The sequence below is a fragment of the Bubalus kerabau genome, chromosome 19, assembly GCF_029407905.1.
Source record: "Bubalus kerabau isolate K-KA32 ecotype Philippines breed swamp buffalo chromosome 19, PCC_UOA_SB_1v2, whole genome shotgun sequence".
Taxonomy (NCBI): domain Eukaryota; kingdom Metazoa; phylum Chordata; class Mammalia; order Artiodactyla; family Bovidae; genus Bubalus; species Bubalus kerabau.
This window is the reverse complement of record NC_073642.1, coordinates 20,728,315-20,800,403: the sequence shown is the minus strand read 5'-3', so window position 1 is coordinate 20,800,403 and position 72,089 is coordinate 20,728,315. Positions and strand designations below refer to the sequence as shown.

The 72,089-nt window shown below is 45.6% G+C and overlaps 1 protein-coding gene and 2 pseudogenes across 1 annotated transcript in view; 1 reads left to right on the top strand and 2 right to left on the bottom strand.

Moving 5' to 3' along the window:
* Positions 1–15,837, top strand: part of LOC129634501 (myeloid-associated differentiation marker-like) — an 18,494-nt gene extending 2,657 nt beyond the window's left edge. Inside the window, exon 2 of the mRNA XM_055556746.1 lies at positions 14,851–15,837. Within this exon, the coding sequence (XP_055412721.1) occupies positions 14,851–15,837 (987 nt within the window). The remainder of the gene's footprint in view (positions 1–14,850) is intronic.
* Positions 15,838–21,445: 5,608 nt separating this feature from the next.
* On the bottom strand, positions 21,446–22,390 carry LOC129634499 (myeloid-associated differentiation marker-like; annotated as a pseudogene).
* Positions 22,391–24,447: 2,057 nt separating this feature from the next.
* Positions 24,448–40,793, bottom strand: LOC129634498 (myeloid-associated differentiation marker-like; annotated as a pseudogene).
* Between the last annotated feature and the right edge of the window lie 31,296 nt (positions 40,794–72,089).

Sequence of the window (72,089 nt, the reverse complement as noted above, 5' to 3'; positions counted from 1 at the left end):
AGCCTTGACTGGATGAACCTTTGTCGGCAAAGTAATGTCTCTGCTTTTGAACATGCTATCTAGGTTGGTCATAACTTTCCTTCCAAGGAGTAAGCGTCTTTTAATTTCATGTCTGCAGTCACCATCTGTAGTGATTTTAGAGCCCAGAAAAATAAAGTCTGACACTGTTTCCACCGTTTCCCCATCTATTTCCCATGAAGTGATGGGGCCGGATGCCATGATCTTTGTTTTCTGAATGTTGAGCTTTAAGCCAACTTTTTCACTCTCCACTTTCACTTTCATCAAGAGGCTTTTTAGTTCCTCTTCACTTTCTGCTATAAGGGTGGTGTCATCTGCATCCCCCCAGTGGTGCTCATCTCCTAGGCCAGTTGTTTATCCATGATGACACAGCATCTAACCCTAACCTGATGCTCTGGTAGTGCTTCTCAAACATGGTTCCCGGGCCAGCAACAGAATATCAACATGGGGTAGAGGGTGTCGAATTAAAAAACAAAGGACATGAGAGTTGTGCGTTAAGTTTTATTTGGGGCAAAATGAAGACTGTAGCCTGGGAGATAGCATCTCAGGTAGCTCTTAGAGACCTCTCCAAAGAGGCAATTTATATATGATTTTCATGAAGGGGGAATATGTGCAGTCAAGCACATATTTTTCCAGAAGGTTCCAACTAGTCTCATGAAGCTTTTGCTAGTCATGAGGAACAGTGGTCACCATGAAGGATTTAGTGCTTTTGTAGATATGAGGAGGTACAAGAATTGGGCTCATAAAATCGGCTCCTGAAAATATCTGTCTGAAGACCTGTCCTGCCAGGACCCCAAGCACAGAGTGCCTCATTTCTGCTCTCCACCCTGAACTCCTTTTAGGGGGTGTTGAAGGTCAGCAGCTACAGTGGCACATGATTTAATCCTTGTAGAGGTAGATGGCAAGCGCCAATTTGTAGCTGATAGGGGGAACTTGTTGGGAATGCAGATTCCTGGGTTCTACCTGAGACCTGCTGAATCAGAAATTCTGGGATGGGGCCCAAGAACCCCCAGGTGATGCTGCTCTTGGTCCACTGTGAGAACACGGTGCTCAGGTCCTGGGGTGCTGAAAAACTCCTCAGGTGACTCCAATATCTTGACATTCAGAATCACCTCTAGAACGGAACTTCCATGGTGGTAGTGGTTAAGAATCTGCCTTGCAGTGCAGGGGACATGGGTTCAATCCCTGGTCAGGGAACTAAGATATCACATGCCATGGAGCAACTGCGTCCACTGCAACGAGAGAGTCTATGTACTGCAATGAAAGATTCCACAAGATAAAAAAAAAAAAAAAAATCCAATGCAGCCAAATAAATAAAAGAAAAGAATAATTCTGGAAGTCAAAATACTAATAGGTTTCTGCCCTAACCCCATTGCCCAACCCCAGCGATTCTGGTTCAGTGAACCTGAAACAGGACCCAGGCAGGGATTAAAAAACAACTAAGAAACTGATTCCAATTCAGTCACTGCTCTAGTTTGGACCCTTCTCCCCACACACTACGCACAACCTTTCTTCACAGGCTGGGCCCTGCAGCAGAGGATGACTGCTCTCCTAGGTGGGCCTCTGGTGCAGAGAATAATCACAGTTACAGACATTTGGTGGCTGCTTGATCTATGACAGGCCTGGTGCTTGGGCTTTGTATCAACATCTCATGAGAACCCTATGAATGGCTACATTCCCCTACTTTACAGAGGGTGAAACTGAGGCACAGAGAGGTTGAGTCACTCACCCTAGGTCACACAGCTAGCAGAACCAGGATTCCATCCTAGTTCCTCCAGACTCCAGAGTCCACTATCTTTGCTCCCTCTTTTTATAAATGAGAGGAGGTGTAACTGAGCAGGAACCCATGAGATCTTCCCAGGACAGGCCCCTCCCCGATATCCTCTGCTTTAGCTCTTCTCTGGCGTTTCTAGTTCCAGAAAAACATCTATTTCTGCTTTATTGACTATGCCAAAGCCTTTGACTGTGTGGATCACAATACACTGTGGAAAATTCTGAAAGAGATGGGAATACCAGACCACCTGACCTGCCTCTTGAGAAACCTATATGCAGGTCAGGAAGCAACAGTTAGAACTGGACATGGAACAACAGACTGGTTCCAAATAGGAAAAGGAGTACGTCAAGGCTGTATATTGTCACCCTGCTTATTTAACTTCTATACAGAGTACATCATGAGAAACGCTGGGCTGGAAGAAGCACAGGCTGGAATCAAGATTGCCAGGAGAAATATCAATAACCTCAGATATGCAGATGACACCTCCCTTATGGCAGAAAGTGAAGAGGAACTCAAAAGCCTCTTGATGAAAGTGAAAGAGGAGAGTGAAAAAGTTGGCTTAAAGCTCAACATTCAGAAAACGAAGATCATGGCATCTGGTCCCATCACTTCATGGGAAATAGATGGGGAAACAGTGGAAACACTGTCAGACTTTATTTTTTGGGACTCCAAAATCACTGCAGATGGTGATTGCAGCCATGAAATTAAAAGACGCTTACTCCTTGGAAGGAAAGTTATGACCAACCTAGGTAGCATATTCAAGAGCAGAGACATTAATTTGCCAACAAATGTCCTTCTAGTCAAGGCTATGGTTTTTCCAGTAGTCATGTTGGATGTGAGAGTTGGACTGTGAAGAAAGCTGAGTGCCGAAGAATTGATGCTTTTGAACTGGGGTGTTGGAGAAGACTCTTGAGAGTCCCTTGGACTGCAAGGAGATCCAACCAGTCCATTCTAAAGGAGATCAGTCCTGGGTGTTCTTTGGAAGGAATGATGCTAAAGCGGAAACTCCAGTCCTTTGGCCACCTCATGCGAAGAGTTGATTCATTGGAGAAGACTCTGATGCTGGGAGGGATTGGGGGCAGGAGGAGAAGGAAACGACAGAGGATGAGATGGCTGGATGGCATCACCCACTTGATGGACGTGAGTTTGAGTGAACGGACACGACTGAGCGACTGAACTGAACTGAACTGAACTGAAGTTTCCAAATAATAAATAGTAGGTGATGCACATTTCCTGAGATGGTCTGCAGATGTGAAAACCAACTCCCTCTCCAACAAATGGAAGAGGTTAACTGCCTGATGACCAGAAGCACATAGCCCCAGGCCTCCTGGAGCCTAAGGACTGATAGAGTTCAGCCCTGTGACACCACCTTGCAATTACGCCATCAGCCAATCAGAGAAATGTGCAGGAGCTAATCACAGACCCTAGGACACTCCCTGCCCCCAACATGGCTTTTAAAACAGCTTTGCTGAAACCCTTTAGGGAGTTTTTGAGGGCACAAGCCACCTGTCTCCTTGCATGGCTCTACAATAAACCTTTTTCTGGTCCAAACCTCAACATTTCAGTTTGTTTGGCCTCACTGTTCATGGGGCCCAAGAACTTGTAGGAACAGAGGGATGAGGTGCTGAAGGTCAGAAGGGGGGCACCCATCACTTCTCTTGTACCTTTGCTTGGAAGCTCCCCAGTGCTGGGGCACCAGTTTCAAAATGGGATGAATGGACCTCTGAGCCAGGTGCCACCCCCAGGAAATAATGCCCCCCTCCCATGAGCAAACGGAACTGGAACAGGGAGGCAAAGGGAGGGGTATTGATTAGTCACGTGGTCTGCTCCCTGGGCCCACAGGATTCACGGTGTTCCTGTCCCGGCTCAAGTGTTCATCGCCCTCTCAGTGCTGGGTGGTGTCCACCGAAACTTGACTCAGAGAGAATAAAGAAAAAGAGGAGGATCTGAGGGAGTAGAGAGAATATGGAACCATTTTACTACTAAAAAAGCATTTTCCAAGAGCAAGGGAATATTTGCTCTGGAAAGATGAGGATCTAGTCCTCGGGTAGGGCCGGGATGAACTCCACCAGGCAGGCAGCCCTACTGCTCTCGAATTCTCCTGGAGCTGAGGTATGCCCATGGCTCCATGGCTGCCCTGGTATCTTCCACCAAGTTGTATCCCAGAACACCGTCCTGCAGACTCAGGACTGAGAGGGGCCTGGGGGCTGAATCCAGGTGCCATGTGACCCGGGACTTCCCTGCTCACACCCTGACTTCAGGGCTGAAGTAGATCAGGGTGAGTCTCTGAGGGCTCTGATACAATAGTCTCAGCAGGTGCTGAAGCAGGCCTGGCTTCAAGCAGTTCTCACAGGGAGGCCAGGGCCTGGAGAACATGGACACAGAGGTTTCTAGAGTGCTCCTTGCTCAGCATGTTGAGAACAGGGATCTTCAGTGAGTCCAGGAGCTGATACTCTGTCCTCGGTCCCTGGTGCCACAAGCCCAGCAGAGGGGCCCAAGCTCAGGTCTGTTTCCCGCCTCCTGCACATTCCTGCTCCCCAGACAAGCTGCCCCTACTCCTCAGACTGGAGCTCAGGTTTTTCCCTCCCCAGTCTCCGCTTCCTGCCTCTTCCACTAATACACACCCTTCACCCTCCACTCGGACTTAGTGTCCTGCCTGCCCTTGTCCTCCGTCCCTGCTCAGGATACCTGCCCTCCCCTCTGTGGACATACCCCCAGATGTGCTGATGGTCAGGTCATGGGTCACCCTCCCTTCAACCAAGAGTTTCTCAAGGATTGGCTGGGCCTTGCTCACCCAGGTCCTCAGCCTCTGGTCCAGAGCAGGTGCTGAGTTAGAAGGGCCCCTCTGTGGCCGCAGCTCCTAGTGTCCAGCCCGCTTCCCTGGGCCCTTCTACCCCAGTGAGCTCCCAGTTCTCAGCACACACCTGCCCCTGCCTGGGACCTCAGGGGGACCATCTTTGCCTGTGAGTTTGAGCTCAGGGTCCGTCTCTCATTTTTTGATCCCCCTCCCCCTGCTCATTGCATATGTGCCACTCTCCTATCTGAGGGGAAGTCCCAGAGGCTTTTCTGAAACTGAAAGTTAGTCCCCAGGTTACAGCTCAACACTGGCTTCCCACTGAGTCCTAAGTGCTTAATGTGATGCCCAAGACTGTGACTGTCTGTCCCTGCCAGACTCTACTTGCTCTCTCTCCCATAAACATTGCTCTGTACCCCCTGCCCCTGGCTTGTTCTGTGAGAAGTACCCTTCCCCTATCATTTCCTATAGATGCAAACTCCAGACTGCAATCACTCTCTTAAAATGGTTTAATCCAAATAGTGAAAAATATAGCAACCCACCTTCCCCAAAGGTTTCAATAGTCACCTTCTGAGGGTCCTGTGATGGGGGTCCCAGAACTCCTGAGTCATAGAAGCAAAAGGGGACCATGAAGATGAGCACAGGCATCATTGTCAGGACTCAGACTCTTTGGTCTGCCTCCAGAGGACTCTCTTGTCTATCTCGGGACCTCAGGCATTTGAGGGGCACCACAAGGGGGACACCTGAGTATAAGCTCAGGACTCTGCTCACCCACACCTGAGGGGAAGATAGTACAGGAATCACCTGACTTACCTCTAAGGTCAGCTTTCTACCCTGAGTCCCATGGGTCCATTAATGTCCTGGGAGATAGGTTTTAGGTGGTCTGTAACAGCCTTATAACAGAATGCAATGTTTCCAGGGTATGTACATGCATATTTCTGGGATCATCATATTCTCAATGGGAATTGTGTACTGGAAAAGCTGAAATGTTTCCAAGGGGCTTTCTGTATCTCCAAAAGAAGTAGATATTGTGTACTAATATTGTGTACCAACAGAATAAGTGAGGAAACAAAGATTTAGGATTCTCTCTGTGTTGTCCATCTGGAGCAGTGACCTCCCTTGGCATCAAGAGATCAGATCAGATCAGATCAGTCGCTCAGTCGTGTCCAACTCTTTGCGACCCCATGAATCGCAGCACACGCCAGGCCTCCCTGTCCATCACCAACTCCTGGAGTTCACTCAGACTCATGTCCATCGAGTCAGTGATGCCATCCAGCTATCTCATCCTCTGTCGTCCCCTTCTCCTCTTGCCCCCAATCCCTCCCAGCATCAGAGTCTTTTCCAATGAGTCAACTCTTCGCATGAGGTGGCCAAAGTACTGGAGTTTCAGCTTTAGCATCATTCCTTCCAAAGAAATCCCAGGGCTGATCTCCTTTAGAATGGACTGGTTGGATCTCCTTGTAGTCCAAGGGACTCTCAAGAGTCTTCTCTAACACCACAGCATCAAGAGAAGTAGGTTCAAAAAGATCTGGTAGCCTCTTTAGGCATTAAATTTCCCCAGCTTGTCTCTTTCCCAAAGTACAGCATCGGAGCATCCCTGGATTGAACTACAACTTTGTATCTTTTAACAAGGCCTCCTCCCACCTCCCTGCCCCACCACTGTTCTACTTTCTGCCTCTGTGAATGTTTGTTTGTTTTTTTTTTAGATTCCACACATAAGTGCAATTGTGCTAGTTTTTCTGTATCTCCCTTTCAACTCAGTGTAACGTCCTCCAGGTTTATCTAAGTTGTTGCTAATGTCAGAATTTCTTTCTTTTTAAGGGCTGAATAATATTCTGTGTGTGTGTGTGTGTGTGTGTGTGTGTGTGTTTCTTATTCTGTTCACCCACCGATGGACACTCAGGTTATTTTCATATTGCCATGCTCCTTAGTATCAGATAAGATGAAAGGGCAAAAACTAAAATTGCAGATTTGGAAAAATAGAATTTCTACAGATTGTTATTAAGTGTTCCATTATTTAAAACATAATCCAAAAGTGGCATATACATATCTTGATACTGCTTGTTGTAAAATGTTATCAAACACTTTATAGAATGAGAGGACGTCTTGAATTTCATTTTCCATCAAAAGATAATCCGTGCACCAATGTGTTGTAAACTACTGTTAAAATATAGAGCAATATAAACACCCCAGAAAGTTTCCGCATGCCCTTTTGAGTAAATCCACCTCCCCAACCCAAGAAGGGACCACTTTCGATTTGCATAGTAGATTAGTTTAACCTATTTCAGAATCATACTGTGTATATTCTTTTGTTTCTAGAATCTTTCAATTATCAAAAGTTTTTGAGATGCATCCATGTTTTGTGTAGCTTATAGTTCATCCTTTGTATTGTAATACTCTAGGTTTGACTATATTACTGTGTTTATTCCCCTGTTGATTGATATATTGCCTGTTTCTAATTTGGGATTATTATGAGAAAGCTGCTACAAATGAACATTCTCATACAAGACTTGTAAAGGAAGATTTCATTTCTGTTGAGAAAATACTTATGGTTGAAATTGCTGGGTCATGGGGTAATTTATGTTTAATTGTATAAGAAACTGTCAGACCCTTGAGTAGCTTTTACACGCCCACAGTGATGTACGCATGTTCCAGTTGCTCCACGTGACCACTGCATTCTGCATTGCTTCTTCACTGACCTCCAGTTCATTTTCTTCCTAACAACCGGAGGGACAGTTCCAATGTGGGCATCTGATCGAGTGGCCCAACCGTAGAAAATGTCAGTGAGGCATCAGCACTCACGGCTAAAATCCAACTTATTTCTCTGGTGTTCAGGCCCATCCAACACCTCTGTTACTCCGCACCTCATTTGTGATGCTCAGATAAGATGCAGAACTCTGTAGTGACCTGTCCACAATCACTGCTTACCACAGGGTAAAGGCTGAGAAGTATCAATCTGGGAGCAACGAGAGGCGGAGCTTGTGGGATCCAGGAAGACTTCTTGGAGGAGGTGATGTGGAGGTCAAGGACAAGTTAGAATTAACAAAGCAAAAAGACAGGAAACAGTTGCAGGATTAAATGCTTTGCTCAAGGATCTCATGAGTCTTCAGTGGCAGAGCTGATGTGACTGCTGCTTGTGTGTAGGAAGGAGGAGGGAGAAGGAAGAATTGAGCCTGGCTAACTGGAGACTGATTCATATCCCCACTTGAGTCAGGAACGAGGCTTTGGGGTGGCACAATATAAGGATTTGGAGCTGAGAGACTTCCCTAAAGCCGAGACCACATGGCCTACAGCCTTGGAGCAAGGGTAGACAAGGAAAAACCATGCCCTTCAGCTAGAGGAAAGGTCAAGGCTGACATCTGCCCCACATGAGTTTTGCCTTTTTCTTTTTTTTTTTTTAAGTTTCCACAAGAGGAATAGAAATTTCAGGTCTTCTTTTCTTGTGAGTTTGGATCCCAATGTGCATGATCCCTGAGATCCCACAACTCCAACCTGGGAAATGAACACAGTCAGTGCCCAATAGGCGATTGATCTGGAGGGTCCTGAGCAGGAGCAGGTGCAGTTATTCTGGGTGAAGCTCCCAACCCAGTAGGACCCTTCCAGGAAAAGGAGTCCTGTAAAAGAGGGTCTCAGTTTAATAACAAAATACATGAGGAACAACCCACTGTGAATCCCAGGAACTCCAGTGAACACACATCAATCAGAAATACTCAGTAAACAAATTCACTTTATATGATAAAACACATTAGAAAAAGAATCATGAAGTAAGGACAGGAAGACATGAAAGAGGACCATAAAGGGCTGAAGAGTGTCTTCCAAAAATTCATGTCTACTCAAAACTTCAGAATGGGCCTTAATTAGAAGTAGGGTCTTTGCAGACATATTTAGTTAAGAATGGAGGGTGGGCCTGAAATCTCATGACTGGTATCTTTATAAGAGAAATGAGAGAGAGATTTGCACACACATAGTTGAGAGAAGATGAGTACATGAAGGTGGAGGCCGAGACATAGATAAATGGCCGCAAGCTAAGGGGACTCCAGAAACTGAAAGAGGAAAGGAAGGGCCCTCTTTCTGAAGAATCTGAAGCAGCACAGTTCTGCTGACACCTTGATTTCAGACTTCAGGCCTCCAGGACAGTGAGAGAATAAATCTCTGTTGTTTTAAGCCAGCAAAATTGTACCAACTTGTTGCAATAGTCCTAGGAAACCAAGCTAAGTTTCCAGAAAGGAAAAAAGAGTTTTAGTCATATTTTTAAAAAGTTTACAGAGAGAATGCCTGATCTCCTGCCCTAGAGCATGGTGGTCACATGGATCCCAGCACCCCTTGTCATATCCTGTGTCCCCCAGTGTCTGAGACTCACAGGGGAGGATCCACTGATCTAGAGAAGGCTCCTTCCCTCCCACAGGAGCCAGGAGGGAAGGAAATAAGAAAAAGGAATGGAGAAGACTAGGGCCCCTGGAGAGTTTAGCTGCACTTGTTGGGGGTGGTTAAAAAGTAAGAGGCCATGTGCATGACATGGTCTTATGTTTATAAACCTGGAAAAAAACTACAGATATGTATCACAAACATGTGGGCATGTATGCATGTGTGTGCATGCTCAGTCCCTCTGTCGTGTCAGACCGCATGGACTATAGCCCACTAGGCTCATCTGTCAATGGCATTTTCCCAGACAAGATTACTGGAGTGGGTTGCCATTTCCATCTTCAGGGGAGCTTCCTGACCCAGGGATCAAACCTATGTCTCCTGAGTCACCTGCATAGACAGGCAGATTCTTTACCAGTGAGCCACGTGGGAAGCTGCATATGTACACACATGTCTACGTATGATTTCAGAGCATGTGAAAGGTGTTGAAGGCTGTACATGAGATTGAGGATACGGATGATCCCTGAATGGAGAGGTGAACACTCCGTGAGCAGGCAGGAAGCTTGGCCATGCCCAAGAGGGTAAACGGAGCACATGTGAGATGCTCATAGTCCTGCTTCATGTCAATTATACATGAGAAGAAGGAAATATAGAAAATACTAAACAAAGGTGAGAATGAAAAGCAGTATAAAGTAAAGGACATGGCAGCTACTCAGCTCCACCCGTCCTTCCAGAGGCAACATGGCCCAGTGACACCAGATCTCCTGAAGCTTCAAGAGGAGCTGGAAATCCAGATTTCCATGTGAAATTAAAATACTGCAGCTACCAACACTTCAAGAAGAAATAATACTGATTCTACACAATCTCTTCCTAAAAACTCTGTGAAGAGAAACCAAACACATCCCTGGGCCACCTTCAGGACACACAGGTTTGCAACACCTGACCTGGAAGAATGAAGCTTGCATGCACTTATGTCCAAAGTGGGGCTAGGGCCTTCTGTGTCCTCTGTGAGAGGAAGGGGAACAGGTAGCCGGCATGGATTGAGTGTGTTTTGTGCCAGGCCCTTTCATGAGCCCTTCACATGCTATTATTTATTTAATTGACATAAATCAGATATTAAGTTTCCTCATCCTACACAGATGAGGAAACAGGCTTTGATGACTAATTTGCTCAGGATCATTCAGTTATGAAGTGTCTCCTCCAGGCCCCACAGCCTTCTTGTCACTCTGAGTGTCCATCTCCCCTCCTCCTTCTCTGCCCTTCTGACACCTCCTCCTCCTTCCTCTGTCCTGACCTTGACTTTCCTGGCTCACTGTCTTCCAGTCCACATGCCTGGCTGCTGGGGTAGGCAGGGTTCAGCCACATCCAGGCTGTGTTCTGATGGGGGCACCATGTCCAGGCTCACAGACTAGAGTGGAGGAGGGGCTGTTGGGAGACTTAGACAAACTTCCACTTTCTGCTTTCCAGGTGGGGGAACTGAGGCCCAGAGAGGGCACAGGCTTGACCCAGGGTCACACAGCTGGAACTCCTATGCCTCTTCCACTCCAAATCCTCCCTCTGTGCCATTAAAAGGCTCCAAAATTGTCTTTTACCCTTAAGTGGAAATCCCAGTGGCAGTTCAGGGAGTTAAGTTGGTAACAAACTGGGGTACAGAGCATTAACATCCCAGAATAACTTATATCTGGTGCCCTTCCCCACCCCTGGCAGTGCCCACTGGGAAGCCAGAAGGCTCCAGGGCTCCACTGCCAGTTGGGACTCAAGGAGCTTTGTGAGTCCAGGGAAGTTCTCAGGTTTGCTTTGTGTTTCTCTTTCCAGCCTCAACTTGTCCCAGGGTTTATTATCAGCAAAGGTGACAAGGCCCCTGATGGCAGGAAGCTGGCTGGGGCTCAGGGTGCTGGCCCTTCCGCCCTGGGGGCCTCTCAGCAAATAGTCCCTTGGAAACAGGGCAGGTGTCCCTGAGGAGGGGGCGTGCTGGGAGGGTCCTCACTCCCCCCACACTGGACCCTGGAGGAGCCCCTGTGTGAGCAGGACTGCAGCCCTGGCTGGAGGGACTGTCTTGGGCAGGTGACCTGGGCAATTCCATGGTCTCCAGGGTCCCTGCCACTCTGGCCATGTGTCCCTGTCACAGCCCTGGAACCCCTTCAGGCCCCTGTTCTCCTGTCTCAGTTCCAGTCCAGGCCCCTCCTCCATGGGAAGGTTGGCTGCATGCCTGCATCCCTTCTGGGTCAGAAGACCCCTACTGGGCTGCCTCAGGGCCAGTGGGACCCTAGGATCCCCCCAGTCATCTCCACTCTGCCCCTTGCCCCCACCCCAGTCCCGGGTGCATTCTCAGGGCTGTCTCCTCCCAGAGGTCAAGGAGGTGCCTCCTCTTTCAGCTCCTGCCCTTAAAATGGTCCAACCATCTGTCCATCCTCATCCCCTCTCTGGGAGGCCCTCAAAAGCTCCACATCAGCAGCAGACACAGCATACTTGTTCACTTCCTATCCCTTGGTTCCCACCTTGGAACCTGCTAACCAGTCTCCCAGGTCAGAAAAATCCCGCTCGTGTAGGACTACTCCTAGATCTTTCCAGACTCACATCTGGATGGCTCCTTTGAAGCTGAAAAGCCAAACATTATGTTTATTTATTTTGTGGTTCCTCCATGACTCTCCTCCTCGGAGTCATGCTGGGTTGAGGTCTCCCTTCCCAAATGAGGAAGAATCAAACATTAAGGCAAAATTGAGGGAAGGGGATTCAGAATAGCGGCTACTATTACCAAAAGGTGTGGGGTCTGGTTGTTCACTCCCCAAAAGTCAATAAACAGGCCAGGTTGGTGAGAAGGAAAGTTTACTTCATTTCAGATAGTGGCAATTTGGCGGGAGGGTGGATGTCTATCCCAAGGCTGACTCCCCACCCCACCCTATCCACCGTACATCCCTGCCAAGCAGGAGGTGAGAGCCTTTATAGGCTGAGGGAGGGGGCTACATGCAGAAATAGCATACTCAGCTCTGACAGTCATCTTCATATCGGTCCTCCGTGGTCTGACTTGCATCATCTTGATTGTTTTCAGTCAGATCAGATCAGATCAGTCGCTCAGTCGTGTCCGACTCTTTGCGACCCCATGACTCGCAGCACGCCAGGCCTCCCTGTCCATCACCAACTCCCGGAGTTCACTCAGACTCACGTCCATCGAGTCAGTGATGCCATCCAGCCATCTCATCCTCTGTCATCTCCTTCTCCTCCTGCCCCCAATCCCTCCCAGCATCAGAGTCTTTTCCAATGAGTCAACTCTTCGCATGAGGTGGCCAAAGGACTGGAGTTTCAGCCTCAGCATCAGTCCTTCCAAAGAAATCCCAGGGCTGATCTCCTTTAGAATGGACTGGTTGGATCTCCTTGTAGTCCAAGGGACTCTCAAGAGTCTTCTCCAACACCACAGTTCAAAACCATCAATTCTTCGGTGCTCATCTTTCTTCACAGTCCAACTCTCACATCCAACATGACTACTGGAAAAACCATAGCCTTGACTAGATGGACCTTTGTTGGCAAAGTAGTGTCTCTGCTTTTGAATATGCTATCTAGGTTGGTCATAACTTTCCTTCCAAGGAGTATGCGTCTTTTAATTTCATGGCTGCAGTCACCATCTGCAGTGATTTTGGAGCCCAGAAAAATAAAGTCTGACACTGTTTCCACATCTATTTGCCATGAAGTGATGGGATCAGATGCCATGATCTTCATTTTCTGAATGTTGAGCTTTAAGCCAACTTTTTCACTTTCCACTTTCACTTTCGTCAAGAGGCTTTTTAGTTCCTCTTCACTTTCTGCCCTAAGGGTGGTGTCATCTGCATATCTGAGGTTATTGATATTTCTCCTGGCAATCTTGATTCCAGCTTGTGTTTCTTCCAGTCCAGCGTTTCTCATGATGTACTCTGCATATAATTTAAATAAGCAGGGTGACAGTATACAGCCTTGATGTACTCCTTTTCCTATTTGGAACCAGTCTGTTGTTCCATGTCCAGTTCTAACTGTTGCTTCCTGACCTGCATACAGATTTCTCAAGAGGCAGGTCAGGTGGTCTGATATTCCCATCTCTTTCAGAATTTTCCACAGTTTATTGTGATCCACACAGTCAAAGGCTTTGGCATAGTCAATAAAGCAAAAATAGATGTTTTTCTGGAACTCTCTTGCTTTTTCTGTGATCCAACAGATGTTGGCAATTTGATCTCTGGTTCCTCTGCCTTTTCTAAAACCTGCTTGAACATCAGGAAGTTCACGGTTCACGTATTGCTGAAGCCTGGCTTGGAGAATTTTGAGCATTACCTTACTAGCATGTGAGATGAGTGCAATTGTGCAGTAGTTTGAGCATTCTTTGGCATTGCCTTTCTTTGGGATTGGAATGAAAACTGACCTTTTCCAGTCCTATGGCCACTGCTGAGTTTTCCAAATTTGCTGGCATCTTGAGTGCAGCACTTTAACAGCATCATCTTTCAGGATTTGAAATAGCTCAACTGGAATTCCATCACCTCCACTAGCTTTGTTCGTAGTGATGCTTTAGTTCTACATCACTACGAACTGGTTTGTTTCCATTTGTTTGAGGCCAGTTCTCAGAACTGGCAGCTATGTCATGGCTACAGTCTGATCATCATGTAGTTGACTTCTTCCACCTGGTGTGGGTTCCAGTACCTATAAGACAGCTCACAGGATATGGATCAGAATATTATCTATAGCCCTCAAGGAGGAACTAAGGATCCTTTACTACACTTAATGAGTTCATTATTATTATTATTTGGTCTCCTTTGTCCATTTTCCTTTGTTTCTGCATGTTCTCATTTCTCTGATTAAACTCATTCTTTAACTAAAGTTTTCCATAGATAAAAGGCAGGCAGGGGTCATGGAGGAAAGGACCATAGAGTCCTGCTCTGTTTCACTACTTCCCACATTATCTTGTTCCCACGCCTTGCTCTCATCCCATGGCTCCTCCCTGTTCGCCCCTGAAGCTGCCCTCCTCTGGGTGGGGCTGTGTCACCTCAGATGACAGCTTCTTATAGTGATGCTGCAGGGAGGACAGGTTGGCACACGTGTGTCTTCAGGTTGCTGTGGAAGGAGGCTGTGGCCCTACAGCTGTGTCGTGGGTCCCAGAGCCCCGAGCTTTGGTCCTGGGGTCCCAGCCATGGGCTCTGTTGATATATGGGCTATATAGCAAAGCATTCAAATCCACACATTTGGCATTTTTATCTGGGGTTCCCACATCCTGTTCATGCCACCTTAAGGAAAGCAGTTAATTCTCTGAGCATTAAGTTTTGTCATGTGTAAAATGGGGTTAGCAATATAATCCTCAATCCCATTTCTGAAACTCTTGGGGTCAGATATAATTCAAAATTCAGTTTTTTCAGCTTCAGGTATGTGACGTGGTACATCTCTATACGACACGTCACGCCAGTGGGGTCTGAAAAGACCTTGTAATCAAAAACATCAGTGTTTCTGCAACTGAACTTTTCAACATTCACATTAAGTGAAACAAATAGAGATCACAAATTTTGTCATGTCTGTTTAGGTTAAATTTTGTTACCAAAAAATTTTTTTTTAATTTGTTTTCAATTTTGAGAGATCTGAAGTGTTGGGGTTAGAGATAAGGGCCATCCTATCCTGTGTCTCAGATAATGGCCCACAGCTCAGAGAGATCCAGGATGTTCATGGTTTGAGGCCAGACCCAACCCAGCTGTGAGGTTTGGGATAAGACAAATCTCCTGACAAGGCCAAGGGTGATGGGTGGGGACAACCATTCTGGAGCGGCTGTGCTGTTACCCGAGTGTCTGGGCCACTGGTTCTAACTCCATGGATCCTGGGCCTCAGCTGTCACAGGGCCCTGAGCCTTTTCCAGGTGTCTGGCTTAATCCACCTCCAGAACTGGACCTTTCTCTGGCAGGTCCTCAGTGAAGACCACGGCCATACTGGTGGCCGTGACTTGCCTGACCATCACAGCACCATGTCCACTGGGGTCACACATCCAAACCTGGATGACTGGAACACAGTGTGCTGCTTCTTCCGCCTGCCACAGCTCTTCTCCACCTGTGTGGCCTTCTCCCTGGTGGCCGACATGGGCATTTGGAGAGGGAACATAGGCAACTGGTCCATGTCCATCTGGTGCTTCTGTTTTGCTGTCACACTCATAATAGTCACAGTCAAGTTTTTTGATTTCGAATCACACTTTCCTCTCTTCTGGTACAACTTCTCCATCACCTACGCCTGCTATTCCGCCATCCTCTGCGTCTTGGCCTCCGTCATCTACTGCGTCACCCACGTCCAGTTCCTGCCTGATGGACCTCTCCGGGACCGGGCCACCGCAGCCACTATATTATCCTGTATCGCTTCTGCATTTTATGCCATAGATGCCTTTGTGTGGAACTACTATTGGCCGGAAGCTATCCCCTGCTATGTGTACACATTACCCGCCCTGCTGAAGGTGCTGGAGACCTTCGTGGCTGGTGTCATCTTTGTCTTCCTCAGCAACACCTCCCTGTACCTGCACCAGCCGGCCTTGGAGTGGTGCGTGGCCGCGTACTCCATCTGCTTCATCCCAACAGCACTAGCTATGCTGCTAAAACTGGGTGACTGGGAGAACATACTGCCTGTCCCCTTCCCCATTTTCCAGTTGGGGCTAACCTTGCTGTCCGTCCTCCTCTACATCAGCGCTCTGGTCCTCTGGTTGCTCTACCAATTCTATGAGGAATTCGGCGGGCAGCCCCAGTGGTCCAGTGATATCAGCTGTATCGATGACCTCATATGCACCTGGATCCAGCGACTGGCTGTGGCCGTCCTGACAGCCATTAACCTATTGATTTATGTGGCTGACTTGGTGTACTGGGCCCGCCAGGTTTCTATAGGGACTGAGGACCAGCCCAGGGACTTCTGATCCCTCTGGTCACAGGTCTCCTCACTGAGCTCTGTTATCTTCCGATGTCCTCAATGGGTGTGAACTTGGGCAAACTCTAGGAGATGGTGAGGGACAGGGAAGCCTGGCTTGCTGCGGTCCACGGGGTCGCAGAGAGTCAGACACGACTCAGAAAGTGAACAACAGTGATGTCCTCTGATGTCCTCTTCCTGGCTCCCTCTCTCCCTCTTCACATCTTTACCCACTCATCTCTCTCTTTTCTGTTTCCTTCCCTCCTTCTGTTTTCTCTTCTTCCTATTTTGTTGGGTTGCCCGCATTCTGTTTTGCCTCCTTTTTGCTCTCATCTTTTCTACATTTTCTGGGGTTTTTTTGCCCCTTTTGTGGTCGTCCTTGGTTTTCTTGTCTCCTGTGTCCTGACTCCCTCTCCCCATTCTCCTTTTGATCCATCAGGATCTAAGACTTCTTTCTTCTCTGCCCACCGCCCCTTTCCACCTCCTAAGGTGCTGACTCCATAGCACACAGCCCTCTGTACAGCTGTTCACACCCTGAGCCTCCGGAGGGGCCTCATTGCCAAAGCAAGTCTGTCCACCTGGGGGTGGTGCCTTAGTTGATGTGTATGTGGGGAGAGTTAGGGGGTGGGTTGGAAGGGGTTGGTGGCTGGAGGTACATAGCTAGAATTTGGCCTCCTTTCTCCCAGTGAAGAGGGATGTACAGTGTACCTCCCCTTTAAGTCACACAAAAATCTCTGGAGGTCAGTAATTCCCAGTGAGCAGGACCCTGGATCCCTGGGTCCCATCTTGTATTCAGCCCCACCTGAAGTTGGCTCCGGAATTTTTCCAGGCTTACTAAATATCCGCTGTGTAGAGGTCATCTTAACAGAAGTTGGGATACATTTTATCCCAACTACTTTCTGGGAAAATAAAAAAGGAGCTGGTAAAAAATCACAAGGTCTTGAAGACATCTGTCTGCAGTATTTGTGGGGGGCTGCGATGTGGGCTCCTACCTCAGTGATCAAAGCAGCAGGTCCTGCCTCTGCAGGGAGCCATATCCTGGAGCTGACAGACTAGTAAGACACATGGCCCAGTGGACTCGGCTACTCTTACCAGAACTAGATGAGTAATAGCACTTGAGTGGTCTATCAGTGAAATCTTTACCTGGCCTGGGAATGAGCATTCTTATCAATTTGGGGCAAATTGGTTAAAGATGTATCTGAAAACTTGGTTGAAATTAAGGTGGAAATAGAGGGGCTGTGTAGTAAAGAATGCTGTCTACCATCCAGTTCTACAAGAATCTAGTCATCAGCTACTGCAGTCACTGATCTACAATCCACCTTGAAAGGAATTGAGGGCAAAGATCAGGGTAAGGCACTTTGTGCTCTGGGAAAACTGGAAGAACTGGCCCTCAAAGAGGTATTTTCAGGAGAAACTTTTATGGATCTAGTTTCTTGCATCCTCTCATGCTCTTGCAAAAAAGTGCTAAAACTGTTAAATAAGATGCCTGTACCTCAGGAAGACTGTTTATTATTCTGAGATTGGCTTGAATAAAATTTCCCATTTCTTTCTTAGACTGTTGATTAATTTTTAATTGACAAAATCAAGTATGCATTGATGCCTACAAGTCTGGGTAAAGAATTTCATATTCTTCTATTTTCCTAAGTCAAACTGAACACAACACTGGGAGCTCACTTCTAAGAGGATGGAGATGCCTCTCTGCTTTAGTAAAAGAATCGCCCAGGGTGGGCCCACCTGAGGGGCTCACTGTCCAAGCCTGTGGTTCATGAGGGTGGCTGCTCCATCCCCCCTGCTGGGGGGTTAAGGGTCATTTGTCACAATTCCAAGGCTGGTCCAGTCCCCTCACTGTGGAGCTCAAAAGAGAGTGTAAAGGTCCTCTGCTTAGTCCAATCCTCTCGTCATAGGGGAGGAGCAGCTGGACCCCAGGGAGGGGCAGGATGTGCCCAGAGTCACCCTGTGTGTGGCAGAGTCAGAGTCAGGACCAGGTGCCCTGTCCCCAGGCCGGCTGTCTGTCCATGGCTCCATGCTGCTTGTGACAAGCATAGCAGCAGCATCCTCCAGGCTGGGATTCTGCCCCATCCACCCTCATTCTGCACAAACCTGCCCCGTCCCCCCGAGGAGGGCACTCACTGCTGCTGAGTCAGTTTCCTCATCTGCTAGATGGGGGAGGGGTGCCAGAGACCCCTGGTCCCTCCCAGCCCCGCTCTTCCCGGGGCCCCTGGACTTGCCAGTCCTGGAGACTCAGACGTGGAAATGGAAGCCGGCTCCCTCCCCTCTGTCCACCCTCTCTGCTTGTTTCCTCTTGGCTGCTGGGTCCTGTTTATTGGTCACATCCTCCCTGATTATACAGACCCTCCTTCCCCACGACCTCTGCTTGGTGGGGAACACATTTCTCTTTCATAACATGAGTTTCCTCAATCACTTCCCAGTGTTCCAACTCTCCAGTGATTCTTGTCAAAACACAAACTGCTTCCAGGTGCCCCCACAGTCTGAGGTGTCCCAGACTTCCTTGTTCCTGCACACTCTTGTCCTCCCGCTTCTTCAGAGTCCAGCTCAGCAGTCTGAATGCTCTCACTCTGTTTGGGAAGCTCATGTTACCTTTAGGGAACACAAAGTTCATTCTGTTGAGAGTACAGAGAGACTGACCATAATAGGGGAAGTGGGAAACAGAAGCCCAGAATGAGAGAGAGGCAGACCTGGGGTCCATGGCTGGGTCCACAGTCACATGTGCTCCTGACTCCAGTCCAGTGGCCCCACAGCCCTGTTCTGGTCTCCCTGGGGATGAATGGTGATCATGTGGAGAGCAGAGCCCAAGAGATCAGTTTTCCAGTTCCCATTCTGCAGCTCATCTGCCATGAGCACAGATGAGTCTTGTCACTGATCTGAGCCTCAGTTTCCCATTTATAAAATAAGCAAATTATACTAAAGGGATTGTTATTAAGCTATTTTCCCTGAGGCTCTAAGTTTCTGGTGAGTTAATGGGGTTGTAAGTAGGTTGATGGCATCATCCACCACTTTTCTCTAACCAGAGCTGTATGAAATGAATTCTCTCACTCAAGATCTCATTTGGTAGTAAGGGTGGATAGGTTTAAAATAACCCAAGTGCTCATCTTTAGGACAAATATTAATAAACCATGGTGTAGCCACAAGATGGAATACTATACAGCTTGGAAAAATGAGGAGTCTCTCAAAATAATAAGAAGAAACTATCCCCAGGATTTATAAGGAAAAAACAGTAAGATACAGAATTATGAATAGTATTATACATTTTAAATAATCAAAGGAGAGAAAATAAAAATAAATACGTCTGTATTTGCTTGATTCACATCAAAAGGCACGTGAACAACTCCTAGGAGTCCAGTGGAGCAGTTACCTGGTCCTGGTGGGGGAGGGGAGCTGAGGGTTGAGTGAGGAGGGATTATATGGCTCAATATACGGCTTTTTAGAACAACTTGATTTTGAAACATGGAAGTAAATTAACTTTTTAAGAAAACAAAATTCAAGCCTGAAAAATATCCCAAGAGGAGAAGAAGGGTCAGGGGAGGGATGGTTGCCAGATGGTCTCCATGTTCCCTGCAGACTTGATGGACAGGCTGGGGGAGGAGCTGAGAGATGCCCACACAGGCTTGTCTCCAAAGGCAGAAGGAAGGGAGGTGCTTTGGGTTCAGGGGTCTGGGGAGGGGAAGCAGTGGCCTCCAAGCCCACCTGCTGGGTGACCATGACCTCCCCCAGCCCTTTAGCACACACAGTTGATGGAGAAGCCCCCTCGGTGCCCAAGTCTCAGGCCCTTCCCTTGCTCCCTGCCTGGCCTGGGCTCCCTGTCTCCTGGGGCAGTAGCCAGAGGCTCTCTTCTCAGCCAGCCAGAGGTGGCTGGCAGGCAGGGTGACTCCATCTGATGTCCCCCGGACTGTGGCCTGAGCTGCATCCAGAACAGAGCTGAGGGCACAGATGTTCCCATTCTCTGGCTTTTCTTGGAAAATCATGGAGATGACTTCCTCAATCCAGCTTTGAGTGGAGAGAGACCCTCTCTCCTGTGGCCTCAGGCACCTGGCTGTCCACCCTGGTTGGGGATGGCAGTGCTGGCTGCCAATCCACGTGGCCCTTGTCTGTGAGGCTGGCTGTGAATGTCCTTGTAGAGAGGCTGGTGGGTGGAAGGAGAGTGATGCTGTCCATCAGCCCCCACCTAAAGTCTCCACACTCTGTTTTTTCCTGGCTGGTTTTCCAACAGGGACTGACCTGACTGAAATAGGGGTGCTGTTGCAGGATCTCTGGGTGGGGCACTGCAGCCAGACCAGGACACAGTGTCCAGGACACGACTCCTGGACCCAAAGGAAGGATTCCAACCTCATTCCCACAGATGCACAATCTTGCAAGTCCACTACCCTTGCTTCCTAATTTTATAAACGAGAGGAGGGATGAGGTGCTGAAGGTCAGCAGGGGGCACCCATCCCTCTTCCTGCACCCTTGCCTGGAAGCTCCCCAATGCTGAGGCACCAATATCAAATTGAGATGAATGCACCTCTGAGGGGGGGTGTCACCCCCAAGAAATAATGTCACCCTCCAGGGAATAAATGCAACTGGAAAAGTGAGGTGGAGGCAGGGTATTAATTAAGTCCCAGGGACATCTTCTTGGACCCACAGGATTCAGGATGTTAAGGAAATTGACACTTGTCTCCATCCCAGCTCAAGCCTTTGTTGCCGTCTCAGTGCTGGGTGGTGTCCACTGACTCTCAGCTCAGAGAGAAAAAAGAAAGAGATAAGAGGAGGACCCGAGGGAGTAGAGAGGATATGGAGCCATGTTACTGCTAAAGATGCACGTTCCCAAAGCAAGAGAGTTTTTGTCCTGAAGAGATGAAGGCCTCTAGTCCTTGGGGAGGAGGCTGGACTCCACCAGGCATGTAGCCCTCACTGCTCTCAAATTCTCCTGGAGATGCGGTAGAGCTCCATGGCTGCCCTGGGGTCTTCCACTGAGTTATGTCACAGCACGCTGTCCTGCAGACACAGGACAGAGAGGGGACTGGGGGCTGAATCCAGGTGCCATAGGACCCAGGCCTTCCCTGCTAAAATCCTGATGTCCGGGGCAGAGGTGGGTCAGGGATGAGTCCCCAAGGCCTCTGACACCCTGGACTTGGCAGGTGTCTGGAGCAGCCCTGGCTTCATCCATGAGCCCAGGGCCCAGGCATAGCCAGGCACAGAATCCAGATCCTGAGGCCAGGTGTGCCATCCAGGGGCTTCCCACACTCTGGATGGGGGCAGGGCACTGTGAGAATACTGGAGTAGGTTGCCATGCCCTCCTGCAGGGGATCTTCCTGATACAGGGATCGAACCTGCGTCTCTTATACCTCCTGCATTGGCAGGCAGGTTCTTTACCACTAGCACCACCTGGAAAGCCCCCCTAGCTTATACTCTTCCTCTTTTCTTTATATAAACTATGAGGAAAATCTGGGGAGTTAGGAGTGGATTCTTTGGGACATGACTTCACATTCTCCCCAGGATTAGCAGCTTCCTCAATAAAGCTATTTTTCTTTTAACCAACACTTGTCCCTCACCATTGGACTTCTGAAAAGAGGCAGCCAAACCCGAGGGAGGTCCCTAAATAAGGATCCAGGAAGAGGACATCATGACTTGTAAAGAAGAGGGAACTGGGAGCCCCTGAGCTGATCCTCGGTCCTTGAAAAAACCATGTGGGCCAAGAACACCAAGTCGACCACATAAATCAGCAGGTTGATAGCTGTTAGGACGGCCACAGCTAGTTGTTGGTCCCAGGTACAAACAGAGTAGATGAGCCCATCATTGCAGCTCGACCGCTCGGGCTGGCCACCAAACTGCTCGTCAAACTGGTAGAGAGGCCAGAGGACCAGAGCACTGGTGTAGAGGAGGACAGAGAGCAGGGTCAGCCCCAAAAGACAAGTGGGAAAGGCAATGGGCAGCCTGTTGTCTCAGTCACACCAGTTCAGCAGAAGGGCCGCGGCTGCCAGGAGGAAGCAGATGAAGTACACGGCCACGCACCACACCAGGGCCGGCTGGTGCACGTACAGGTGGCTGTCAATGATAAAGGTGAAGATGATACAAGCCACAAAAGTCTCCAGCCCCTTGAGCAGTCCTGGCACAGTGACCATGTAGCCGGTGATCACACCAAGCCAGACCCAGGTACGAGCCCAGGCCACTTCGCTGGCATAAGCCACAGAAGCAATGCAGGAGAATGCAGTGGCGGCGATGGCATGATCCTTGGAGCGGCCATGGGGGAAGAACCAGATGTAAGTGATGGGGTAAACGATGGAGGCCGAGATGCAGAGGAGGGCAGCGTAACAGGCATAGGTGATGAGAAAGTTGTACCAGGAGAAGGGGAAGCGGGACTGGAGCCCACAGAACTCGATTATGAGGATGATGAGGGTCACGAGAAAGCAGAAGCACCAGATGAATACAGACCAGTTACTCACGGCCCCCATCCAAGTGCCCACGCTGGCCACAAGGGAGAAGGCCAGGCAGGTGGAGAGCAGCTGCAACAGGCGGAGGAAGTAGCCCAGGAGGATTGCAGAAAGCAGGCTTGAGGATGAGCACATGGTGATCACGAAGTCAGATCAGTCTCTGTCACCAATATGGCAGTGGTCTTCCCTGAGGACCCATCAGAGAAAGATCCAGCTCTGGAGGGGGATTAAGTCAGATGCCTGGAAAAGACTCAGAGTCCTGTGACCGCTGAAGCTCAGGATCTGTGGAGTTAGAACCAGTGGCTCAGACACCTGGGTAACAGCACAACCGCTTCAGAATGATTCTCCCCACCCATTACCCTTGGCCTTGTCAGGAGACTTATCTTATCCAAAACCTCACAGCTGGGTTAGGTCTGGTATTAAACCATGAATATATTTTTTTAAATTATTACTTTGTGGTACATGACGTTATCTGCAGAAACACAGGGTAGGATGGTCCTTATCTACGTTACTCAATTTTCATGTCTCTGAAAATTCAAAAAGAATTAAAAAAAAAAAATTCATTTGGCCTTTAATGTCATGGATTTTGCTCCAAATTGGAATCTTTAATAAATATAATATTAAATTAAAGTAATTCATTTGGAAATAAAATTTTACCTCAACAGACATGAGACAGTTTCTGATCTTTATTTCACTTAGTGTGAATGTTTAAACCTTTGGTTGAAGAAACACTACTGGGTTTGACTGTAAGGTGCTTTAAGACCCCAGGGGGTGTTACATCATACAGGGTAGATTCACCATGTTTCATGACTGAAGCTGAAAAATTCTGAATTCTGGAGGATATATGACCCCAAATGTTTCAGGAATGAGGTCCTGGATTGTACAGTTAACTCCATTTTGCAGAGGAGGAAACACAAAACATTCACAGACTTAAGTACCATCCCTAATTTCGTACCATGGCTGCTGCTGCTGCCAAGTTGCTTTAGTTATGTCTGACTCTGTGTGACCCCATAGACAAAAGCAGCCCACCAGGCTCCTCTGTCCCTGGGATTCTCCAGGCAAGAATACTGGAGTGGGTTGCCATTTCCCTCTCTCGTACCATGGCTAGGAAGTGGAAATTCAGATAAAAGTACCAAAGCTGTGGGTTTGAGCACTTTGTTCTGTACCGCACAAGTTGGTAGGGCCCATGGGTGGAAGCCCAGGACCAAACTCGAGCTCTGGGACCCAGGACACAGCTGCAGGTCTTCCTTCCACAGCAACCTGAAGACACGTGTGTCCCAGCCTGTCCTCCCTGCAGCATCACTAGCAGGAGCTGCCATCTGAGGGGACACAGCCCCACCCGGAGGAGTGGGATCAAAGATTAATAGGGAGGAACCATGGGATGAGAGCAAGGCCATGGGGACAAGATGACATGGGAAGTAGAAACTATTCTGAATCACCTCCCCTAATTTTGCCTTAACATGTGGTTCCTCTCCACTGGAACAGGGGACACCACCCAGCATGACTCCAAGGTGGAGCATCATGGGGAAACCACAGAATAAATTAACATAATGTTTGACACCTAAGCTCCAAAGATGCCATCCAAATGGGAGTCTGGCAGTAGTCCTACCTGTGAGGATTCTCCTGGCCTGGGAGACTGGTTAGCAGCTTCCAAGCTGGAAGAAGGGATTGGAAATGAACAGGGATGCTCTGTCTGATGCTGATGTGGAGGTTTTCAGGGCATCTCAGGGAGGGGGTGATGATGGATGGATGATCAGACCCCTTTTAAGGGCAGGAGCTGAAAGAGGAGACTCCTGCAGGACCCCTGGGAGGGGCCAGCCCTGAGGATGCTCCCGGGACTGGGGTTGGCGAGGAGCAGAGTGGAAATGACTGGGGGGACCCCAGGGTCCCAGTGGCCCTGGGGCAGCCCAGTGGGTATCTTCTGACCCAGAAGGGATGCAGGCATGAAGCCAATCTTCCCCATGGAGGAGGGGCCTGGACTGGAACTCAGACAGGAAAACAGGGGCCTGAAGGGGTTTCAGGGCTGTGACAGGGACACGTGGCCAGAGTGGCAGGGACCCTGGAGACCACAGAATTGCCCAGGTCACCTGCCCAAGGTAGTCCCGCCAACCAGGGCTGCAGTTCTGCTCACACAGGGGCTCCTCCAGGGTCCATTGTTGGGGGAGTGAGGCCCCTCGCAGCCTGCCCCCTCCTCAGAGACACCTGCCCTGTTTCCAAAGGACTATTTGCTGAGAGGTCCCCAGGGCTGAAGGGCCAGCACCCTGAGCCCCAGCCAGCTTCCTGACATCAGGGGCCTTATCATCTTTGCTGATAATAAACCCTGGGACAAGCTGAGGCTGGAAAGAGAAACACAGAGCAAACCCTGAGAACCTCCCTGGACTCACAAAGCTCCTTGAGCCCCAATTGCCAGTGGAGTCCTGGAGCCTGCTGGCCTCCCAGTGGGCACTGCCTGGGTGGCGAAGGGGCACTAGCATGAGGGAAGCTGGGGGTGTCATGCTGCCTGTTCCCCAGTTGCTCTCCCACCAACATCCTCAAAGTCACCCTTTATTCCACCTAAAGTTAAATGACAACTTTGGATCCATTTGATGGCACAAGGGAGGACTTGGGGAAGGAGAGGCATGGGGGTTTGTGCTGTGTGACCCTGGGTAAGGTATGTGCCCTCTCTGGGCCTCAGTTCCCCCACCTGGAAATCATCAGGTTTGCCTGAGTCTACCAGTAGCCCCTCCTCCACTCTAATCCATGAGCTTATTCATGGATTAGAGTCAGAGCATGTGGTACCCCCGTCAGAGCACAGCCTGGATGTGGCTGATTCCTGCCTGCCCAGCAGCCAGGCATGTGGACTGGAAGACAGTGATTTGTGAAGGTCATGGCCAGGACAAAAGAAGGAAGGAGGAGGTGCCAGAAGGGCAAAGAAGTGGAGGAGAAATGGACACTCATAGTTACAGAAGGCTCTGGACCTTTGGCAGACATTTCAGAGTTGGATGATCCTGGGCTAGTTACTCATCAGAGCCTCAGTTTCTCCATCTGTATAATGGGCTTAATCCCTACTTTGTATCAATTAAGTGAATAAAAGCCTGTGAAGGGCTTATCAGAAGGCCTGTCACATGACACCCTCAATCCATTCCAGTTACCTGGCCAGGCACCATGGTAACCATTTGCATGAGTTGTTTTATGACTGGAGGTCCTGGTAAGGAACACGAAACTAATACGCCACCACCAACCAGGAGAGTTTAGGAAAGGTTCAAAATTGACACCATGTGTCTAACCACCTCGTAGAATCCTTCTTGCTGGCATTCATCTTGGCTGAACAAGGCATGCACCACCAGGAAAGACTCTGAGTCAGAAGGATTGGCTAAAGACAATCCAGAAACTAATTCCATCACCATAAAACCCAAGACTGCAAGCCATGTGGCAAAGCAGTTCCCCTGGATTCTCTTACTCTTTACTGCTCTCCGCCTGGGCGCCCCTTCCCAGTAAAATCTCTTGCTTATGTGTCTCCTCAGATAATTCATTTCTGAGTGTTAGGCAAGAGCCCACTTTTGGGCCCTGGAAGGAGTCCTCCTTCCTGCAACATAAGAAGTCAAGAAAACATTATAAATGATCATATGATCATACGAATCAGGTCCAGCATCTTGGGCAAGCTATCAGTCTCTGATGTTGTCTTCTTCTTGTCCTGGTGTAATGTAGATTCCCCTCTGTTTGAGTGTCATTTTAAGGTGAGATCAAGTCAGCTGTCCTCTCTATAGACCAGTCCAGTGTAGGGGCCTTTGGAAATGGGAATTAATCCAAGAGTCAATTTCCCTTCAATTTCAGTATGCATGAGCTAGTTAAGAATACCTGATAAAAAGATTCTTTCATCCAAGGTGGAGACAGTCCCTTAAATTGTGTCTTTTGCCAGTCCTGGTTGCGGGTCATGAGGCATCTGATCTTCATCCAAAGGTAGACTACTGAGATAAGCTTCAGAAACAAACTTAGGGTGTTCTTTAAGAATTCAATGTTACATTAATATCCCACAACAGCAAAGAACTATCCAGAAAGTGAGTCTGACTAGATACAGACCTCCATTAACAGACTGGGATTTGATATTTATTGAAACATCTTTTTCTCCCTAAAATTACCCTCATTTTTATCAAATATAACCAAATTAAGGCTAATTTGTTTTCAAAACAGGTTTGCTGTCAATAAATTTGGCCTGATAATTTATATAACCATAATCGATCATAGACTTTTTGCTTTGCTGAAACTTTAATCTCAGACTGAACTTTTAAAATAAAACAGGGCTGGGAAAGTCACACCAAAGGCTTATCACAGATTTCGCCTAACAAATCTAAGTGAATTCTTCCCTTTTCAAGGTCTCAAAAATTCCTTGAGATTTCTGTACCTGTTAATGAGATAACCTTCCTAACTCATCTGATAAAGTAACTGGAAACCTAAGAGTTTTCAGTCTCTGGAGGAGTCAGAGAGAAAATATAATTGTTTTAATTTGTTTATAAATTATTAGTTCAGTTCAGTCCCTCATTCGTGTCAGACTCTTTCTGACCCCATAAACCACAGCACTCCAGGCCTCCCTGTCCATCACCAACTCCCCGAGCCCACCCAAACCCATGTCCATTGTGTCAGTGATGCCATCCAATCATATCATCCTCTGTTGTTCCCCTCTCCTCCGGCCCTTAATCTTTCCCAGCATCAGGGTCTTTTCAAATGAGCTCTCCGCATCAGGTGGCCAAAGTATTGGAGTTTCAGCTTCAACATCAGTCCCTCCAATGAACACCCAGGACTGATCTCCTTTAGGATGGACTGGCTGGATCTCCTTGCAGTCCAAGGGACTCTCAAGAGTCTTCTCCAACACCACAGTTCAAAAGCATCAATTCTTCGGCACTGAGCTTTCTTTATAATCCAACTCTCACATCCATACATGACCACTGGAAAAACCATAGCCTTGACTAGACGGACCTTTGTTGGCAAAGTAACGTCTCTACTTTTGAATATGCTGTCTAGGTTGGTCATAACTTTCCTTCCAAGGAGTAAGTGTCTTTTAATTTCATGGCTGCAATCATATCCACAGTGATTTTGGAGCCTAGAAAAATAAAGTCAGCCACTGTTTCCACTGTTTCCCCATCTATTTCCCATGAAGTGATGGGACCAGATGCCATGATCTTCGTTTTCTTAATGTTGAGCTTTAAGCCAACTTTTTCACTCTCCACTTTCACTTTCATCAAGAGGCTTTTTAGTTCCTCTTCACTTTCTGCCATAAGGGTGGTGTCCTCTGCATAGCTGAAGTTATTGATATTTCTCCCAGCAATCTTGATTCCAGCTTGTGCTTCCTCCAGTCCAACGTTTCTCATGATGTACTCTGCATATAAGTTAAATAAACAGGGTGACAATATACAACCTTGACAAACTCCTTTTCCTATTTGGAACCAGTCTGTTGTTCCATATCCAGTTCTAACTGTTGCTTCCTGACCTGTATATAGGTTTCTCAAGAGGTGGTCTGATATTTCCATCTCTTTTAGAATTTTCCACAGTTTGTTGTGATCCACACAGTCAAAGGCTTTGGCATAGTCAATAAAGCAGAAATAGATGTTTTTCTGGAACTCTCTTGCTTTTTCCATGATCCAGTGGATGTTGGCAATTTGATCTCTGGTTCCTCTGCCTTTTCTAAAACCAGCTTGAACATCTGGAAGTTCACAGTTCACATATTGCTGAAGCCTGGCTTGGACAATTTTGAGCATTACTTTACTAGCATGTGAGATGAGTGCAATTGTGCAGTAGTTTGAACATTCTTTGGCATTACCTTTCTTTGGGATTGGAATGAAAATTGGCCCTTTCCAGTCCTGTGGCTGAGTTTTCCAAATTTGCTGGCATCTTGAGTGCAGCACTTTCACAGCATCATCTTTTAGGATTTGAAATAGCTCAACTGGAATTCCATCACCTCCACTAGCTTTGTTCGTAGTGATGCTTCTTAAGGCCCATCTGACTTCACATTCCAGGATGTCCAGCTTTAGATGAGTGTGAGTGATCACACCTTTGTGATTATCTGGGTCGTGAAGATCTTTTTTGTACAGTTCTTCTGTGTATTCTTGCCACCTCTTCTTAATATCTTCTCCTTCTGTTAGGTCCATACCATTTCTGTTCTTTATCGAGCCCATCTTTGCATGAAATGTTCCCTTGGTATCTCTAATTTTCTAGAAGAGATCTCTAGTCATTCCCATTCTGTTGTTTTCCTCTATTTCTTTGCATTGATCACTGAGGAAGGCTTTCTTATCTCTCCTGCTATTCTTTGGAATTCTGCATTCAGATGAATATATCTTTTCTTTTCTCCTTTGCCTTTTGCTTCTCTTCTTTTCTCAGCTATTTGTAAAGCCTCCTCAACCATTTTGCCTTTTTCCATTTCTTTTTCTTGGGGATAATTTTGATCACAGCCTCCTGTACAATGTTACAAACCTCCGTCCATAGTTCTTCAGGCACTCTGTCTATCAGATCTAATCCCTTGAATCTATTTTTCACGTTCACTGTATAGTCATAAGAGAATTGATTTAAGTCATACCTGAATGATCTAATGGTTCTACCTACTTTCCTCAATTTAAGTCTGAATTTGGCAATAAGGAGTTCATTATCCGAGCCACAGTCCACTCCTGGTCTTGTTTTTGCTGACAGTATAGAGCTTCTCCAACTTTGACTGCAAAGAAAATAATCAACCTGATTTTGATATTGACCGTATGGTGATGTCCATGTGTAGAGTCTTCTCTTGTGTTGTTAGAAGAGAGTGTTTTTGTTGTGATCGGTGCATTCTCTTGGTAAAAGTCTGTTAACCTTTGCCCTGCTTCATTTTGTACTCCAAGGCCAAATTTGCCTGTTACTCCAGGTATCTTTTGACTTCCTTTTACATGCCAGTCCCCTGTGATTAAAAGGACATCTTTTTTGGGTATTAGTTCTAGAAGGTCTTGTAGGTTTTCATGGAACCCTTTAGCTTCTTTGGCATTAGTGGTTGGGGCATAGACTTGGATTACTGTGATATTTTATGGTTTGCCTTGGAAATGAACAGAGATCATTCTGTCATTTTTGAGATTGCATCCAAGTACTGCATTTTGGACTCTTTTGTTGACTATGAGGGCTACTCCATTTCTTCTAAGGGATTCTTTCCCACAGTAGTAGATGTAATGGTCATCTGAATTAAATTCGCCTGTTCCAGTCCAACAGACTGGTTCCAAATAGGAAAAGGAGTATGTCAAGGCTGTATATTGTCACCCTGCTTATTTAACTTATATGCAGAGTACATCATGAGAAACGCTCGGCTGGAAGAAGCACAAGCTGGAATCAAGATTGCCGGGAGAAATATCAATAACCCCAGATATGCAGATTACACCACCCTTATGGCAGAAAGTGAAGAGGAACTAAAAAGCCTCTTGATGAAAGTGAAAGTGGAGAGTGAAAAAGTTGGCTTAAAGCTCAACATTCAGAAAACGAAGATCATGGCATCCAGTCCCATCACTTCATGGGAAATAGATGGGGAAACAATGGAAACAGGGGCTGATTTTATTTTGGGGGGCTCCAAAATCACTATAGATCGTGACTGCAGCCATGAAATTAAAAGACACTTACTCCTTGGAAGGAAAGTTATGACTAACCTAGATAGCATATTCAAAAGCAGAGACATTACTTTGCCAACAAAGGTCCGTCTAGTCAAGGCTATGGTTTTTCCTGTGGTCATGTATGGATGTGAGAGTTAGACTGTGAAGAAAGCTGAGCACCGAAGAATTGATGCTTTTGAACTGCGGTGTTGGAGAAGACTCTTGAGAGTCCCTTGGACTGCAAGGAGATCCAACCAGTCCATTCTGAAGGAGATTGGCCCTGGGGTTTCTTTGGAACGAATGATGCTAAAGCTGAAACTCCAGTACTTTGGTCACCTCATGCAAAGAGTTGACTCATTGGAGAAGACTCTGATGCTGGGAGGGATTGGGGGCAGGAGAAGAAGGGGATGACAGAGGATGAGATGACTGGATGGCATCACTGACTCGATGGACGTGAGTCTGAGTGAACTCCGGGAGTTGGTGATGGACAGGGAGGCCTGGCATGCTGCAATTCATGGGGTCACAAAGAATCGGACATGACTGAGCGACTGAACTGAACTGAACTGAACTGATTCCAGTCCGTTGTAGTTCAATGTTTCCTAAAATGTTCCTGTTCATTCTTGCCATCTCCTCTTTGACCACTTCTAATTTACCTTGATTCATGGACCTAACATTCCAGGTTCCTATGCAATATTGTTCTTTACAGAATTGGACTTTACTTCCATCACCAGTCACATCTACAACTGGATGCTGCTTTAGCTTTGGCTCCATCTCTTCATTCTTTCTGGAGCTATTTCTCCACTCTTCTCCAGTAGCATATTGGGCACCTACCAAGCTGAGGAATTCATCTTTCAATGTCATATCTTTTTGCCTTTTCATACTGTTCATAGGGTTCTCAAGGCAAGAATACTGAAGTGGTTTGTCATTCCCTTCTCCAGTGAACCACTTTTGGTCAGAACTCTCCACCAGGACCTGTCCATCTTGGGTGGCCCTACAGGGCATGGCTCATAGTTTCGTTGAGTTAGACAAGGCTGTGATCTATGTGATTAGTTTGGTTAGTTTTCTGTGATTGTGGTTTTCATTCTGTCTGCCCTCTGATGGATAACAATAAGAGGATTGTGAAAGCTTCCTGATGGGAGGAACTGTCTGTTGGGGAATCTGGGTCTAGCTCTGTTGGTCAGGGCCCTGCTCAGTAAATCTTTAATCCAATTTTCTGCTGATGGGTGGGGCTGTGTGTTCCCTCCCTGTAGTTTGGCCTGAGGGCAAACTATGGTCAATCTAGAATCAAGATTGCTGGGAGAAATATCAATAATCTCAGATATGCAGATGATACCACGCTTATGCATGCAGAAAGTGAAGAACTAAAGAGCCTCTTGATGAAAGTGAAAGAGGAGAGTGAAAAAGTTGGCTTAAAGCTCAACATTCAGAAAACAAAGATCATAGCATCCAGTCCCATCGGTTCATGGCAAATAGATGGAGAAACAGTGGAAATAGTGGCAGACTTTATTTTTGGGGGCTCCAAAATCTCTGAAGATGGTGACTGCAGCCATGAAACAAAAAGACACTTACTCCTTGGAGGAAAAGTTATGACCAAACTAGACAGCATATTACAAAGAAGAGACATTACTTTGCCAACAAAAGTCCATCTAGTCAAGGCTATGGTTTTTCCAGTAGTCATGTATGGATATGAGAGTTGGACTATGAAGAAAGCTGAGCACTAAAGAATTAATGCTTTTGAACTGTGGTGTTGGAGAAGACTCTTGAGAGTCCATTGAACTGCAGGGAAATCCAACCAGTCCATCCTAAAGGAAATCAGTCCTGAATATTCATTGGAAGGACTGATCCTGGAAGCTGAAACTCCAATACTTTGGCCACCTGATGCGAAGAGCTGACTCATTTGAAAAGACCTTGATGCTGGGAAAGATTGAAGGCTGGAGGAGAAGGGGATGACAGAGGATGAGATGTTTGGATGTCATCACAAACTCAATGGACATGAGTTTGAGTAAACTCTGGCAGTTGGTGATGGACAGGGAGGCCTGGAGTGCTGCAGTCCATGGGGTCACAAAGAGTCGGACACAACTGAGAGACTAAAATGAACTGAATGGTGGTAATGGCGACCTCCTGCAAAAAGACTTATGCCAGCACACCCCACGGCTCCCAGGACTGGGGTATTCAGTGCTCCTGACCCCACAGCAAGCCATTGTCAACCCACGACTCCACAGGAGACTCCAGGACACTAATAGGCAAGTCTGGCTCAGTCTCTTGTGGGGTCAGTGCTTCTTCCTCCTGGGTCCTGGTGCATACAAGGTTTTGTTTGTGCCCTTCAAGAGTCTGTTTCCCTAGTCCTGTGGAAGTTCCGTAATCAAATCCCATTGGCCTCCAAAGTCAAGTTAGGTTGGGGAATCTGTTGTGAGCCCCAGAACTTTTGTGACAGTGCAAGAACTTCTTTGATATAATTGTTCTCCAGTTTTTGGGTCGTCTGCTCAGTGGCTCTATGGTGGAGCTAATTATGGCCTCCTCCAAGAGGATTTATGCCACACATAGTGCTTCCCAGGTCTGATGAAGGCAGAGCCCCTGTCCACATGTAGCCACTGCTGATCCATGCCTCCACAGGAGACATTCAAACACTCAAAGGCAGGCCTGGCTCAGACTCTTGTGGGGTCTCTGGGTCCTGGTGTACACAAGGTTTTGTTTGAGCCCTCCGAGTGTCTCTGGTGGGTATGGGGTTTGATTCTAAAGGCAATCTTGCCCCTCCTACCATCTTGTTCAGGCTTCTTCTTTGCCCTTGGATGTGGGGTATCTTTTTTTTGTGGGATCCAACATTCTCCTGTAGATGGTTGTTCAGCAGCAAGTTGCAATTTTGGAGTTCTTACAGGAGAAGTTGAGCATACATTCTTCTACTCTGCCATCCTACAATATAAAATTCATTAGCTTATAAATAAATGTTAGAACAAATAAAATTTTTGAAGACTTCTTCCCATTTTTCCTCAGTTTCAAGAGTTAAAGATGACCTAAATAAGTGTTTACTGAGGGCCCAGGTCTCAAGGCACAGGGAAAGAAAATCAAGTTCTAGCAAAATGGTGCCAGGTCTAAACCAAATGGTGGCGACACAAAGCAAAATGGCCATCACAAATCACAATACAGAACACAGAATATAAAACACACACATAGACCTGGCAGTCCTAATCAGATGCTCCCTTAAATACAAGATTTCAGTCTCTCAGGAAACCTCCTATAGAGACACAGAACTTCAGATCCAAGTACTAACAGAGTAAATGAAAATAAGCCAGGTTGAAAGAAGAGGGAAGAAGAGGTGGGAGAGGAGAGCAAAAAAGATGGTCTTACAAATTTCTCCTGCTACCTGCAGATACCCAGGTGTTATGGGACTTTACCTTGGGCCTCTAGGGAACTTGGCCCAACAAAAAATCAGACCAGAACAGAACAGAACCAGAATTCAGAACAGAAGCAGAATTCAAGTTCTATGCCAGGAGAAGGTGATTGGTCTCCAATTCTCAGCTCAGGCTCAGGCACTTTGACCAGATTCCTGCATCCAGGAAGGTGGGACTAGAAAAAAAAGGTAGAATAGGAAGGGTTAAGGAGAGGAAAGAGAGAAGGAAGGGGAGAGAGGTCCATAAAGTCTTTTGTTTCTTATCTGGTCGGGACACTTTGGCCATTTGTCCACATCAGGAGGAGACCAGGGACAAAAGGGTTTTAGTTGTGGCTGCTGAGTCTGGCCCATTGGTGGGCAAGCTGGTCCCTGAGTTCCCCAAGTGGTCAGGATGTTAGTCTCCATTTGCTCCAGGAAGGGGGACCCCTTCCAGGGCCCAAAATTGGGCTCTTGTCTAACCCTTGAAATTGAATTGTCCGAGGAGACACATGTGCTGACAAAGCAAGAAATTTTATTGGGAAGGTGTGCCCAAGCAGAGAGCAGTAGGGTAAGGGAACCCAGGAGAACTGCTCTGCCACATGGTTCATGGTCTCAGGTTTTATGGTAATGGGATTAGTTTCTGAGTTGTCTTTAGCCAATCATTCTGACTCAGGGTCCTTCCTAGTGGTTCCATCTTGTTCAGCCAAGATGGATGCCAGCGAGAAGGATTCTGGGAGGTGGTTGGTTTTGGACACGTGGTGTCACTTTTTGACCTTTCTTGAACTCTTCCAGTTGGTGATGGCTTATTAATTCCGTGTTCCTCATTAGGACCTCCTGTCGTAAAACAACTCATGCAAATGGTTACTCTGATGTCTGGCCAGGATGGGCGGTTTCAGTCAGTGTGCTTCCCCTAACACATCGCTGGGTTAGGAAGCTCCCCCGGAGGAGGAACTGGCAACCTACTCCAGTATTCTTGCAGAGATATTCCCATGGACAGAGAAGCCTGGTGAGCTATAGTCCATGGGGTTTCCATGGGACTAACACAACTGAGAGACTGAACATGCATGCATGAAAGCTATGGGTTAGCATAAATTTATGAAGAGGCTTGGGTTATATATGCATATTCATGAAGGGGCTTGAGCAGGAGAGAGTTCAGTATAGAATTGGAGCAGGGGTTGTCAGAGTCCAAGCTTTAGTTCATTGAAGTTAGGAGGGTCAGAGGGTTCTTGTGTCCTTTGGTTCAACCCCTCACTGGGGACTTCAAATGGGAAAAATGTCCAGGGATAAAAAGGGAAGCTTCTAGGACTTCTTTAAGACCAAGGCTTATTAATGGGCTCTTAAAGGAAACTAAAGTTAAAGGTATGAAAATCAACAACACTGAGATGAAAGTTTACATAAATTGGTATATTTAAATGGCCATTATATAAGATGGTTATATGTCCTTTGCCTAATTATATTGTGAGAATCTAATTATTCCCAAGATATAATTATGTCTCACTGGGCAATGCTTCCCCTGCCTGGTATAACAAGACAGAGTATATACATCTGTCCCTCAGACAGGTATTATGGCAAGTATGGCCACAATACTTGCCCTTGAAAAGGAATTAATTATCTTATAGGGACAAAAGAATGCAGGAACAAGCGACTCAAGACAAGTAACTCATGAAAAAGAAGTAACAATAGCAAAGAAAGAATTAGTTATAAAGACTTTTCTTTCGTTTCAATGGTAAATATTAGCCTGAAGAATTTTTGAGCTGTTTTGTAGAATTCAACCCTTTTCTCACCCCCAGTGCTCAAGCATTAAATCAACTGGTGATTTTTCAGTTGCTAAGTCATGTCTGACTCTTGGTGGCCCTAGGAACTGCAGTCAGGCCTCCCTGTCCTTCACTATCTCCTGGAGTTTGCTCAAAGTCATGTTCATTGAGGTGGTGATGCCATCCAACTATCTCATTCTCTGTCACCCCCATTCTCCTCCTGCCCTCGATCTTTCCCATCATCAGGGTCTTTTCCAATGAGTTGGCTCTTCACATCAGGTGGCCAAAGTATTGGAGTTTCAGCTTCAGTATCAGTCTTTCCAGTGAATATTCAGGACTGATTTCCTTTAGGATTGACTGATTTGATCTCCTTGCTGCCCAAGGGACTCTCAAGAGTCTTCTCTAGCACCATAATTTGAAAGCATCAATTCTTCTGTGCTCAGCCTTCTTTATGGTCCAACTCGCACATCTGTACATGACTACTGGAAAAAGCCATAGCTTTGACTATATGGATCTTTGTCAGCAAAATGGTGTCTCTGCTTTTTAATACGTGGACCCAAGGAATAATGATCTTGGCCTTCTCTGACCCTCCTAACTTCAATGAACTAAAGCTTGGACTCTGACAACCCCTGCTCCAATTCTATACTGAACTCTCTCCTGCTCAAGCCCCTTCATGAATATGCATATATAACCCAAGCCTCTTCATAAATTTATGCTAACCCATAGCTTTCATGCATGCATGTTCAGTCTCTCAGTTGTGTTAGTCCCATGGAAACCCCATGGACTATAGCTCACCAGGCTTCTCTGTCCATGGGAATATCTCTGCAAGAATACTGGAGTAGGTTGCCAGTTCCTCCTCCGGGGGAGCTTCCTAACCCAGCGATGTGTTAGGGGAAGCACACTGACTGAAACCGCCCATCCTGGCCAGACATCAGAGTAACCATTTGCATGAGTTGTTTTACGACAGGAAGTCCTAATGAGGAACACGGAATTAATAAGCCATCACCAACTGGAAGAGTTCAAGAAAGGTCCTTTTGTTAATCTTTTAACTTGATTAGTTGCCCTGTTGTCTGTTGTCCTAAGCGTTTCCTGGTCAAGTATCTCAAGTGCAATTTTCTTCCAGCTTTAAAATAAGCATATTTATTTATCTATTTTTCAGTTGAGTTCAGTTCAGTCATTCAGTCATGTCCAACTCTTTGCAAACCCATGGACCACAGCATGCCAGGCCTCCCTGTTCATCACCAACTCCCAGAGTCTACCCAAACCCATGTCCATTGAGTTGGTGATGCCATCCAACCGTATCACCCTTTGTCGTCCCCTTCTCTTCTGGCCCTCAATCTTTCCCAGCATCAGGGTCTTTTCAAATGAGTCAGCTCTCCGCATCAGGTGGCCAAAGTACTGGAGTTTCAGCTTCAACATCAGTCCCTCCAATGAACACCCAGGACTGATCTCCTTTAGGATGGACTGGTTGGATCTCCTTGCAGTCCCAGGGACTCTCAAGAGTCTTCTCCAACACCACAGTTCAAAAGCATTAATTCTATATCTATTTTTAAAATGGGGTAAAAAGAGCAGATTTGTTTGGGGCTTTTTAACATTGGGAACAAACAGGGTCTCTATTTGGTCCATCTAGTCTTAGATCATGTTGCATCAAATCTTTTGTTTAATCCCACTGACATCAGTTTTCTTTATCCCATTTCTTAATAGCCATCTAAAGATTTCTTTGGGCTTCCCTGGTGGCTCAGTGGTAAAGAATACACCTGCTAATGCAGGAGATACAGGAGACGCTGGTTCAGTCCCTGGGTTGGGAAGATCCCCAGAAGAAGGAAATGGCAACCCACTCCAGTACTCTTGCCTGGAAAATTCCATGGGCAGAGGACCCTGTTGGGCTACAGTCCATGGGGTTGCAAAAGATTTGGACAAGACTTAGCTACTAAACAACAATGAAGATCTTATCTTTTTAAGTTTAGTCCCTTTAAATTTCCAACTTGTTGGGAAATGTCTAGATTTTGCCTCAGCTTCTTCTTATTCCCTTGTTAATCAATCTAATTAATAGTTCATCTAGTGTATTAACATTTGTAACACCCATTGAAGGGAAGCCAGGACCACAAATAAAGCTTTCCAAACTGTACTTTTTCCTTGTTTGTTTTAAAGTAAAGGAGTTCTTAGATGAGCCTAAAATATTTTAATCAACCTTCTAATTTGTTTATCTTTCCTCAGATACCAAGAGAAGAACTGTTTATACTGACACTCTCTGAAAATATACCAATTTACAAGTTTTCTCAATTTAAAGGGTTCATCATCTGGCCGCTGCTTGAGGTGCCCCACAAGAAGGTGTAAAGGATATAGCCTTCGCAAGATCTAGAAAGCTTCCACCCCAAAATAGTCTGAGGAAGTAAAGGGCCTTCGTTGTATAGGCAGACTCAACGAAGGTTAAGGTGACAAAGGCCAGTTATGAGCTAGGGAAGTTGCATAGCCAGATCAAAAAAACTCCTTAAAATTCTAATCTATTCAACTGGCTGCCATACATGTTCCTTCTGATGGTAGAGACTCTTAAAACACAGGGAGGAAAAACCTTAGAAGGTCTGTTATATTTATAAATCAAAAACACAGGAAGAAAAATGCAAGGTGCCTCTAAATGACTTTTGTTCCTTTAAGATCAGAATTCTAAAGAGAGAGTTCATCAAGCTGGTTTTCTAGCTGCGCATGCAAAGCTAATTAGTTTTGCAGTTTCCAGTAAATAAAATTTGGCCATTTGGGTGCAATATTTCCTTTAAATTTCAATTAAGCAAGAACTTGTAAATATAATTCTGTAGGCAATTTTCCATGTCTTTCAACTGAGAATAAACCACTATGATGAAAAAATTAATCAACAGTCTAAGAAACAAGTGGAAACTTTTTTATTTGAGCCAGTCTGGGGATTATAACCTAGGAGACAGTATTTCACAACACTCTGAGATTGTTCCACCCATGAGGTCAAAGCACAGTTATATAAGCTTTTATGACAAAGGGTTATTTGTCAAGTGAGATATTACTGACACTTTACACAATTCAGATCAACTCAATAAAGTGTGCGGTGAGTACAGGTCATTGTGACTCCTTAGGAGAAGAGGAAGGAAGTTTATCTCCCCAAAAGTTGTGATCCTTGATATGGTAAAGAAGGAATTTTATCTCTTTAAGAAAGTGAAAGTGTTAGTCACTGAGTCCTGTACAACTCTTTGCAACCCCATGGACTGTAGCCTGCCAGGCTCCTCTGTTCATGGAATTCTCCAGTCAAGAATACTGGAGTCGGTTGCCATGCTCTTCTCCAGGGGATCTTCACGATCCAAGGATCAAATCCAGATCTCCCACATTGCAGGCAGATTCTTTACCATCTGAGCCACATGGCTGTCAATCTACTTAGAAGGTGTGATTAATGCAGATTCTCAATTTGCAATAATGGGAGGGAGGAGACCCAAACAGGGAAAGAATAATTTTTTGTTTAAACTTTTCTCCTCTTGCCATTAAAATATGGATTTCATTTCATATCACTCAGTGTGTTTCCACTGAGCAAAATCTTCCTAGTGTATTTCACCTTAGAATAACCCAGATGCTGTTTCTTGAAACTGAGTGTCGAGGAAAACCTACCCTTCCAGGAAAGAGTTTAATAGCGCCAAATCAAACTTTGCATCATCGCCCAATAATAGGAGATGCGATAACCTCCCCCATATTCATCTGGACTCTCTTAGGAGGCAGATGGGCACAAGAGGTACCCAACCTCCAGTCCTTCATAGAATTCAGGAGAAATCTGCTCTAGGTTCCTTCATGAGTCACCAAAAACATATGACTGAAGGAAAAAAAAAAAAAAACTCACAATCTAAGTTGTAAGTTACATTCTGTTTGGAGACCTTACTAAAGACTATAGCTTGGGAGGCACATCACAGATAGCTCTGTGGAACTGTTCCAAAGAGGTGAGGAGGGGCCACGATACATGGGAGTTTTTGCTGGGGGAAAAAAATAAAAAACATGTAGTCAAATATCAAAGGATTATCACTAAGCACAAAAACAGAAATCTCAAGGTAATGAGTTTAGTCTTTTTCTCAGGGCCAGAAGGTGCAGGAGTTTGAATCATTCCTTTCTTATTCATCGTAATGATCTAAAGCCAGTGCCTTTTCTGCATCATGAATTCCCCTCGGGCTGCCCCCACTGAGGGGCTGCCGCAGTGGCTGAAGGCTTGATGGCCAGCAGCATTCATCGTTTAAGAAATGACTCACAATATTTTTTGTCCACATGGTCTGTAAGCAATGGGTTTTAGTAAGCCAGAAAAAATTCTGGAGCCAATCTCAGATGGGATGGAACACCAAGGGGGGCCTAGGGATCCAAGTCTCTGCATTAGCACTCCCATCCAAGGGAAATTATTGATCTCCAGAGATTTTTTTTTTTTTAACTTAAAGGAGAGGTGCAGTATACCACCACCTCCACGAGGAGGAAGTGAGGCCTGATCCTTAGCTACCAACCACATCTCAAAACCACCCCACACACTAACTAAGGCACCACCAAAGGGGGCCAGACACGCTTTGGCAATGAGGCCCAGGATGTGAACAGCTGCACAGAGGGCTGTGTGCTGTGGCGTCAGCACCTCAGGAGGCGGGAGGGGGCGGTGGACCCAGAAGGAAGGAGTCTCAGGTCCTGATGGATCAGAAGAAGGAAAATGGGGAGAGGTGGTCAGGACACAGGAGATGGGAAAACCAATGATGACTAGAAAAGGGCCAAAGAGTAGAAAATACAGAAAAAATGAGAAAGAGACAAAACAAGGTGTGGGCAACCACACAAAACAGGAAGGAGACAAAACAGAGCAGAAGGGAAGGAAATAGAAAGGAGAGCAAGATGAATGAGGGAGGATGTGAGGAGGGAGAGAGGGAGCCAGGAAGAGGATGTCAGAGCTTGGCAAAGATACCTCCTGTGAGCAGAGGTGGTCAGGAGTCCCCGGGCTGGTCCTCAGTCCCTACAGAAACATGGTGGGCCCAGTACACCAGGTCGGCCATGTAAATCAGCAGGTTGATGGCTGTCAGGATGGCCACGGCCAGTCGCTGGTCCCAGACGCATACATAGTTGGTAAGTCTATGTTGACAGCTCACATCCCTGGACCTCTCGGGCTGCCCGCCAAACTTTTCATCAAATTGGTAGAGCGGCCAGAGGACCAGAGCACCAATGTAGAGAAGGACAGACAGCAGGCTTAACACCAGATGGAACATGGAGGAGGAGATGGGCCACCGGTTCTCACAGTTAGCCAGGTTCAACAGGATGGTCACGATCCCCAGGATGAAGCAGATGGAGTACACGGCCACGCATGACACCAGCAATGGATGGTCCATGTACAGGTAGGGATTGCTGATGAAGGGTAAGATGACACAGGCCACCAGTGTCTCTAGCATCTTGAGGAGGAATGACAAGCTGCCTATATAGCCAGTGAAATCACCTGTCCGGGGCCAGCCCAAGATCCAGATTGCTTCGGTGGCATAAGACACAGTAGAAATGAAGCAGAACGCAGTAGCAGCGATGGCATGGTCCCAGGAGGGGGTGTAAAACAAAAACTGGACATAGGTGGTGGGGTAAATGATGGAGACCAAGAGGCAGAAGAGGGCGAGGTAGCAGGCATGGCAGAGGAGAAAGTCCCCCCAGGAGAAGGGGAAGCAGTAATGAAGCGCCAGTGATTCAATTATGAGAATGATGAAGGTCACCACGAAGCAGAAGCACAAGATAACAAAGGACCAGGTACTTGTGGGCACCGTCCAGCTGTCCAGGCTGCCCACTAGTGAGATGGCCACGCAGGTGGAGACCAGCTGCAGTGTTCGGAGGAAGTAGCCCATGATGGCCCAGAAGTCCAGGCCTCGGGACGATTACGTGGAGGTTGCGATGTTCATGCAGGTCACCTTCGCTAGTATGAGAGTGGTCACTGGAGAAAGATCCAGCTTCAGAGGCAGATTAAGTCAGACATCTGGAAAAGGCTCAGGGCCTGTGACGGCTGAGGCTCAGGATCTGTGGAGTTGGAACCAATGGCTCAGACACTCGGGTAACAGCACAGCCCCTCCAGAAGGGTTCTCCCCACCCATCAGCCTTGGCCTTGTCAGGAGACTTGTCTTATCTCATAGCTAGGTTGGGTCTGGCCTCAAACCATGAACATATTTTTGCCCTTTGCACTGGGTCATTATCTACAGGAACACAGAGTAGGATGGCCCTTATCTGACATCCCAAACTTTTAAGGCTCTGAAAATTGGAAAGCATAAAAAAAATTCATTTGGTAACAGAATTTGACCTAAAAAGACATGAGATAATTAGTCGTCTTTATTTCACTTAGTGTGAAAGTTCAAAAGTGAAGTTGCATAAATATTAATGTATTTGATTACAAACAGCTTTTGGTGTTACATCATATAGAGTAGATGTGTACCAGGTTGCTTGTCTGGGGCTGAAAAATTCTCAATTCTAGGCCTTATCTTTATCCTGACTCTTAAGTATTTTAGAAAAGGGACTGTGGATTGTACTACTAACCTCATTTTACAGATGAGAACACTAAGGCTGGAGCAATCAAGTGCCTTACATAAGGTGGCATGACTAGGAAGTGGGACCCCACATGAAAATGCCAACATTGTGGGTTTGAGCACTTTGCTCTACAGCCCACATGTCAGCAGGGCCTGAGGGTGGGAGCCCAGGACCAAGTCTCAGGTCTCTGGGACCCAGGACATCCCTTCAGGGCCATGGGCTTCTACTACAGCAACCTGAAGATACACATGTCCCAGCCTGCCCTCCCCACAGCCATCACTAGAAGGAGCTGCCGTCTGAGGGGACACAGCCCCACCCGGAGGAGGGCAGCTTCAGGGGTGAACAGGGAGGAGCCCTGGGGTAAGAGCAAGGCCGTGGGGATGAGATGACATGGCCAGTGGGAGCTGTTGTTCAATCTCCTCCCCAAATTCTGCTTTAACATGTGATCCTTCTCCACTGGGGAGGGAGACCTTGACTCAGCATGACTCCAAGGCGGAGCATCATTGAGGAACCACAGAATAAATTAACATACTATTTGGCTCTTAAGCTCCAAAGCTGCCATCTAGGTGGGAGTCTGGAAAGATCTAGGAGTAGTCCTACCTGAGTGAGGATTTTCCTGACCTGGGAGACTGGTTAGCAGCTTCCAAGCTGGGAAGAAGGGATTGGAAATGAACAAGGATGCTGTGTCTGGTGCTGATGGGGAGACTTCCAGGGCATCCCAGGGAGGGGGTGGGGATAGATGGATGATCACCCCCTTTTAAGGGCAGGAGCTGAAAGAGGAGGCCCCTGCAGGACTCCTGAGAGGGGACAACCCTGAGGATGCACCCGGGATTGGGGTGAGGGAGCAGAGTGGAGATGACTGGGGGGATCCCAGGGTCCCAGGGCCCCTGAGGCAGCCCAGTAGGTGTCTTCTGACCCAGAAGGGATGCACACATGGAGCCAACCTTCCCATGGAGCCTCCTCCATGGGAGGCTCCATGGAAGCCTGGACTGGAACTGAGACAGGAGAACAGGGGCCTGAAGGGGTTTCAGGGCTGTGACAGGGACATGTGGCCAGAGTGGCAGGGACCCTGGAGACCATGGAATTGCCCAGGTCACCTGCCTAAGACAGTCCCGCCAGCCAGGGCTGCAGTCTTGCTCACACAGGGACTCCTCCAGGGTCCAGTGTGGGGGGAATGAGGCCCCTCTCAGCCCGCCCCCTCCTCAGGGACAGCTGTTTCCAAGGGACTATTTGCTGAGAGGCCCCCAGGGCTGAAGGGCCAGCACCCTGAGCCCCAGCCAGCTTCCTGCCATCAGGGGTCTTGTCACCTTTACTGATAATAAACCCTGGGACAAGGTAAGTCTGGAAAAAGAAACACAGAGCAAACCTGAGAACCTCCCTGGAGTCACAGAGATCCTTGAGCCCCAATTGTCAATGGAGTCCTGGAGCCTGCTGGCCTCCCAGTGGGCACTGCCAGGGTCGGGGCAGAGCACCGGGGTGAGGGAATTGGGGTATCATGCTGTCTGTACCTCAGTTGCTCCCCCACCAACATCCCCAAAGTCACCCTTGATTACACCTAAGGTTAAATGAGAACTTTGGGTCCATTTGATGGCACAAGGGATGACTTGAGCAGGAGAGGCATGGGGGTTCCAGCTGTGTGACCCTGGGTAAGGCCTGTGACCTCTCTGGGCCTCTGTTCCCCCACCTGGAAAGAAGAGCTTTGCCTGAGTCTCCCAGCAGCCCCTCCTCCACTCTAGTCTGTGAGCCTGGACATGGTGCCCCCATCAGAGCACAGCCTGGATGTGGCTGAGCCCTGCCTGCCCAATGCCAGGCATGTGGACTGGAAGACGGTGAGCTGGGAGGGTCATGGCCGCGACAGAGGAAGAAAGGAAAAGGTGCCAGAAGGACAGAGAAGGTGGAGGGGAGATGGACACTCAGTTACCAGAAGGCTCTGAACTTTTGGCAGACATTTCAGAGCTGGATGATTTTGGGCAAGTTGCTCATCAGAACCTCAGTTTCCCCATCTGTGCAATGGGCTTAATCCCTACTTTGTATCAGTTAAATGAATAAAAGCATGTGAAGGGCTCATCAGAAGGCCTGTCACATGGCACATTCAATCCCTACCAGCTACCTGTGCCCTTCCCCATCTCCCTCACAGAGGACCCAGAAGGCCCTGGCCCAACTCTGGACATCAGCACAGGCAAGCTTGATTTGCTTCGAATCAGTGACTGCTATCTTGTTTGTACTCAAGGTGGCCGGTACCTATGTTTGGTTTCCCTTCACAGTATTTTCTGTGTGTGTCAGACGGTTGTAGAATTGATGATATGTTTTCCTTACGTGTTTAACTGCACAGTGTTTTAATTTCAAAGAATATCTGTATTTCTAGGTCCCTTTGAAGTCTCAGGAGCTCTGGTGTCGCTGAGATTTGTTGCCTCTAGAGGAGGGTGCTTGGAGAAGGCAGTGGCACCCCACTTCAGTACTTTCTGCCTGGAGAATCCCATGGACGGAGGAGCCTGGAAGGCTGCAGTCCATGGGGTCGCTGAGGGTCGGACACGACTGAGCGACTTCACTTTCACTTTTCACTTTCATGCATTGGAGAAGGAAATGGCAACCCACTCCAGTGTTCTTGCCTGGAGAATCCCAGGGACAGGGGAGCCTGGTGGGCTGCTGTCTATGGGGTCACACAGAGTCGGACACAACTGAAGCGACTTAGCAGCAGCAGCAGCAGAGGAAAGTGCTTGGAGCTGAGTGGGTGCTTCTCTTTTCCCATTCTCTGCCCACGCCCCCCTAACCCATTCTCAGGGGATTCTCAGCAAATGAGGAAAAGATGGGAGGAAAATCAGGTCTCAGCTGAGCCAGGGGAACCAGTGCACAGGGCTGACTTTGGCTCTTGAAACACCTGTAAGTTCTCTGACAGAATGAACTACGACACAGGGATGGGATCCCTTCCTGCCACCTAACCCTGGAGGCATCAAGGGAAATCTGGGATGTCTGGAAAGGACCATTGACAGTGGTCCTGCCTCGCAAAGCTCAACTGGGTCACCTCTGACTCAGACCTGTTTGCTGGTAGAGTAAGGGGATTGGAAGGGCTGCCTGCTCTTTTCACACCTGGTAGCCTTCCCTCTCCGGAGAAGACAATGGCACCCCACTCCAGTACTCTTGCCTGGTCGCTAAGAGTCAGGCACAACTGAGTGACTTCACTTTCACTTTTCACTTTCATGCATTGGAGAAAAATGGCAACCCACTCCAGTATTCTTGCCTGGAGAATCCCAGGGACAGAGGAGCCTAGTGGGCTGCCGTCTATGGGGTCGCACAGAGTCGGACACCACTGAAGCAACTTAGCAGCAGCAGCAGCAGCCTTCCCTCTCACCTTCTCCACCCTCTTAAGTGAAGTGAAATCGCTCAGTCGTGTCTGACTCTGTGCGACCCCATGGACAGTAGCCTGCACCAGGCTCCTCCGTCCATGGGATTCTCTAGGCAAGAGTACTGGAGTGGATTGCCATTTCCTTCACCAGGGAATCTTCCCAACCCAGGGATCAAACCCAGGTCTCCAGCATTGATAGACAGATGCTTTACCGTCTGAGCCACCAGGGACCCGCCCAATGGAGGAAAGACTTTCTATTCAGGGACAGGATTCTCCATTTTTACCTGCTTCCTATGTTCATGCTCACACCCTGCCCTGCTCCCCTGCGCCCTGCCCTATCCGAAGGCCCGCTGTCTCTGAAGGTGAGAATCCAGGCGGTCTGGTTCCAGCAGTGGTAAGAACGCTGCCCGCTTCCTGCCCAGTCTGCCATGGGCACCATGGCCAAGAAGCTTACTCACTCAGGGCACAGTTTCTCCTCTTCATGGAAAGAGCATGTGCTTTTCCTTCTGGGGGATGAGAGGGTTTGAGTAGCTTTGCTGAAACATGGAGGGAAAGGCAAACTCTAGCCTGGCCCAGCACCCTAAGTTCAGGGGATGTGCTGTGTCTCCTGGTAAAACCGCTGGCCTCTGTTTTCAGGTGCTGAGGGCAAGACCTGGTGGGCAGAGGCTGGGGGCCTGGCCCCATTCAGTGGTTGCGGGGCTGGGAGGTCCTGAGTTCTAGCCCCACTGAGGTCCTAGTTCCTGATCTGTAGACTGGAGATTATAATAACCCTCCCAGGGCTGGTGTGAGGGTCAGAGACAAAGAAGTGAAGGGCCGCTCCCAGAAGGGTGCCAGTGAAAGGCTATCCGTCCTCTCACCTGCAGTCCTGCCATTAGCTTCTAGCTGGTTTCTCCAATTCCATTCTTTCCCTCAATGTCTCCTTGGGCTGAACTCAAACTGAGACACCTTTGACAACTTCTTTGTAACCTGAGGACAAAAAACAAACTGCAAAATGTCATCTCCAAAGCCCTGCAAGCTCAGACCCCTTTCTACCTCTCCAGCCTCCTCACCTTCCTCCAGCCACTGAGAATTTCTTCCAGTTCCTCTTGGTCATCACAGGGCCTTTCCCCTAATGTCCACGTGCTCCCCAACCCTGAACTGAGACCAGAGATCAGCCTGGCACACAGTAGTCCTGTGCCCAGTCAATGCTACTCCAAGCCTCAGTTTGCTCGTCCAGAAAATGGAGATCGTATCTCCTGCTTTTAGTCATAAAGGCTTTGGATTACACCCCGCAGAGAACATTTCTGGCAAAGCTCAGCTGGTAAAGAATCCGCCAGCAATGCAGGAGACTCCAGTTCAATTCCTGGGTCAGGAAGATCCCGTGGAGAAGGGATAGGCTATCCACTACTGTATTCTTAGGCTTCCTTGGGGGCCCAGATGGTAAAGAATCTGCCAGCAACGTGGGAGACCTGGTTCAATCCCTGGGCTGGGAATATCCCCTGGAGAAGGGAACGACTACCCACTCCAGTATTTTTGCTGGAGAATTCCATGAACACAGGAGCCTGACAGGCTATACAGTCCATGGGGTCACAAAGAGTAGACATGACTGAGCGACTTTCACTTCACTAAACTTCAAGCAGAGAACCACTGTACTAGAAGGAGCAGGGTAGCTTGGAGAGCTACTAGGGAGGGGCCAGCCTGGGAACAGACTTAGTTCAGGATGGGGGGAGCTGAGCAGCCAGGGCACAGCCAGGGCAGCTGGTCCAGGCACTCGTGGCCATTGGAAGCACACACTGGATGCTACTGCAGATCAGAAGGAAATCAGACTTGACCTGGTGTGTTTCAGCTGCTCCTTAGGTGTGTGTGCAGGCCCCTCTTGTGCAGCTGATCAAATACTTACCTGGCCATTAAGTTTCTTATTAGGGTGAGGCCTAGTTGCTCACCACGACTCACAGGAAAGGGACATCCTCAAATATGGCAAGAATTCAGGTTGTCAATGAACCCATGCAGGGAGGTATTCATCACACAAGACCATGGGGGTGGCTGGGAGAATGAAGTGAGATAACACACAAATCACTGATTCTCAGACATTTCCCCTAAAGGCAGAAGGGATGGCATGTGTCCAGGGTGAGAGGTCCAGGCAGGACCCTGGGCTGTAATCCTGTGCTGTGGTCAGCAAGTGTCTGCCATGTGCCAGGCCCTCTTCTCAGTTCAGGGACTACAACAATGAACAAAGGGCAGAATACGCCTTCTCAGTGGATCTGTATTCTAGGGTTTATCTTTGAAGCCTTCTGTTTTCCTTAAAGTCAGTTCAGAGTTCTGCATTCTATTTTGTAATAGGTCCATAACGTCAATCAGATCAGATCAGTCGATCAGTCGAGTCTGACTCTTTGTGACCCCATGAATTGCAGCACGCCAGGCCTCCCTGTCCATCACCAACTCCCGGACTTCACTTCACTTCACTCAGACTCACGTCGATCAAGCCAGTGATGCCATCCAGCCATCTCATCCTCTGTCGTCCCCTTCTCCTCTTGCCCCCAATCCCTCCCAGCATCAGAGTCTTTTACAATGAGTCAACTCTTCACATGAGGTGGCCAAAGTACTGGAGTTTCAGCTTCAGCATCAGTCCTTCCAAAGAAATCCCAGGGCTGATCTCCTTCAGAATGGACTGGTTGGATCTCCTTGCAGTCCAAGGGACTCTCAAGAGTCTTCTCCAACACCACAGTTCAAAAGGATCAATTCTTCGGCGCTCAGCCTTCTTCACAGTCCAACTCTCACATCCATACATGACCACAGGAAAAACCATAGCCTTGACTAGACGGACCTTTGTTGGCAAAGTAATGTCTCTGCTCTTGAATATGCTATCTATGTTGGTCATAACTTTCCTTCCAAGGAGTAAGCGTCTTTTAATTTCATGGCTGCAATCACCATCTGCAGTGATTTTGGAGCCCAGAAAAATAAAGTCTGACACTGTTTCCACTGTTTCCCCATCTATTTCCCATGAAGTGATGGGACCAGATGCCATGATCTTTGTTTTCTGAATGTTGAGCTTTAAGCCAACTTTTTCACTCTCCACTTTCACTTTCATCAAGAGGCTTTCGAGTTCCTCTTCACTTTCTGCCATAAGGGTGGTGTCATCTGCATATCTGAGGTTATTGATATTTCTCCTGGCAATCTTGATTCCAGCTTGTGTTTCTTCCAGTCCAGCATTTCTCATGATGTATTCTGCATATAAGTTAAATAAGCAGGGTGACAATATACAGCCTTGATGAACTCCTTTTCCTATTTGGAACCAGTCTATTGTTCCATGACCAGTTCTAACTGTTGCTTCCTGACCTGCATACAAATTTCTCAAGAGGCAGATCAGGTGGTCTGGTATTCCACAGTTTATTGTGATCCACACGGTCAAAGGCTTTGGCATAGTCAATAAAGCAGAAATAGATGTTTTTCTGGAACTCTCTTGCTTTTTCCATGATCCAGCGGATGTTGGCAATTTGATCTCTGGTTCCTCTGCCTTTTCTAAAACCAGCTTGAACATCAGGAAGTTCATGGTTCACATATTGCTGAAGCCTGGCTTGGAGAATTTTGAGCATTACTTGACTAGCATGTGAGATGAGTGCAATTGTGCGGTAGTTTGAGCATTCTTTGGCATTGCCTTTCTTTGGGATTGGAATGAAAACTGACCTTTTCCAGTCCTGTGGCCACTGCTGAGTTCTCCAAATTTGCTGGCATATTGAGTGCAGCACTTTCACAGCATCGTCTTTCAGCATTTGGATTAGCTCAACTGGAATTCCATCACCTCCACTAGCTTTGTTCGTAGTGATGCTTTCTAAGGCCCACTTGACTTCACATTCCAGGATGTCTGGCTCTAGGTGAGTGATCACACCATCGTGATTATCTGGGTCGTGAAGAACTTTTTTGTACAGTTCTTCTGTGTATTCTTGCCATCTCTTCTTAATATCTTCTGCTTCTGTTAGGTCCATACCATTTCTGTCCTTTATCGAGCCCATCTTTGCATGAAATGTTCCTTTGGTATCTCTGATTTTCTTGAAGAGATCCCTAGTCTTTCCCATTCTGTTGTTTTCCTCTATTTCTTTGCATTGATCGCTGAAGAAGGCTTTCTTATCTCTTCTTGCTATTCTTTGGAACTCTGCATTCAGATGTTTATATCTTTCTTTTTCTCCTTTGCTTTTCGCTTCTCTTCTTTTCACAGCTATTTATAAGGCCAATAATATACCCCTAATGGGAAATAAATGGGGGAACAGTGGAAACAGTGTCAGACTTTATTTTTTGGGGCTCCAAAATCACTGCAGATGGTGACTGCAGCCATGAAATTAAAAGATGCTTACTCCTTGGAAGGAAAGTTATGACCAACCTAGATAGCATATTCAGAAGAAGAGACATTACTTTGCCAACAAAGGTCTGTCTAGTCAAGGCTATGGTTTTTCCTGTGGTCATGTATGGATGTGAGAGTTGGACTGTGAAGAAAGATGAGTGCCGAAGAATTGATGCTTCTGAACTGTGGTGTTGGAGAAGACTCTTGAGAGTCCCTTGGACTGCAAGGAGATCCAACCAATCCATTCTAAAGGAGATCAGTCCTGGGCATTCTTTGTGGGACTGATGCTAAAGCTGAAACTCCAGTACTTTGGCCACCTCATGTGAAGAGTTGACTCATTGTAAAAGACTCTGATGCTGGGAGGGATTGGGGGCAGGAGGAGAAGTGGACGACAGATGAGATGGCTGGATGGCATCACTGACTCAATGGATGTGAATCTGGGTGAACTCCGGGAGTTGGTGATGGACAGGGAGGCCTGGTGTGCTGCGATTCATGGTGTCGCAGAGTCGGACACGACTGAGTGACTGAACTGAACTGAACTGAACTGAACGTGTCAGGCTTGTTTCAGTACAAAAGTTATGAATGGTCTGGTGCCTGCGCTGCCCTATTTGTTTAAAGATACAGAAAACTGAGTCCTGTTGTGCCTATATTTGAGCAAGTTCTGGTGGACACTCCTCCTCTGGGTGATGGAGGAGAAAACGTGGTCCTTTGGGAGTGGGGCAGAGTGTAAGAGAGATGATGGAGGCATCTGGGACCATGTTGGCAGTTTCAGTCAGTGTGCTTCCGCTAACAGTGCCAGCCTCCTTTGGGAGAGCAGAGAATTGAGGGAATTCTCTGAGGCCACAGACCTTCTGCTGTAGGGCTGTGCCTGATCACACCCTGTTGTAGCCACGTGTTCCGGGAAACAAACTCACTCAGAAGGACAATGCAGATAGTGGAGCACAGTTTATTACACCGGCAGGCCCAAGGCAGAGTCTCCTCTTGGCCGAGGACCCCGACCAGCACATATGAAAATCTTTTATACCCCATGTGGACGTGTCTGAACCCACCACTACAAATTCCTTGAGACTTACATAAACCAAGGAAAATACAATCCCAATAACCCCATCATTCACGTGCTATGTGCTCATGTGCTCAAACAGTCCAACAATTAACCAATAATCAATAAACCCGAGGTTACACTCCTATAGATACAGAAAAATTTATAGCCTGTCTGGAGGAAGGGGTGATTAGTGGATGTTTTCTTTTAGACGATGAGTAACCTAGATATGATCTTCAAGGTTCCCCTGTCTGGAGGGGGTCTTGTCCTTCTGTTGTTGTTTTCATAGGCACTAAACACAGTGTTCAGAGTCCATTGGAAAGGTGGCCGAGCATGATCAGCATGAACAGGCCTAAGATGGAGTCCAGGCCCTATGAATTCCTTCTTCAACCCGACCCTGTGACTCGACTGTGGAACTCCAGGCTATGGCAGAGAATAGGAGAGAGGTTGCCCTTTGCAGCTGCCAAGGTCTCTTACCCCTTGAGGACACCTTTTTATTCTCTTGTCCATGCCAGCCTGACCTTCCACTCAGAGAAACACTAAATATTGGAGGATCAGGAGGAGGGTGTCTGGTGTGTTGTGACACCCACCAGCATTTTGGTAAATCCCCCGAGGTGCACCTCATGGCCTCTTGATGTTTTCTGTTTTGGGGACTGATGGAGTTCCAGTTTGGGGGTTTCTCCCTGTTTGCAAGGCGTTGCTTTGGAGAAGTGTCCCAGACTTGGTGGGACTTAGAAGTCACGTCTGGGGCAGTCTTGCCATTTGTGCTTTGAATTTCTGGGCATCTCTTTGGCATTTGCTTTGTTTTTGGTGACTTCCCGTTAGTGTGGTTTGGTTTGGCTGATTTACTCTGGTTTGTGAACACAGACTTCTGACACTAACTGTTTAAGCTAGAATGGAAGTGCTTCCTCTAAAGTTCCATCTCAGAGTCCCCTAGGGAAAATCCTAGGGGACTGGTCAACCTGTAATTATGATAAGAATTTACTTAAGTGGAAGTTAAAGATGATCACATGTAAAAAATATTTTTCCCCCCAGAAAGCTCCTTTTTTTTTTTTTTTTGCCTGTGTAATTAATTAAGATGATGTGGGAAGGGGGCAGGCGGGAAGCTGGCTTTGTAACTTTAAACAAAGACCTCCTGGGGGAAACTTACATTTCCATGTGTTTTTGAGATATGAATGTTCTATCTGACATTCCTAAGGTGTTCTGTTGTGTGTTTGTTTGAGTTAGGCCTATAAGAGGTCCTTTTATAATTTATTAGTGCCCAAGTGGTGGATACTTCTAAAATTAAAGAAACTAACAAATTATGAAATCTAGAATGCTCTCATTGTAAACAACTCTTTTTTCCTGTACCTATCTAACCAAAGTTAAGTTAACCTGAAAACAAGAAAAGCTGGTTTGGGAAACGCCATTATGATCTTCCCCTCAATGTCTCTTACAGATGCTAATAAGAACAATGAAGAACAACAGCAGAAAAAAATTTGGAAGGAAAATGTAGCTATTACTTCAATGACTGGAGGAGGACAGGGCAACCCACTCCAGTATTCTTGCCTAGAGAATCCCATGGACAGAGCAGCCTGGAGGGCTACAGCCCATGGGGTTGCAAAGAGTCAGACAGGACTGAGCGACTAAGCACATTTCACTGAGGCAGATTCTTTTAAAAAATGATTTGCCTTAACTAAATAAATGTAAAAAAATCTTTGGATGGTTATTTGGAACCGGATAAATAGAATGGAGATTTATTTGATTAAAATAAGGTTTGATATTATTACACTGCTGCTGCTAAGTCCCTCAGTCATTCCGACTCTACCTTAAAGTTAATCAGCCAACAGGGATTCCCTCCGTTGTTTTTCAGTCCCTCAGTCATATCCACGCAGAAGGCGATGGCACCCCACTCCAGTGCTCTTGCCTGGAAAATCCCATGGACGGAGGAGCCTGGTAGGCTGCAGTCCATGGGGTCGCTGGGAGTCGGACACGACTGAGCGACTTCACTTTCACTTTTCACTTTCATGCATTGGAGAAGGAAATGGCAACCCACTCCAGTGTTCTTGCCTGGAGAATCCCAGGGACGGGGGAGCCTGGTGGGCTGCCGTCTATGGGGTGGCACAGAGTCGGACACGACTGAAGCGACTTAGCAGCAGCAGCAGCAGCAGTCATATCCAACTCTTTGGGACCCCATGAACTGCAGCAAGCCAGGTTCATCTCTCACATCACTACATGACTACTGGAAAAACCATAGCTTTGACTATCCGGACTGTAGGGGGAGTTTGTAATTTCCTCAGTTCTGTCTTGCTGCGGCAAAAAATTGAAGCGACGGACAGATCAGTGTTACAGCTCAGTTTTATTTGGCAAGCAAAGGAAAATACATCCTTGAGGCATGAGGGCGGGCTGACCCAAAAGACAAGAAGAGAAGAGAGGCCCCCTGGTCAATTTTGGCTCCTCTTTTTGTATGTTTTTTCTCCTTCCCCTGAGCCTGCCCTGTGTAAACTGGGCTAGCCAGGAAGACTGTTTGTTTTACTTGAGGTCCTCACTCCACTCCCTGGACCTTCCTTTGTTCTATTTTTGTGGGCTTTTCCCTTCTTTGTCTTTTAGCCACCACCATTCTGGACTCCTTTTGCCCATTCTAACTACCTAACAGGACCTTTGTCGGCAAAGCAATGTCTCTGCTTTTTAATACGCTATCTAGTTTTATCATAGCTTTTCTTCCAAGGAGCTAGTGTCTTTTAATTTCATGGCTGCAGCCACCATCTTCAGTGATTTTTGGAGCCAAGAAAAGAAAGTCTGTCACTATTTCTATTCTTTCCCCTCTATTTCCCATGAAGTGACGGGATCAGATGCCATGATCTTAGTGTTTTGGATGTTGAGTTTTAAGCCAGCTTGTTCACTCTCCTTTTTCATCTTCATCAAGAGACTTAGTTCCTCTTTGCTTTTTGTCATTAGGAATGCTGTCATCTGCATATCTGAGGTTATTGATATTTCTCACAGCAATCTTGATTCCATCTTGTGCTTCATCCAGCCTGGCATTTCACATTATGTGCTCTACATAGAGCACATTTTTCTGTCTTCTGACTGGTGGGATTTGAGCTCTCATTTGAGTTGTCATTTTGATCTTCATTCCAAGTAATTACAGATGCTGACTTCTTCTGTGGTGGAGATTTGGTGTTTTGTTTTGTTTTCTTCTCAAATTGTATGAGGAAAATTTATCTGTGGCAAGTGGCTTCTAGAAAGTTCACTGTGTTTGGAGTTCATTTCGAAAATACCTTCCCTTGGACATTTCTTGAGGTTAGCTGCCATGAACAGTCCACTAGGCTTTCTGAATTGGAGATGCCAATAAGCACCAGTGGTCAAGTTGAAGTTAGAAGAAAAGTCCACAAGGGCAGCCATGTTTCATGCCCACCTCTGGACCCTCCAGTGACAAGTACCTAGGGAAATTTGGCTTTCTGGGATGTAAATTAGAGTGGACTGTGCCTGACCAAACACTCAAGGACTTGCGGTTCAGTACTTCTTCCCCCTAAAGCTTCACAATCCTCTGTTCCACTGTCCCATCTGGGGCCACAGCATCCTGCTGAGGTGCCTAGGAGGCAGTGCTCTCAGGAAGGAGGCTTGAGTTGGGAACCTCAGCACCAGGAGACATGGTGGCTGGGTGTCTGTTGCCCCCAAGGTCCTTGAGCCCTTGATCTCATTCAGGACTCTGGTCCCAGCCAGAATACAACAGACAATAGGTCTTTAAAAAGTGTTAACCGAAGGGCACCATGCCAGGCTGTTTTGTGGGCCCCACCCCAGTCCAGCAGTGGGACCCAAGCCTGCTCAGCCTCCAAGGATGGGATTGCATCCCACGTCAGGGAGGCTGAAGATAACAGAGCAGGCATCACTTTTCTTTAACATCTTGTTGATGCTCCCCTGCAGTATTGTCGATTTGAAATATGATTGTTGTCAGTGTACAGCCGCCTGCTTCAGGCAGGACATATCCATGGAGTGTATTTGTTGTTTTCTGAATTCTTTTGCCATGAAGATTATTGCAGAAGGCCAAGAAAGATGCTGAGCATCAGGTCCTTGGGGATTATCTATTTCGCATGCAGTTTTCTGTGTATATGAGGAAGGAAGGAAGGAGATAATCCTTGTGGAGTATCTCTTAGAGACAAACATTTCTGTGTATAGGTCACAGATAGAGATTTCTATGTGTATGCAGAAGGAAAGAAGGAAGGAAGCTGATAATCCTTATGGATTATTGATTACAGATACAGATTTGTGTCTGTGTTAGACAATAATGAGAGAAGTTTGAATCTTCAAACAGTGCTAGTGGGAATGTGAAATGGTGCTGCCATTTTGGAGAACAGTCTGGCAGTTCCTCAAATTGTCAAACTTGAAGTCACCACATGACCCTGCAATTCCACTCTTACATATAAACCCAAACACCTGTGCATTGTGCATGCATGTGCACAGCAGCACAATTTCCAAGGACCACCCAAATGACCATCAACAAGTGATCAGAGAACAGATACACACAGTGGGGTCCATCCACACAGTGGAATATGACTCAGCCATGAAAAGGAGCGAAGCTTTGACACAGGCCACAGTGTAGATGAACCTTGAACACATGATACTCAGTGAGAGAAGTAGACACAGAAGGACACACAGAACATGATTCCATTTATAGGAAATGTCCCAAACAGGCAAATCCACAAAGAATGAAAGTGGGTTTGTGGTGGCTAGGGGATAGGGGAGGGGGTGGATGGATGGATGGATGGATGATGGATGGGTGAATGGATGGATGGATGGATGGATGGATGATGGATGGGTGAATGGATGGATGAATGGATGGATGGATGATGGATGGATGGATTGATGGGTAGATGGATGTGTGGATGGATGGAAGAAGGGATAAACAGAATGTGGTTCATTCACACAGTGGAATATGACTCAGCCATGAAAAGGAGTGAAGCTCTGACACAGGCTACAATGGGGATGAACTTGAACACATGCTCAGCGAGAGAAGCAGAAACAGAAGAATGCACTGTCTTAGTCTGCCTGGGCTGCCATAGCAAAATAGAAGGCTGGGGGCTTCAGCAACAGGAATGCATTTCCTACAGCTCTGGAGGCTAGATGTCAGAGATTAGGGTGTCAGGATGGTCAGGTTCTGGTGAAGCTCTATTCTTGGTGGGGGCAGGGGTCTTCACTGCGTCCTCACATGGAGGAAGGGCTGAGGAGGCCTCTTGGGGGGTCTCTTTCATAAGAGCACTAATCCCATTCATGGGGTCTCCACTCTCACGACCTCATCACCTCCTCAAGGCCCCCCTCTCCTCACACCATCCCCTTGGGGGTTAGGTTGCAACATGTGCATTTTGAGGGGTCACCAACACACAGCCCAGAATACTCACAAACTACATGATTGCATTTATAATAAACATCCAGAACAGGCAAATCCAGAGACAGGGAGTGGGTGAGTGGGGCCTGGGGCTGGGGGAGGAGAAGGGCAACGGGAGGACCTGAATAAACCCTGCACCTTAGGATGTTCAGGAATAGTCAGTTCTGACTCCATGTTGGAACTGTGCCTTTGATTTGCTCTCTGTTACTTTTGTTACTATAATCACACATAGCGGCCTGCCCCAGAGAATCCTGCCCCTCTGCCCAACTGTTAAAGTGCCTTTGTTCAGAACCCTGTCCACCTGTGGATGGCAGGAAGGAAGAGATGAACACATCCCCTGCCTGAGGCTTACCGTTCTCCAAGATATTTGCAAGATTTAAGGCCTTTTTAGTTTGTTTCCTCACATCTTCCTTCTCTAATTCATAAAAGAACCTGGCATCCAGACCCCGACAAGATGGTTATTTGGAGATATTGATTGGCCGTCATTTTGCTCAGCCGGCCCTTAGGATACAGTTGTATTTCTAGTCTCCACATCTCGTGTCATGCAGCGAGCATATGCAGCGAGCATAGCAAGCTTGAAGCCCTGCCTCTGCACCTAACCTCTGTCCTCAGCTGATTTTAATCTGCATCCTAAGAAGCTCTTTGCCAGCTGCAGAGAGGGAGCCTGTTCACAGGGCCCTCCCAGGGCACGGGACTCACATGAGCAGATCCCTCCCAGGGCAGGGGCCCGTCTGGGCAGGGCTCAGCACACAGGTACCCTGCATGGAACCCTCAATGCAGAGCAGCCCCAGCTCTCTTCCTGGTCACCTCAGAGTAGGACCTGGACTAATAAACAGCTGCTCCTGGGCAGGTCAGTGACCCTGGGCTTCACTCTGTGTGGCCTCCTTCCAGCAGGTCTTCCAGAGGTTCCACTGCACCCGGGGCCCTGGGCTCCTATCTCCACCCACCACCCCTCCTCTCCCTGACTCCTGGGTTCCTCTCTTCAGGAGAAGATCTTGAAATTCTCTCCCACTCGTGGGCCAGAAAAAAAGACTAGAAATGAAACCAGAGCTGCAGCCTCATGTTCATCTTGACCCTCAGGCCCACACCTGTTCCTTGCACCTGGCAGGCACAATAAGACCCATTTTCTGCAACTGTGAGCCCCTGGTGGGTGAGGATTGGCTGACTGGATGAGTTGGCCAGCCCTTCCCAGCAATGCCTGGGTTGAGGTCTTTATAAACAACCCCCTTCAGGCAGTGGGGCTTCTCTGGTGGCTCAGCTGGTAAATGAAATAACCTGCAATGCACGAGACACGAGTTGGATCCCTGGGTCAGGAAGATCCCCTGGAGAAGGGAATGGCAACCCAGTCCAGTGTTCTTGCCTGAGAAATCCCATGGACAGAGGAGCCTGGCAGGCCACAGTCCATCAGGTTGCAAGAATCTGACACGACTTAGCGACTAAACCACCACCACTTCCCTAGTAGCTCATCTGGTAAAGAATCCGCCTGCAAGACAGGGGATCTGGGTTCAGTCCTGGGCTTGGGAAGATCCCCTGTAGAAGGGAATCGCTACCCACTCCAGTATTCTGGCTTGGAGAATTCCATGGACTGTATAGTCCCTGCGGTCGCAAAAAATCAGACACAACTGAGCAACTTTCACTTGGAAAAAACCACCCCCTCCAGGCAGCAAGAATGCCTGCAGCGGCACCTAACACCATCTTCTCTGCCCCTCAGGAGCACAGCTGGTCTGGTGAGAAGGAGTGAGGGGTCACACATCGTGGGCTGATTTCTTATTTTTGGTTTCTTTTTCATTGTTCTAAGAGCTGGGTCCCAAAAGAACTTGCTGTGACGAATGTCAAAGCTTCTACTGCCTATATTTCCCTCTAGAATTTCATAGTATCTGACCTTACAATTAGATCTTTATCTTGAAAATCTGTTGCTAAGTCGTGTCCAACTCTTTTGTATTCCCATGGACCATAGCCTGGCAGGCTCCTCTGTCCATGGGATTTCTCAGGCAAGAATACTAGAGTGGGTTGCCATTCTCTTCTCCAGGGAATCTTCCTGACCCATGGATCAAACCCAAGTTTGTTGCATTGACAGGCAAGCTCTTTACTACTGAGCAATAATAAGGTGGAATCTTTATCTTTGTCGTTGTTGAGTTACTCAGTTGTGTCTGACTCTTTGCAACCCCATGGACTGCAACATGCCAGGCTTCTCTGTCCATCACCATCTCCCGGAGTTTTCTCAAACTCATGTCCATCAAGTCGGTGATTCCACTAACCATCTTGTCCTCTATTAACCCTCTCTTCTCCTGCTTTCAATCTTTCCCAGGGTCTTTTCCAATGAGTCAGCTCTTCACATCAGGTGACCAAAGTATTGGAGCTTCAGTTTCAGCATCAGTCCTTCCAATGAATATTCAGGACTGATTTCCTTTAGGATGGACTGGTTGGATCTCCTTGCAGTCCAAGGGACTCTCAAGAGTCTTCTCCAACACCACAGTTCAAAAGCATCAATTCTTCAGGGCCCAGTTTACTTTATGGTTGAACTCTCACATCTATACATGACTACTGGAAAAACCATAGTTTTGACTAGATGGACCTTTGTCAGCAAAGTAATGTCTCTGCTCCTTAATGTTATCATTATACTGCTGCTTGATTCAGTTACCACATATACATACAGCATATCTCTTTTTCTGGATTCTTTTACCATAGAGGAATTGCAGAAGGTCTAGCAAAGTTCCCTGTGCTGAACATCAGGTCTTTGTAGAGTATTTATTAGAGATACAGATTTCTGCATATATGTTAATGATACAGATTTTGGTATATATGTTAGACATACAGACTTTTGTTTATATCTGGAGGAAGCAAGGAAGGAGATAATCTTGCAGATTATCTGTTACAGACATAGATTTCTGCTTATATGTTAGTGATACAGATTTCTGTGTATTCTTACAGATTCTGAAATTTTTGCATTTGCAGGAGGAAAGTAATAAAAAATGAAAGTGTTAGTTGCTCTGTTGTGTCCAACTCTTTGCCACCCCATGGACTGCCACCCCAGCCAAGCTCCTCTCCATGGAATTCTCCAGGCAAGAATATTGGAGTGAGTAGCCATTTCCTTCTCCAGGGGATCTTCCCAACCCAGGGATCAAAGCCAGGTCCTCTGCATCGCAGATAGATTCTTTACTGCCTGAGCCCCCAGGGAAGCCCATTTCTGGGAGGAAAGGGCAAGGAAAGAAGAAAGGAGGTAATCCTTTTGGATTATTTATTTTAGATACAGATTTCTGTGTATATGTTAGTCCTGACCTTCTAATTCATCCTTGCTCTTTCAACTTTTTTGGAACCCTCTGTGTTTGAATTCTCAGAGTCTGTTTTTGTGTTGTAAATTAGTTTGTCTACTTCCTTTTAGATTTTGCCTAGTATTCACATCATATGCTATTTTCTCCCTCTGTCTGCCTGACTGGTGTCTGACCCTCCCAGGTCCATCCTTGTGGTGACCAGTGGAATAATTTCATAATTGCAGTGGCGATTCTCATGGTTGAGTTGTGGTCCACTGTATGCATGTACCACATCTTCTTTAAGCTTTAATGTATCAGTAGACATTTTACTCGGAGAAGGCAATGGCACCCCACTCCAGTACTCTTGCCTGGAAAATCCCATGGACGGAGGAGCCTGGTAGGCTGCAGTCCATGGGGTCTCGAAGAGTCGGACAAGACTGAGCGACTTCACTTTCACTTTTCACTTTCACTTTTCACTTTCATTCATTGGAGAAGGAAATGGAAATCCACTCCAGTGTTCTTGCCTGGAGAATCCCAGGGACGGGGGAGCCTGGTGGGTTGCCATCTATGGGGTGGCACAGAGTCGGACACAACTGAAGTGACTTAGCAGCAGCAGCAGACACTTTGCTGGATCTGAGTCTTGGCTGCTGTAAGCAGTGCTGCAGTGAGTGTTGGGGTGCGTGTGGGTTTTTGAATGATGGTTTTCTCAGGATATAGGCCCAGGTGTGGGAATGTCAGATCCTAGGCTTAGCTTTCTGGAAAGTGTTTTTTTTTCCCCCGACACAGGGAGGCTGTCCTTTCTAGTGGCTGTTGCCAATGTCCATTCCCACGTTACTGTGTAGGTGGGTTCTCTCTCCTCCTGGCTCGCTCCTGCACTGTGGCCTGTGACATGTGAGAATGGCCATTCTGAGCGGTGGGATTTGATTTGTCATTGTGACTTTAATTTGCATCCTCCTGTAATAATTAGGGATGTTCAGAATCTTATCCTGTTGCAGGGTGGGAATTTTTTTTCCCCCTTTATACTGTTCTTTAAAGGGTGTCAGGGAAATTTACCTGTTGCAATTGGCTTCTTGAACATCGGTTGTGTTTGGAATTTACGTCTGCAATGTGAGCCCCAGATCCTTTGCTGAGGGCAGCTGTCATTCACAGCCCCACAGGCCTTGTTCATTGGAGGTGTGGGTAAGCACATTTGGTCAAATTGTAGTTACAGGAAATGTCCACAGGGCGGCAGCGCTGTTTCGTGCTCAACTCTCGTTTCTTGGACAACCAGACCCTTCGGGAATGTCTGCTTCCTGGGCTGTGAGTTAGAGGACTGTGCCTGAGTAAACACCCAAGGGCTTGTGTCCCCCTGCCTCTTCTCCCTAACGCTTCACTCTTCATCATCCGAGTCATCCCTGCCTCGCCCACAGAACCCTGCTGAGGTGCCTAGAAGGCTGCACTCTCAGAAAGAGGATTGAGCTGGGGACCCCAGCACCAGTCGACCTGCAGTCTTGGTTACTTTCAAAGTTCAAGGCCAGAGGGTCAGGCGACCATCCTTTGGTTAAACGAAGGACTCTGGTCGCAGCCAGAGCAAACCTCACAGTACAGGTTAAAGACGGGGCTCAGTTAAGGGCACCCTGCCGGGCTGTTTAACCCTACTCCTGGCCAGGCATGGATCCAAGGCAGTTCAGACTCCAGGGATGGGATGGCAGCCCAGGTCAGGGAGGTGGGTGGAAATTAGGCTTTGCTTTTCTTTAATCTAATGGCGATGGTATATGGGAATATAGTTGACCTGCCGTTTGGTGCTTGTTGTCAGTATACAGCCACCCGATTCAATGTGACATATATTAACACACAGCATATCTGTTCTTTTATGGATTGTTTTGCCCTAGAGGTTCTTGCAGAATTTCAAGCAAATTTCCCTGTGGTGAACATCAGGTGTTTATGCAGTATCTGTGAGATATACAGATTTCTGTGTAAATGTGGAATTAGGAAGGAAGGAGATAATCCTTGTGGATTACCCATTACAGATACAGCTTTTTGAGTATATGTTAGTATCAACCTCCTATTTCATTCGTGACGTTTCCTTTTTTTTTTTTTCTTTTTTGAGTTCTTTGTGTTTTGATTCTCAGAGTCTCTTTTTGTGCTGTAAACTACTTCCTCTGTATTTCTTTTTTTTAATTTTGCCTAGAAAATTGCCTGCTATTTTCTTCCTGTTTCTGACTTCACTTGGTGTATGATCCACCAAGGTCCATCCTTGTGGGAACCATTTGCAGGATTTCATAATTTCAGTGGCAGTTTTTCTTGTCTGAGTAATAGCCCATTGTATATATATACACCACATTTCTTTAAGATTTAATCTGTCCATGGACCATTTCTTCGGTCTGTCTTGGTTATTCGAAGTAGCACTGGAATGAACATTAGGTTGCATGTGTCATTTTGAATGATGATTTTTTTGTAATATAGGCCCAGGTGTGGGCACAAAAGTCCTAGGCTTAGTTCTCTTGAAATTTTTCTTCTGGCCTGTGCAGGCTGTCCTTTCTAGGGGCTGTTGCCAATGTCTGTTCCTAGGAAAGGTGTAGGGGGATTCCATCATCTCCCTGGTCTTTCCCCCCTTTCCTGTTTGTAGACAGTCAGGATTCCCATTCTGTCAGATGGGATTAGATTTCTTGTCGTTTTGATGGGCATTCCTGCTGTAATAGTTCAGGATGCTGGGATTCTTGTTCTGTGGCTATTTGGGTTTTCTTCTTTTCTTTTTCCTTAAAAGCTGTGACGAAATTTTACCTTTAATTGGATTCTTGAAAGTCAGTTGTCTTCGGAATTTATTTCTGCAGTAGGCGTCCAAGGTCCTTTCCTGAGAGCAGGTGTCATTAACAGCCCCAGAGGCATTGTTAATTGGAAAGTGGAAGTGAAGTCACCCAGTCGTCTCCGACTCTTTGTGACCACATGGAGCCTACCAGGCTTCTCTGTCCATGGGATTTTCCAAGCAAGAATACCGGAGTGGGTTGCCATTTCCTTCTCTAGGGGATCTTCCTGACCCAGGGATCGAACCTGAGTCTCCCTCATTGCAGGTAGACGCTTTACCCTCTGAGCCACCAGGGAAGCCCCATTGTTAATTGGAGGTGCTAGTAAACACGCAGTGGACAAGTTGTAGTTACAGGAAATGTCCACAAGGTGGCAGCACTTCTTCATGCCCAACTCTGGTTCCACCTGCAACCCCAGCCCTAGGGAAAGTGGGCTTCCTGGTCTATGAATGAGAGTGAAATGTGCTTGAGCAAACTTCCAAGAGCTTGTGTCTCACTACTTCTTCCCCCTAAAGCTTCACCCCTTCGCTCCAGACTCATCTGAACCTGGGGCACGGCTCCTGATGAGGCTGTGCTCTTAGGAGGGAGACTTCAGCTGGGACTCTAGCAGCAGTGAACCTGGATTTTTGGTGACTTTACCCTGGTCCAGAGGGTCAGGCCACCATAGTTAGGGGGCACTAGGGGTTCTGGTTCCAGCCAAGGCAAGCCAGACAGTGCAGGTTTAACAGGGGTGTCAAGGGCATCTCCTGGCCTGTCTCGATCCCACCCCAATCCAGCTCTAGGACTCAAGTCTACTCAGGTTCCAAGAATGAGTTATTAGCCCAAGTTAAGGAGGTGGCAGGGTATAAACTAGTAATTCCTTTTCTTTAATCTCATGGGTAGCTGTGCTGGGACAGTTTTCTGGTTTGTGCTTGTTGGCAGTGTACAGCCACCTGAGTCAGTTGTGACATATACAGACAGCATATCTGTTGTTTTCTTCAATTCTTTTTCCATAGAGAATATTGCACAAACTCAAGTAAAGTTCCGTGTGATCATTCTCGGGTCCTTGTGGAGTGTCTATTAGAGATACAGAGTTTCTGCACAGTGGATGGAAGGAAGGAGATAAAGCCTTTATTTATTTATTTTGGTTTGCTTTGTCTGTGTTGGAAATCGCAGTCTCTTTTTGTCTTGTAAATTAGTTCCCTGTATTTTTTATTTTGCCTAGAATGGACTCATATGCTATGGTCTTTCTCTGTCTGGCTGACTTCACTTAGTGTGTGATCTTCAAGGTCCATCCCTGTGGCTAGCAGTGGTGTTATTTCAGTTTCAGTTTCAGTGGCAGTTTCTCTGGGGTGAGTAACAGTGCATTATCTACATGTACCACATCTTTTTTAAATTTTAGCCTGTTGGTGACATCTTGCTGGTTCTGTGTCTTGGCTATTGTAAGGAGTGCTGCAGTGAAGGTTGGGGTGCATGTGCGTATTTGAATCTTGTTTTTCTCAGGATATCAGCCCAGGTTGGGAACGTCAGATCCTAGGGTTAGCTGTCTCGAGGGGCTGTCTCTACCCCACCCTAGTTTTTCCTTCCTCTCTTATTTATCGTTTATCTTTTTTTGGCCAGATGTGTGTTTCAAACCTTACCAAATTTTTGGGGGGTTGTTTGGTATAATTTGAGTACAGATCCCTTATCTGATATGTGGTTTGAAAAGTTTCTTCCAGTTTGTGGTTCATTTTTAGATTTTCTGAATAAGGTGCTTCATAGAGTGGAAGTTTTAAATTTTATAAATAATTTTATAATTTTTATTTTTAACAGGAAGTTTTTAATTTTCTGAGGAAATTTTTAATTTTTAATATTCTGAGGAAGGTTTTAAAATTCTGAAGTTTTTAATTGTATGAAAATGAGTATTTGTAAAATAATAATTAATTCTATGAATATTATTAATGTATATTATAACATTAATATTATTTAATATATTATACTATATTATATTAACAAATTATTAATAAAGAATTATATTATATATTATTATATAATATATTATAAAATATATAAATAATATAATACATATATATGTAATATATACAATATATTTATATATAAATATATTTTTTATATGTATAAATATAAATACTTATAAATGTATTATATATATTTAAATTATATAAATTATTTTATATATACATTTATACATGTATAATTATATATTATATAATAATTATATATAATATATTTTACATATTATATAAAATATATTTAATATAATATATAAATTATATAGATATTATATATACATATTTATATATGCATTTATATATTTATTTATATATTTTATATAATATATATTATATAATAATTATAATTATATATAAAACATAAATTATATATTATATATAAATTATATATGAATAATTTAATATATTATTTATATAAATATATAATAAATATTACAATATATTATATATCATACATAATATATGATTATATATTATGATATTTAATTATTAATATATTATATAAAATATATTAATATATTATAATCAATATTAAGATATAATATAATATAATAAATATATCAATGTATAATATATAATAATATAATATACTATATTGTTAATAAAATATTAATATTAATGAATAGTATTAATTATTAATGTATTCATTAAATTGTATGTAATGTATGAAAGTTATTTATTTTAGGAATGTTAATAATTTTATGAAAGTTATTCAATTTATGAAAGTTATTAATTTTATAAAAGTTTTAATTTTATGGAAATTTTCAATTTTATGGAGGTCATTAATTTTATGGAAGTTATTAATTTTATGGAATATCTGTGTAGCAATACAAATATTTATCTACCAAGAGATATAAATATCTATCTACCTAGACATGTATGCATGTATCTACAGAGAATTAAATAATTCTCTATATATTGATATAAATATCTATATACACATCTGTTTATCTTTTTTGGCCAGGTATGTATTTCAGTCTTTATCAAGTTTTAAGGAGCTGTTTGGTATAATTTGAGTAGATATTCTTTCTCTGATACGTATTTTGGAAATAGTTTCTTCCAGTCTGTGGTTCGTCATTTGGTTTTCTGAATAAGGTGTTTCATATCATGGCTGCAGTCACCATCTGCAGTGATTTTGAAGCCCAATTTAATAAAAATCTGTCACGGTTTCCATTTATTCCAGTTTTCTCATGTTCCTCTTTCACCTTCATCAAGAGGCCGTTTAGTTCTTCTTCACTTTCTGCCATAACGGTGGTGTCATCTGCATATCTGACATTATTGATATTTCTCCCAGCATCTCATTTCTAGCTTGTGATTCATTCATCCCAGCATTTTGCATGATGTACTCTGCATAGAAGCTCGATGGCAATATACAGCTTTGACATACTCCTTTCCCAGTTTGGAACCAGTCTGTTGTTCCATATCCAGTTCTGTTTGCTTCTTGACCTTCATACAGATTTCTTGAGAAGTGGGTAAGGTGGTCTGGTATTCCCATCTCTTTTAGAATTCTCTGGAGTTAGTTATGATCCACACACTCAAAGGCTTTAATTCTTTGAAAGTTTATAATTTTATGAAAGTTTAAAATTTTATGATATAAAAACATATAACTATATTTTATATATTACATAGATACCTCTATTGTATATATGAAATATGACCTATATTGTCACATAAGAGATATATACTGATATTTTCACATAAGACATAGATACTTATATTTCTGTATATAAAATATATAACTCTATTTTCATATATGAAATACATATGGAATACTACTCAACAAAATAGAAAAATAAAAATGGAAAATTTTTAAAAATAGGAGATGCTATCAAGAAACTTTGATGAGATTCTTAAAAATCACATAAAATAATTTTACTCTTTTAATTTTTGCTTCACAAAGAACTTATCAGTCAAGTCAGGCAAATTAATGTAACTACAGGATAAATTTTTTTTTTAATTTAAATTGCTTCTTTGGTCAATGTTTTCTGACAAAACATTTTATTTTCGTTATTTTTCATGCCTACATATTGATTTCAGTTCACAAGCCCTATAAATAGAAGTCATTAGCAATCTTCTAGTTTCAAATTAAGCCTTTTGTATGTATTAAGATGTAAGACAGTATACTAGATTTAAAAGGGTTATCTTAAGCCTCTAAAAGCATTACTCAAAAGGCACAGTGATTTTCATTATGGTCCATGGACTGGTATTTGCAAATCTACTAAATCAGAAGCTCTCAAACTGCCGTCTGACAATTTTAGTTAATAAGTGTCTGGGTGAATCTTAAGCACTGAAGCAAACTGAAGTTTGAGAACTATTGCCGTGAAAGTCCTGGCAAAACACGCATTTTACCAAGTCCAAGTTGTAACTAGTATCATTATGCTGCTGCTAAGTCGCTTCAGTCGTGTCCGACTCTGTGCGACCCCATAGACGGCAGCCCACCAGGCTCCTCCGTCCCTGGGATTCTCCAGGCAAGAACACTGGAGTGGGTTGCCATTTCCTTCTCCAATGCAGGAAAGTGAAAAGTGAAAGTGAAGTTGCTCAGTCGTGTCTGACTCTTAACGTATAGTAAAATTTTCATTCTTTTGGTTAAAGAACAATAGCAAAGGAGTGTACTCTGAAATTATATACATGAATAATTTCATATATGAAATATATACTGACTACTACTGAGCTATAAAAAAAGATTGAAATATGGCATTTTCAGCAGTATAATCCTAGAGATTATCATAATAAGTGATATGTCAGAAAGACAAAGGGAAATACCATATAATAGCACTTTTATGTGAAATCTGAAGTATGACACCAATGAATTGATCTATAAAATGGAAACAGACTCATATACAGAGGACTAGGGGTTACCTGTGGGGATAGAGTGGTGGGAGGGGCAAGATAGGTGTAGGAGACTAAGGGATGGAAACCACTATGTATGAAATCAGTCAGCTAAAGGATGTGTTTATACAGCGCAAGGAAATACAGCCTCATTTGTAATACCTTTAAATGGAGTATAATCAATATAATTCAATATAATAATATTGAATCACTATGTTGTATACCCAAAACTAATACAGTACTGTAGATAAACTGTCAGCTCAGTTCAGTCGCTCAGTCGTGTCCGACTCTTTGTGACCCCATGAACTGCAGCACACCAGGCCTCCCTGTCCATCACCAACTCCCGGAGTTCACCCAGACTCATGTCCATCGAGTCAGTGATGCCATCCAGCCATCTCATCCTCTGGTCCCCTTCTCCTCCTGCCCCTAATCCCTCCCAGCATCAGAGTCTTTTCCAATGAGTCAACTCTTCACATGAGGTGGCCAAAGTACTGGAGTTTCAGCTTTAGCATCATTCCTTCCTAAGAACACCCAGGGCTGATCTCCTTCAGAAAGGACTGGTTGGATCTCCTTGCAGTCCAAGGGACTCTCAAGAGTCTTCTCCAACACCATAGTTCAAAAGCATCAATTGTCCGGCGCTCAGCTTTCTTCACAGTCCAACTCTCACATCCATACATGACCACAGGAAAAACCACAGACTTGACTAGATAGACCTTTGTTGGCAAAGTAATGTCTCTGCTTTTCAATATGCTATCTAGGTTGGTCACAACTTTGCTTTCAAGGAGTAAGTGTCTTTTAATTTCATGGCTGCAATCACCAGCTGCAGTGATTTTGGAGCCCCCAAAAATAAAGTCTGACACTGTTTCCACTGTTTCCCCATCTATTTCCCATGAAGTGATGGGACCAGATGCCATGATCTTCATTTTCTGAATGTTGAGCTTTAAGCCAACTTTTTCACTCTCCACTTTCACCTTCATCAAGAGGCTTTTTAGTTCCTCTTTATTTTTTTTTTAGGAAAAATAAGTGAAATACAAATGGGAAAATTTAAAAAATACAAGATTCCATCAAGAAACAAATTTTGATGAGAATTTTAAAAATCACGCAAAGTAGCTTTGTGAAAGTTGCTCAGTCATGTCCAACTCTTTGCAAACCCATGGACTATACAGTCCATGGAATTCTCCAGGCCAGACTACTGGAGTGGGTAGCCTTTGCCTTCTCCACAGGATCTTCCCAACCCAGGGATCAAACCCAGGTCCCCCACATTGCGGGCAGATTCTTTACTAGCTGAGCCATAAGGGAAGCCCAAGAATACTAGAGTGGGTAGCCTATGCCTTCTGCAGCAGATCTTCCTGACCCGGGAATCAAACTGGGGTTTCCTGCACTGCAGGCAGATTCTTTACCAACTGAGCTATCAGAGAAGCCCAGCCAGCACCAAAGTAACTTTACTGTTTTAATTTTTGTTTCTCAAGAACTTATTGGTCTAGTCAAGCCAATTAATCTACCTAACATTAACCCTTACCAAGCTAAGGGCACTAAGCACATTTTGTCACCAAGTTTTTCCAAGATGCCTCTGGTTGGCAAAGGTTGTTTTTGTTTTTTGTTTTTTTGTTTTAACTTTAACCTTTCTTGACTATGCCAAAGCCTTTGACTGTGGATCACAACAAACTGTGGAAAATGCTTAAAAAGATGGGAATACCAGACCTGCCTCCTAAGAAATCTGTATGCAGTTCAAGAAGCAACATTTAGAACTGGATATGGAACAACAGTGGAGAAGGCGATGGCACCCCACTCCAGTACTCTTGCCTGGAAAATCCCATGGATGGACGAGCCTGGTGGGCTGCAGTCCATGGGGTCACTAAGGATCGGACATGACTGAGTGACTTCCCTTTCACTTTTCACTTTCATGCATTGGAAAAGGAAATGGCAATCCACTCCAGTGTTCTTGCATGGAGAATCCCAGGGATGGGGGAGCCTGGTGGGCTGCCGTCTATGGGGTCACACAGAGTCGGACACGACTGAAGTGACTTAGCAGCAGTAGCAGCAGCATGGAACAACAGACTGGTTACAAACTGGGAAAGGAGCACGTCAAGGCTGTATATTGTCACCCTACTTATTTAACTTACATTCAGAGTACATCATGCAAAATGCCAGGCTGGATGAAGCACAAGCTGGATTCAAGATTTCTGGGAGAAATATCAATAACCTCAGATATGTGGATGGCACCACACTTATGGCAGAAAGCAAAGAGGAACTAAAGAACCTGTTGATGAAACGGAAAGAGGAGAGAGAAAATTTGGCTTAAAATTCAACAAACAAAAAACTAATATGGCATCGAGTCCCATCACTTCATGGCAAATAGATGGGGAAACAGTGGAAACAATGACAGACTTTATCTTTTGGGGCTCCAAAATCACTGCAGATGGTGACTGCAGCCATAAAATTAAAAGATGCTTGCTCCTTGGTAGAAAAGCTATGACAAACCTAGCATATTAAAAAGCAGAGACATTACTTTGCTGACAAAGTTCCACTGTGGTTTTTCCAGTCATCATGTATGAATGTGAGAGTTGGACCATAAAGAAAGCTGAGTACCAAAGAATTGATGCTTTTGAACTGTACTGTTGTAGAAGACTCTTGAGAGCCCCTTGGACTACAAGGATATCAAACCAGTCAAGCCTAAAGGAAATCGTCCTGAACATTTATTGGAAGGGCTGATGCTTAAGCTGAAGCTCCAATATTTTGGCCACCTGATACAAAGAATTAACTCATTGGAAGAGACTGTGTTGCTGGGAAAGATTGAAGGCAGGAGGAGAAGGGGAGGACAGAGAATGAGATGGTTGGATGTCATCACCAACTCGATGGACATGAGTTTGAGAAAGCTCCAGGGGTGGGTGGTGGACGGGGAAGCCTGGCGTGCTGCAGTCCATGGGGTTGCAAAGAGTAGGACACGACTCAGTGACTGAACTGAACTGATTGTTCTCATGGCAATATCATGTGGTCTAACAGGTCCTAAGACCACATTACCAAGAGTTTTCTTTTTAACTGAGCAACTTAAAAGTCATGCTGTACTTCATCTTGTCAATGTTAAGTTCTCATTGGAGAGAGTAACTTTTGAAGCTGCTAGCCCCAAAGTCTTCTAGTCACATCCTAAAGTGCACCCATGTCGCCTTATTAGGAATCTAGGAACTGCAAATTGAAGAGATTACCGTGTTGAAGGAACGGGGAAGTGGCCAGTTTGGAGCGGTCCATCTGAGCAGGTGGAAGGGACAGTATGATGTTCTGTTAAGGTGATCAGGAAGTGCTCCATGTCAGAAGATAAATTCTTCCAGGAGGCCCAGACCATCAGATAAGTTTCTTCTGGGGAACTGTGGTTTAGCCCTCATCATGAGAGGACGTTCATGCAAACAGGTCGTCAGTAACATCTCTAAGGCCTGAATCAAGAGTCCACATATCATAGGATATACAATGGAATATTACTCAGTCGTAGAAAATGAAATAATGCCATTTCAGTAACATGGATGGATGTAGAGATTAGCATATTAAGTGAAGACACAGAAGAACAAGTATCATATGATATCACTTAGGTGTGGACTCTAAACTATGATGCAAATGAACTTCTTGACAGACAGAAGCAGTCTCAGACATAGAAAACAAACTTAGGGTTACCAAAGGGGAAAGGGATGGGGATTAATTAGGAATTTGGTATTAACAGATACACACTACTATATATAAAATAGATAAACAAGGCCCCCCCGTACAGCACAGGGAGCTATATTCAGTATTCATAATAACCTAATAATCTGAAAGCATGTATGTGGGTGTGTTTTTGTATATGTGTATTATATATGCTTATAAATAACAAATATAATGTATTTTATAGATTATATATATTTAATATGTATATAACAAAATCCCTTTGCTATATACATGGAACTAACACAACAGCATAAAACAACTATTCTTCAATTAAAAATGCACCAGTTTTCAATAGAAAAGAAGAGTCCACATATCATTGACACAAATATTGAAGTTTAAATCAATTTAACACACCATTACACAAAATGCACATTTTGAAAACTGCTTAAAGATGCATAACTGAGCTCATCACTTTGATACAGCCACTATAGAAGATGGTAAGGAGATTCCTTAAAAAACAAGGAATAAAACCACCATATGACCAAGCAATCCCACCCCTAGGCATATCCTGAGGAAACCAAAATTGAAAAAGACACATGTACCCCAATGTTCACTGCAGCACTATTTACAATAGTTAGAACATGGAAGCAACCTAGACATCCATCGACAGATGAATGGATAAAGAAGCTGTGGTACATATATATACAATGGAATATTACTCAGTCATAAAAAGGAACACACTTGAGTCAGTTCTAAAGAGGTGTATGAACCTAGAGCCTATTATACAGAGTGAAGTAAGTCAGAAAGAGAAAGATAAAATATCATATACTAACACATATATATGGAAACTAGAAAGATGGTACTGATGAATTTATTTGAAGGGCAGCAATGGAGAAACAGACACAGAGAACAGACTTATGGACACGGTTAGCAGAGAGTAAGGAGAGAGGGTGAAATGTATGCAGAGAGTAACATGGAAACTTACATTACCATATACAAACTAGATAGCCAATGGAATTCGATGTATGACTTAGGGGACTCAGGGGCTTTGTAACAACCTAGAGGGATGGGATAGGCAGGGAGATGGGAGAAAGGTTCAAGAGGGAGGCAACATATGTATACCTGTGGCTGATTCATGTTGATATTTGGCAGAAAACAGCAAAATTCTGAAAGCAGTTTTCCTTCAATAAAAAAAATGAAACAAAAATTGAAAAAGAAAAAGATGCATAGCCGAGCTCATCACCTTAAGGAACATGATGACGCATGTTCCTATAGTTGTGTCCAACTCTTTAACGACCCCATGGACTGCAGCCTACCAGGCTCCTCTGTCCATGGGATTTTCCAGGTAAGAGTACTGGAGTGGGTCGCCATTGCCTTCTCCGAGACTAAGAAGAAAGGAAATAACTAAATATGTAATAAATCCTTATCTGGGAAAAAATTGTCAAGTTGTCACATTAACTTTATTTTACACATCTGAAAATTAAAGAATCATCCTATAATGCTCTTTACTGTTAATTAGTTGAGAAATGCAAATCAAAATGACAATGAGGTACCAACTCAAACTGGTCAGAAGGGCCATCATTAAAAAAATCTCCAAATAACAAGTGTTTCAGAGGGTGTGGAGAAAAGGAAACCCTTCTACACTGTTGGTGGAAAAGTAAATTGGTGCTGTCCACTGTAGAGAACAGTGTGGTGGTTCCTCAAAAAAACCAAAAATAGAGTTGCTGTATGATCCAGCAATCCCACTTATAGCCATACATCCACACAAAGCTATAATTCAAAAAGATACATGCAGTATGTGCATACCAGCTGCAGATCTGACAAGAATCTTTTACACTCATATCTGAGATGGCAGATTTGTTTTCATATATGGTCTGCTATATTTAGACTCTTGGTTCATGCTCCATGTAACCCCATATTGTCATAAGTAAATCCAATTTGAATGTTAGCTTTATTTTTCGGATGTGTCTTCCCTCCAGCAGGTTAGGAGCATTCCCTTTCCTCCAGGTCCTGTTACCCTGGTATGACATTTCAGACCTCAACAACTCTTACTTGTTGATATGATATCAGTTTCATTCAA